This window comes from Zingiber officinale, chromosome 1A, assembly GCF_018446385.1.
Source record: "Zingiber officinale cultivar Zhangliang chromosome 1A, Zo_v1.1, whole genome shotgun sequence".
NCBI classification, from domain to species: Eukaryota; Viridiplantae; Streptophyta; class Magnoliopsida; order Zingiberales; family Zingiberaceae; genus Zingiber; species Zingiber officinale.
The window spans coordinates 44292198-44364286 of NC_055987.1; the positions used below are offsets into that span (position 1 = coordinate 44292198).

At 38.2% G+C, this 72089-nt stretch overlaps 2 protein-coding genes across 6 annotated transcripts; one reads left to right on the plus strand and one right to left on the minus strand.

Annotated features, from left to right (window-relative positions):
• Positions 1-8644: 8644 nt before the first annotated feature.
• Positions 8645-34163, minus strand: LOC122023980 (protease Do-like 8, chloroplastic). Of its 5 annotated transcripts, XM_042582478.1 has the most exons (15): positions 33809-34163; positions 32512-32639; positions 29637-29722; positions 29440-29538; positions 29188-29254; positions 28865-28940; positions 28670-28739; positions 17071-17288; positions 15955-16022; positions 11561-11640; positions 10450-10536; positions 10230-10337; positions 10031-10109; positions 9902-9954; positions 8645-8942 (listed from the first exon to the last, which is right to left on the minus strand). In XM_042582478.1, the coding sequence occupies exons 1-14, from the start codon at positions 33955-33957 to the stop codon at positions 9947-9949; spliced, it is 1323 nt and encodes a 440-aa protein (XP_042438412.1). In that variant the 5' UTR covers positions 33958-34163; the 3' UTR covers positions 8645-8942; positions 9902-9946. The 5 variants fall into 5 exon arrangements, 4 of the variants coding, with proteins under 4 accessions (XP_042438412.1, XP_042438404.1, XP_042438398.1 ...); XR_006123274.1 differs by having other exon boundaries at positions 9902-10109; positions 33809-34162; XM_042582470.1 differs by having other exon boundaries at positions 8645-9954.
• A 298-nt stretch (positions 34164-34461) lies between these two features.
• LOC122024004 (cullin-3B-like) lies at positions 34462-46358 on the plus strand. Its single transcript, XM_042582489.1, has 2 exons — positions 34462-34864; positions 43815-46358. The coding sequence occupies exons 1-2, from the start codon at positions 34704-34706 to the stop codon at positions 45850-45852; spliced, it is 2199 nt and encodes a 732-aa protein (XP_042438423.1). The 5' UTR covers positions 34462-34703; the 3' UTR covers positions 45853-46358.
• The last annotated feature ends 25731 nt before the right edge of the window (positions 46359-72089 follow it).

The window sequence follows — 72089 nt, forward strand, 5'->3', positions numbered from 1 at the left end:
ACTTACAGTGGCTGAGAAAAATATTAAGATGAGCTTACAGCCACGCGAAGAAGAGAACAGAGCAGAGAGCGCACAATCAACCTTCTCAGCAAGGAGCTCACAGCTTCACCAACTTGCTCTCTCGAAGGCTTGATCACAAAAAGATAGAGAAATTCAGAATGTTCCCTTTCTGAACTCCTCTTCTTCCTTCTTATGTCTCTCTGCTTCACTGGCTCGAATCACCGCTGTCTGCAGAATCGCTGCTGCCAGCCAGGCGTAGCCAATCACCTCTCCTCCTCTTCTGATTCTCTGAACACATGCCAATGGAAATCACTGGCGTCTCTGGATACCAACCAATGGGTAGAAGTCAAACTGAGCAGCCCAATCGTAATCGGATTTCGCCAGTGAACGTTGATGCCCCAAATGTATCTGTTGCAGCAAATTACAGTGAAAAGGGTACTTGTCTCCTTCTCTTAATGAAGCTTAATTTGAATCCAAACATGAGAATGTGACCTGCAACCTGCAAGCTAGAAAGACTCACAGCAGATGGTTAAAAACAGATGGTGAAGACAAATACGGCAATCAGAAAAAGTACATGCAAAACAAACAATACTGTGGATCGGTCTGCAGACCGATCCATGCTTTCTGGATCATCTCTGATCGGTCTGCGGACCGATCAGGAACTAATCTGATCGGTCCCCAGACCGATCAGATAGCGCTGTTGATCAGTCCCTGACCGATCAGGATCTCGCGATCAGAATAATCTGATCGGTCCCCGACCGATCGAGATAGCGTTCTTCCCAAGCGTTTGACTTCGATCGGTCTCCGACCGATCGGTAACATCCTGATGAGCTCGATCGATTTCGATCGGTCCGATCGATGGCGTTCGATAGCTCGATCAATTCTGATTGGTGGCGGGCACCGATCGGTATAAGATTTCCGGATCGGTCCGCACCGATCGGTGTCAAGTTTCACTGGATCGGTCTGCCGACCGATCTAGCTTCTTGACTCAGTCCGGGTCGAGCCCTCTTTGACCTAGTCCGGAGAAACGAGCTCCCTAGCTCTCTCCGACTTCATTTGGTCCAAGAGAACGAGCTACCGAGCCCTCTCTGACTTCGCATGCCAAGCTTCCTTCTTGGACTTTTCAACACCAGATGTCCGATCACCCTTGATCCATCTGGATTTTCCCTTGCCTGGCTTCACTCACCATGACTTGCACCTAGCTTCACTCACTAGGGTTTTTACCTGGCTTCACTCACCAGGATTTCCAATCTGCCTGGCTTCACTCACCAGGACTTTCCAACTGCCTAACATCCCAGTTAGGACTTTCTCAATCAGGTCAACCTAGTCAACCTAGATTAGTAATTAATCTGAGTTAAATATCTGATACAAACTTAAATCAGTGTCAACAGCAAAACAACATCCAGGTCAAACTGTATCAACAGTATTGAGTGGATCAATTCATTTATGTTCAGAATTAGGATTTGTTGGAGGTTAAGAGTAGCATGCTTGCTTGATTTCTTTCTTCTGATGTCGATTCTAGCATCCCAGTTGTAGCATTTCAATGTTACTGATATATATGTAATCAGTATTTGCTTTGGTTGCTTGTGGTTTGCAATAGAGTAATTCGGGTTCAAGTTGGCTTCTTGTGTGGATTCCTTTCTCTTTAGATGGCTTTACCTCTTTAGATGGTTCTGTTTTTGGGATAGGCTGCAGGTTGTGCGTTTTCCAGTTGTACATGCAGTTTTTAGATCCATTGATAGTGTAGTTTAGTATTTCAATTTAGAAATTTCTTGGTTAAATCTGAGTATGAAATAGTTTAGTTATTTTGAGCAAGTAGTCTTTATTTCATTTGTCACAGTGATGAGTAGTTCGGATTCCTTTATTTACTGTCATGAATTGAAGTTTATGTTGTTGGTTTTCTTTGCCATCTGATGAAGCATGATTTGGAGAATTAGGGTTACTTACAAAAAGGGGTTAAGCTGTGAATCTGATATATATGTTTGTTTGAATAGCTATGTATAACATTTTGCTTCCCTTATATTACTTTCTTGTCGTGGAACTATAGACAACTTCCACCAGTAGGCATGAGCATGAGCAGATCTATTCAAGTGAGCATTTATATTCATTCAAGTAGAAGTAGGCATGAACAGATTCATTCAAGTGTGCATTTATATATTCATTCAATTCCTTTGCTATTTAGATTTAGTAAATAACATGAACATGTGCAGATTTAGATTTCTAGTTCCTTTGCTATTGGAATAACATGGGCAGATTTCTAGTTTTTTTTTATGTTATTAGATGTGCATGAGTAGCCTTCCTTTTAAAACAATCAGTTTCTAGTTCCTTTAGAGCTTAATATGCAGAATTATGTTAGCTTAATATGCAGCATTTTAGTGTGCAGATTTTTATTAAGTATTAGTGTGCAGAATTCATTTACCCTTAGCTGAACATGTGCAGGTTTTTTTTTTATAAGCATAGCATGCAGATTTTTATAAGTATAGTATGCAGATTCTAATATGCAGAATTTTATTAGCATAGTAGGCAGATTTTGGGTTAAGCATTTCAAAGTTAGAATTTTCTTAAACATTTCAGTTTCTTTTTAAAGAAGTATTCTTTTAGAAGTATTAACAAGTATAATAAAAGATAAAGAAAAGAAAGAAAAAGGTCAAGGCCTTAAGTAGATCCCAAAGTCAAGACTTTAGGGATTTTGGCACACAAGGTGCTAAAGAAAATGCCGAGGCATTATATAGAAGTATTAAAAGATAACAAGTATTTTACTTTTATCAGTGGCACTGTGCTGGACTCTCAGTTGTCCTTGGGTTGGGCTCCCATAGTCGTCCCTAAGTTTAGATAACCTAGTAGTAACGGCACGACCGACGGTCGACGGTCGACGACCCGAGGGTCGCCAAATGGGCCGCCAAATGGGTCGGGTCGTTACAAAAGTAAAGGCACAGTTGTCGGGCCCAAGAGAAGTTGATTATTATTTTGAAGTATTATAAGTATAAATTTGTGAACAAGTAAAACAAGTTTTACATAACTATAAAGTATTAAAGGATAAGTTTAGAACAGATGAATTAAGTTTCATTTTGTTTTAAAATCAGCAAGTTGAGTTTTCTTTTATGCTAGCATGTTATTTAGATTAGTTTACTGTTCTTTGCTATTAGAAGAGCATGAGTAGCTTTACATGTTTAGCACTTCAATATGTTTGTTTATTTACTAGTAGATGAGCATGAGTAGTTTTCCTTTTGAGCATTCAGTTTTAGTTTTCAGTATATTCACATGCATATCAAGTTTTTGTGAGTTAGATAGCGCTTACTAAGCAAATTTCGCTTATAGATTGCACTTCCTCTTACTGCAGATTCAGGAAAGGAAAAGATATAGAAAGGAAGGCGACAAGGAGGTGTTCAAAGGATGTATGATGTCAGGACTATGGAAGCCTTGGGACTAGGAAAGAAGTTTTAATTTTAGTTTCCGCATTTTAGTTATTGTAAACATTTGAGTTGTATTTTAAGTTCATGTCATTTGAGATTATTCTGTTTAGATTGCATGTAGGATGAGTTCAGTTTAGTAAGTAGATATTTGCGTGTTTGATACTTATTTAACTGCGTGGTTGTTTGATAAATGTTCCAGCCGCCTGTGGCTGATGTATACTATGCTTGTATCTTGGTTTATGGTCACCGGTACAAGGGAGACTCTGTCGAAATTTTTCGGTAGGGTTTCCATGTGATTTTTAATCATACCGGTTAAGTAGAGTTAGTAGTTAAGTAACGGTCATCCTAGAGTGTAGTAGTAGTAAGAAGGGTAGTCGTTACAGCTAGGAGGAGGGGGGGTGAATAGTAATCATCGAAAATCGAAAGTGAATTAAAACGAAGTACACAACAGAAGAGAGATAAACCAATGCTAACAAACCAAGTTTTATTTGGTTTGGAGCCTTCAACGACTCCTACTCCAAGACCTGCAATCGTCGAGTGTTTTCGTTGGGCAATCCACTAACAGTTCACAAAAATTTTACAGGAGTTAAGTACAAGAACTGGGAATAAAAGTTACCAATAACAACGAAATGGGAAAGTGTTGGCCGTCGGTTGTTGGAAGAGCTTTACAGCGTCGCAGGAGCGTTTTCGGAGCACCGAACAAGAGAGAAACTTGGTGTTGTTGTTGTTCTGAAGCTCCGGGTCTTCAACATTTAAATAGGTCCATTCTAGGAGCTTGGAACCCCTCCGGGTGCCTGGACCACGTAACTCGGCCAATCGACGCACTCCACGTCAGCCTATGGATGATTTTTCGAGTTCGGGCGCCCTGATCACTTGGGCACCTGCGGCCCGCTTGGGCTAGCCTGCTCTGGGCGCCTGGACCAGCTCCGGGTGCCCAAAGTCCTTTTCTTTAACGATCTTCTCCCTGCAAGAAAAGGTTAGTCCAGACAATAAAAATTATATCTACCCTACAAAACAAAATTAGTACAACATAGCAGATAGGGTAGTAATTCAATCATGTCTCCTCGAGACTAGAATCTAGTTAAGATCTCAATTTAGACTTCCCAAATGGACCTAAGTTGGATCGACGCGTACAGTTCCATCAACGGGGAATGCGTCATCACTGGATCTCTCCTCCAGTTGTTTACCTTCACTTACCACTTGCAATCACTTGACTTGCCTTTGATTCACCAGGTCTTTCCATTAGTTGTCAGGTCTGCTGACCCAACTGGATTTTGGTCGTTGTTAGGTCCCACGGACCCAACCGGACTTCTTGCCAGATATCAGGCTCTGCGGACCTATCTGGACTTCCCACCAACTATCAGTCTCACAAACATAACTGGCTGATATCATGCCCCGCGGACCTATCTAGACTTCCCACTAGCTATCAGTCCCACAAATCTAACTAGATTTCAGCCTGGTATTAGATCCCTCAGACCAATTAACTCCTACACACTTGATAAAAAAAGTTAGATAAACATCATATCTAACTTTAATTTATTTTTCATACAACCATCACCAATATTTCCTAGCAGTCATTTCTCAATTTCCAAGCTAACCAAAGGAACGTATAAAACCACAGTGACACATACTTAAACACCATACGATATAAGATATATTTTAAAAATAAAAATAGTGCAAAAGTAAGACCATGCCTTGGTATGCCCTTTGAGCACAATCTATGAGGGGAATCTCGGGTAGATAGTCTACATCCCTATCAATCCAAATACAAATCTAAATCAATTTTCTCAGAGGGCAACGATGGTCGTGGGGGGCCAAACATTGACCCGTCATGCCCTTCCTAGGACTCCATCGTCATCGATGCAACATTGCTAGTGGCGGTGAAGAGTGGCATGTAGATCCCCTTTCTCTTGCAAGTAAGGGTTATTGGTCCACAAGGTAGCAGAGTGATCGAAATGGTTAGGGTGTCCTAATTCTATTTAGTTATGATCTGTTGTTTGAGTGGATTTGAGTTTGTGTGATTATCATATGGATGAATTGTTATTGAGATGAATGTTTATAGTTGATTTAGATGAGTACATGATTGTTAATAGAATCATTAGATTGATATCATGATTAGTGGTGATGGGTTGGATTTATATGGTTTCTTGTCGGCAATATTGAAGGGATTGTAATTAACGATTCATGGATGAGAGTAATTGAAGCTAATCATTAATGATAATTAATGATCGATTTGAATAGGGTTTTTCATATGAGTTTAGATCTTTGGGTTCAGCTAGTTGTTGCTTATGTGATTAACTAAACTGTACAATATATGATTTGCAAGGCGTTGATTTGAGACAGCTGTCTCGACGTGAGATTGGTTTATCACGATCTACAGTTAAAGGCGGGTACTTCTTACTTTGTCTCTTTAGTACATTGATCTTAGTGCATGAGCTATATATTCGGATAGTTACTGTGTTTATCTTAACTCCACTCATATTTTTCCTGTGCTTGATACTTACCCACTCGATCTTTGAGCTACTCATTTCTACATATATACAGTCTCTCGTTGCTATCTATGATATTTAGCATATACTAGATATCATGCTTATTTGCTTTGAATGTTGTTTATTTACACACCTTACTAAGCATGCTGACTTCATGTAGCAGACCTGGCTTCTGCTTTTATATATATATGATGACTGTTGCATCTTGAGCATCATGTCATTGCATGCATACTGACGACCATTGTCTCCCTTATGGTGTGAGAGAGTCGTCAGTTAGGACCGCACACTCGACCACTCATGGGTAGTGGTAGCTGGAGTATGCCACTTTTTCTGTCGTGCTCCCACTCGCTCGCTCATGGATAGTGATAGCAGGAGTTGCGAGTAGTAGGGACCTCCGTCGCTGACGTAACTAGTTAGTTACTATGCAATTGTTCCCTCGGCCACTCGAGAATAGTGGTAGCTGGAGTGGTGTACAGTTTGTCATTTATCCGGCCTTTCGATCATATTGGGGTTGTCGTGCAAAGAGGTGGGCGGGGTGACCATCCGTGCATACGCTTTTATTGTTTTAGACACTTGCATACTTATTGGTAATATATATATACCACATATGTTATCCTTGTAGTTATGAGCAGTACTATAACAGATCTGTGCTACTCCTGACGTTTTATTACTAGCCTACGATATGATCTCAGATATGAATATTTATTATGATATCACTGTAGTATCTGCTAATTTCCCTATGAGACTATATACCTTTGTATTTCTAGTTCTTTATTATGTTCATGCACTATCTGTCTATTACCCGCTGAGTCTTAGTACTCACCACCCTGTAAACTGATTTATTTCGCCAGGTAGCAGGTAAAAGATTTATGGAGTCGCCTGAAGATCTTGTCCGCTAGTCTCATGTCACATCGAGCGACTTCTATTGTTATTGCTTCCACTCACATTATTAGTTTTGTACTTGTATTGTATTATGTACCTTCTGTATGATTTTTCAGACTTGTGGTGTCCTTTATTTCGGTTATGAACTTGTTGTGTCAAGTCGGGTTGACTCGCAGTTAGTTATATTGTTTTTATGTTTTGCTTATGTCTTTCGTTGTATTTTTAGTACAGTTGTGTGGCTGTTTACTATATAACTCCGTGATTATATTTTTTTTGTTCCAACCATGTGGATTATGTATCGGCATGACAGATATTATTGTTGTTCAATTGATGAAATTAATTTCTCCTTAAATCTAGCTCATGCAGACTCATTTTTAATCTTTTGTACCTACAAAGATTTTTTTTTTACATCATATATTCAATTTATAAATCTAAAGATAATCAATATGATCCTATAAAAAATTTTTATTGACGATTCAAATAAATCGGGAAGTATTTATAGTAACGGTCAATCATCCGTTAAGGAAAAAAAATGATTTCTTTTGACTGAATTACAGCCGAAATGACAAACATGCCTCACACTTTGAGTTAGCGATACGTGCGAAGAACTCTTTCAATTCTGATGTACTACATTTAAAAAAAAAAAAAATTGGAATAAGGTCCTTTTAAAAACGATTAAAGGGCTGTTATTTTCATCAATATTAAATCTGAATTTCAATAAAAATGTTGACTATTTTCATGTGGAGTTAAAAACAAATTTAAATGCCCCACGGGACACAGTGCAATGGCAGACAATGATGATTGTTGGATTCAAATTTTAAGGATGATTCTAAGATTAAAATTTCACATTAGACGTATCACTGAACTGTCAATACCAACATCCACCTCCACTTTCCCAATTTACACGATGATCAATTTGTAAAATCTAAATATAATCGAGATAAATATTTTCTTTATATGTTAGTCATTATTCCCAAGGTTAGTAGTCGTCCATGATTTACTTCCTCTGTGTTGATCTTGAAATGAGTTGGTAGAGACGCTTGGGGCGAACATATTCGCCTTTTGTCACCACCATGACCAACTTGTAACATCTGAGCATATTTTTTTATACCTCAGTCATTTGTACTAATAACTAATAGTCATCCATAATTTATCTCTCTTGTATTTATCTATGGACGGATTGATAAGGGAGTGAATCATCCGCATGATAAACCAATTTGTAAAGTCGAGCCATCCATCTCCCAGTCTAATTGGACCACCTCCAAATCTAATTGGACGGAAGACGCACATACCTAGGGGTGAATATTCGATTAATTCGATCCATAAATTAACCGAATTAACCGAAACCTGATTTAGTATTGGTTAACCGAATCAAATCACAATTTTACTAAAACTGAATTAACCGAATTAGTTATTTCAATTAACACCAAATTAATTAAATTTGTTTAAAATAATAATAAAAAGAATTTATACAAAATTAATATCAAATTAATCAAATTAACTAAATACTCACCCCTACACATACCTACATAAAAAAACATTAACTAAAACTATTAAAACTCAGGCCGTTTGTTCTCCCTGGTTCGAAAATTTTAAATGCAAATTACTACTATCCTTGGATCCTTTCCAAGAATATCGTTTTGAAATAATTTTGAAATTATATGAGAAAGTAGCATGACTTGAACTCATTAAAAACCGCCTTTTGATAAGTTAAGATAAAAATGAGTATAATGAACACTTTTTTTTTTTCCACTGGTGCTTTATTTGAGAAACAACTTAATTTTCAATAGCCACCACCTTGTTAGGATCGATTCTTAGGTTTGATCATAGGCAACAACATTGGATAATACAACCAAGAAGAAAATAAAATCCTCCATAACAAATCAATAATATGATTTCGTTATACAATACAGAGAAATTCTATATCATCACTTTTGCCAATAGAAGAAACAAAAATAGAAATTCTTCCATAAGGATTATGACAGTAAAAATCATCAAAGTAACTCAACAGGTCTAGAATTCACTGAGCAACTCAAAATTGAACTACCTAAGAATTTTACATAAGCATTTCACTTTGCAATGATATGGATGCCCTGAGTGTCATAACACGCATGTAGTGTTTCAAGTTTCAACACCCACCAATCTTCTACTTGAGTTCCTGAAAAATATACATGACAAGATGAGAACATCAAAATGAAGTGAGGAAGACGAATAAATGGATCTCTTTGCCTGTAGGAGCTCAAGAAACTATCTGCTGTGGCAGTAAACGTATCCTTAAGAGTGGTAACTAATCTGGGATTGCCACCCCCGTTGATAGTTTTGCAAGCACAAGACTTGTCTGAGGACTTGTGGAAGGCTACTGAATTGGCAGGAGAACTCCGGGAGGGGTGCCAAAAGGTCGAACAGAGTCAACGAAGGGTATAATTGTAGGGAGTGGTTTGGTTCACAGAAGACTACCATAGGAGAAGGGAAGGTCACAAATGGGCAAAATAATTCACTTGTTTTGAGCACAATTCATTGCCCCCCAAAAGCTCCCATTTTTTCATCATCCAATATAAAATTTTCCCATACACTGAAAAATGGGGAAGACAAGTTTTCCAAGTGCACATTTTACATGAAAATCAACAAAAGGAATCATTCCTCAAGTTATAACATTCCATTAGTATAAGGAGCAAACCTGGTGCACAAAGCTCCCGTTATGCGGATCCCAGTGAAGGATCCATTATATGCAGCTTTACCCTGCTTCTTGTAAGAGGTTGTTTCCAGAATTCGAACTCGTGATCTTTTGATCACAAAGCAACAACTTTACCGTTGCGTCAAGGCTCCCCTTCTAGCATTCCATTAGTATAAGGAAAAAAAGAAAGGAAATGGATCATTCTCCCTTTCATTTCATTCCACATAATTTCATTCCATTAAGCCCGTACCAAATGCACCTTAGAAAATTTGCCACAGGGTTTGATGTATTAAACCATCATTAAGATTGGACGAGTTACCAAAAGCAGAAAAAGAAGCATGCTGCCTGATCAGTGGTATAAATTAATCAAGAAGCTCTTTAATTGTAGTCATGCAATGCCTTTTCTTTCTCAAAATGAATAAATTATGATAAAAAAAACTTGCCTTATTTTCTCAAGATGACACAGGAAGATAGTCCAACGTGGAGGGTTATTCATCTAAAACCTCATCAATGATAGACTCATCAGATGCCTGTCTCCTCCAAAACCAAAGGCAACTCCAAACTCTGATTACCTCTCTGAATCTTCAGCAGAACAGTGTCACCAACATTATATTCTTCAAAAGCCTTTAAAAGATCTGCTCTACTTCGGACCTAGAAGAATTATCCCATTTATAAGCAAATCTAAATCACAAGCATTATCGCCAACACAAGAATCTCATTTAAAAAACAACAAAGTGAAAGAAATCTGAAATTCTTGAAATGAACACTTACAGGTTTATCATTTACCGCAACAATGATATCCCCAAGAACGATGTTACCAGCAAGTCCTCTAGTAGTAGGTAGGAGACCTGCTTGGGCTGCAATGCTATTACCAGGAACCTGATATGCAGAATTAAGATCCATAATTACCTTATGCCTTGAACTTTACTAAATTTCACTCGATGTATGCAGACAATATTGCCAAGAGTCCCTAGTTCATAATTAGATGTACCTGAAGTACAAGAGCTCCATTTCGAACATTAAGTTGATTAGCAATTGGATCTGGAGCTATCTCAGCATTCAAACCAGCACGCACAACCTTATATGACAAGGTGATAACGAGTTACAAAAATAACTGGATCAATTATGCTCCAAGAAAAGAATATATTTACTAACCAAATCAAAAGGAGCAGTCAAACAATATGTCACTCAGATTGTTGGTATCTTAATCTCTTATTTATCATTTGATCCAAGAATAAAATTAAATGGTGGTAGTTTCTTTCATCTCTCACTTTATAATCTAAAAATAAATGATACATAATAAAAAAAAAGATCATGCAAGACTAGTTCCACATTTAGTGTTTCATTCTAGCGTTCCCCCCAGTATAAACATCAATCATGCCCATCTTGTAAGCAAAAGAAAACGAACTAGATTAAGTGGTAAATGAACAAGCTAACATGTTAATCTTTAGAATTGGAGATGAAATTCTCATTCGTCACAGTCGACTTCAAATATGTTTTGTTCACTTATGACAAATTAGATTTCCAACAAGTTCCATGGTGGTTTGATTATCAAAAATGCATAAACAGAAGATCAGTATGATAGAATGAAAAGTCCATCAAAAGTGCATAAAACAACATCATCTCACTTGTGTAATACAAAACTGTGCTCTGTGCTGCATTAGAATGAACGACAACACTTTATTCCTTACTTTTTCATGCAACTAAAACCCCACCAAAGTATCATGAATTAGATCCGTGATCATGTTAAACCAACCACATAGTTTATATCTGAATATGACAATAGAAAATGATTGGATTTGAACCTCTTATCCAACACTTATCTCATAAGGGTGCATTCAAATAACAAAAAGCAGAATAATATGAGGAACATAGTGAATATCTAATGGACAAATTCCATAACTTAGGTTGTGATGCTCTAGGCTGATATGACTTCAATATTAATCATATGCTTCCACTCATTAGCAATATGACCCTACCTAATTGGAGGCAGTAAAACTTGACCCACGAACTGATGGCAAAAGTATTCCTTATTAGAATAAGACTAGGTAAATAGCAGCATTGAAGTGCACATAATATCAAAATTGATAAAACCAACTAACCTTTCCAAACTGGATTAGCTGAGGGACAATCCTTAGTACAGTTGAAGATGGGATGGCAAAGCCTACACCCGCAGAAGCTCCTGCAATATGAATAATGTTTCATTACCAGTTCACATGTCCAACAACCAACAACACCATGCAGCTAAGTGAAGCAATATAGTTCTGGACCAATAATAAGTCTCTGCTCATGCTATTTTAAGCATTTACTGAGTGAAATTACATAAAATTTGCATTTCTAAAGCCTCTCATATTTGAAAATCCTATTAAGCATTTATCTTTTATCAGCATGAGCATTCAAATATTTCTGATACCACATTGACATAGAACAAGGACAGAACCAAGCCTGAAGAAATTTTACACAATCTTATTGATTAAAAACTAAAAATTTTATAGACATTACAATTTTTACAGACTCAATTCTAACAAAAACTAGGAAACAAATAAGAAAATTGAGAAATACAATTATCCTCATTACTACCCAAATTGATGGACCAAAATATACTAACTACCAAACAACTCAAATTAGAATTCAAAATTCAAATATTGTTTGATTAGATTCCTTTTTTACATCATACATTCAATAAGTTGGAAAGGGCATGGTGTAATAACATTATTCTAGTTTGTAACCACACTACTTACATGTACATACAAGACTGAGGAAGAGGTAGCAAGTCAATAGTTTGTAATGACCATGTCCAAGAGTATGAACAAAACAAAGATAACGATGAACCCAGTGGTAAACACACAACTAGACTACTAATGGTAAAGAGATAAGGAAACATATACACTTAAGGATAGAGAAGGGACAGTATCACAAGGTAAGAGCATCTTCCCATATATGTGTTTCTATGCATGTTACGCATCATTGTGTGTAATGTCGAGATAATGTTCTTGCAATTTGCAATCCCGTTTTTGATACAAGAACAATATGTTCTTGCAATTTGCAATCACATTTTCTATACAAGGACAATAACATGTGGTTTAATGGATGACACATTGAGAAGCATAAAACTGAGAAAGACAAAGATTACACAAATTCAAAGACATTCTCAGTTGGCACAAGTTAATAGACGCAGAAAATTATTTCTTTGTTTCATAACAGAAAATTTTAAATACATCAAGAACTGTAGTGTGAGATTTAACACCATAAGAACTGTAGGCACATGATACAAAGGTGCTCATCAATGAAAGCCATAAGATAGTGAAAACTAAGATTAATGGAAATGGAGCAAAGACCACAAATGTCAAATGGACAAGACCAATTGGAAAAGGTTTCCATTTAGTAAAAAGCACAAAAAGGTGTTTGGCGAGATTACACCTCACATTGAAACTTGGTGAAGGTGGAAAGTTGACAAACTGTTATACATAATATATAGATGACCAAGGTGGCAATGTCTCTAATAGAAGGTGATGCTGGAAGTGGTAGGAGTGATAAATGATATAGAAACTGGATCAACAAGGAAGTGGACTCTATCAGACTGAAGACCAACACCAATTATTTACCTTCTCAATAGATTCTTTACACACATTCAGCATTTTAAAAGATTACATGTGTTGTTTATGGTTTTTAATGAATAATTAAGGTCATATGAACTATCTATGAATAGCAAAGAAATAGTATTTACCTAGTCTCTTAATCAATATATGTGATTCATCAAGTAATAAACAAATGATATAACATAGGATTTAAAAAAAAAGACAGCCCGGTGCACGAAGCTCCAACCATGCGGAGTCCCGGGGAAGGATCCATTGTACGCAGCCTTACCCTACTTTTTGCAAGAGGCTGTTTCCAGGATTCGAACCCGTGACCTTTTGGTCACATGACAACTACTTTACCGTTGCGCCAAAGCTCCCCTTCTGATATAACATAGGATAAGGATGCAAAATAATTAGTGATTAATTGTCACGTGAGAGCACAAGAGTTAAGTTTAGGGACCTTAAATTTGACCATAGAAGCAGTACATGTGTGGAGTGGACACATACTTGAATGTATAATGGGATGAACAAAAGTACTGAACAATTTATAAGATACGATAAATTAAATAGTAAGTGTTATTGGAGAAATAACTTTATTGGAATTTCGGGAAAATTTTAGAAATTTTTCGGGATTTAACAGAGTCTGTATGACACGTTTAAGGGGATGAATCGATTAGGCTTAGAGAAAACCTGTTTAGAATATCCCTTAAGTGGGAATTGATTGGGTTCATTAAGTATAATCTTGGATTTAATTAATCTAGGTTAGATTTATAAAAGCCTAAGTTGGGGTTATTAAACCCTAAGTCCATTTTGATTCCTTCTACTCCACCCGACTTAGCCCTTTCCTGACGCCATCTTCCACCCAAACGCCACTGACGCTGTCTCCCCTCCCGCGACGTCGATCGCCCGACGCGGAGCCTCGCTAGTCTCCTCAGCTAGCCTCTCCTCCCTGGATGACAACCCCGACCAGGAGCTGATCCATGCGGTGGCAGCCCGCAAGATCCACCGAGTCGTGCCCTAGCTTTGGGCAACACCGCCATCGCCCTCCTCTTCACATTGCTTGTGCCCTAACCCGACCCGGTCAATCATCGCTTCCTTTCCTCCTCTGCCACGGGCGACAACAACCCACCTCACCGACACCGTCGATCGCTCGGCAGCTGCTGTGGCGTAGCCATCGGTTGCCACTCTACCGGCCACAAGAAGGTACGATGTGCCTTCTCCATCTTTGCCCTTCCTTCTGTCCGATCGCTGGCCACAGAATGTTATCTGATCAGCACGTTTGGTTGCAGATCTATAGCTGCAGTGATCATATTCTCTACTAGATCTCGACTATTACAGTAAGTCAGTGATTCCAGAGGTGGTGAAGGCTGCTTGGGTCAGATTTGCCACTGTCGGAGGGGAGGCTAAGCTATTGTGCTGTAGAGGTAACAAATTTAACCCTAGCAACATATTTGGTGTCTTGAAATGCTGGATTTTTGATTTGGGGATCTGATTTAGTGGTCAACTGCCTCCCCTAACTTCGGCCACCAATTTCCGGCAGCAACTTCTCCGGTCATGAGTTAGCTGAGGAGTCTCCAGATTTGGGTGAGTTTTGGAAGGTGAATCATGTATAAATCTATTATAATTTGATTGTGGAATGTTTAGAGGGATTTGATCGGGTTAAGGATAGGGTTAATATATGATTGATTCTAGGTTGAAATAATCAGGGTTTTCTAATCTGTTTAGGATTAGGGATCGTTACTCGATCTACAGTAGATCTAGGTTTTGATCAGGGTTCTCGAATTAGGGAGTGACCATGCAGTGCATATACATATAATACTGTGTTTGCATATGTTGTTGTTGCATTGTATTCACATGTCTGTGATATGTTACATATGATTAAGATATGTGTTGTATGTGTGTTGACATTGGCTTACTTATTGATAGTATGTATATGCCATACATGTTGCTCTTGTAATTATGAGCAGTACTATTGCAGATCCTCACTTACACCTGACTTTCTATTACATGCTTAGTATATGGGTTCAAGTATGGACATTTATTATGATATCCCTGTTGTTCATGTTATTATTTCCCTATGAGACTGCATACCTTTGAATCTTTAGATATATTATGTTCATGCACTATCTGTCTTATACCTGCTGAGTCATTTGGACTCACCACCCCCATTTGTACTTTTATTTTCCCCGGTTAACAAGTAAATGGTACAAGGTCACTTGGAGTATTCTGGTTGTCAGTCTCACATTACATCCGAGGACAGTTCTTTAGTTTTGCTTCCTGTTTTACTTGCATTATGAATTTGTGAACTTGACGTTGTAATAATTGGACTTGGTTTTGGAGTTTAGCTCTGTGGTTCCTTGTATTTGTTTTGTTATTGTTGTGTCAAGTCGGGTTGGCTCACAATCAGTTGTTTTGGATTTATATGTTTTACGTTATGCCTTCCGCAGTGTGTTTGATTCCCGCCGTGTGGGCTGCATACTATACTACGTGGTTGTGTTTGATTCTAGTCGTGTGGGTTATAGATACCATAGTTGTATTGCCTTGTAGCATTATATCTAGCTTAAGGGGAGAGATGTTGTCTGTTTGTCCAGCAGAGACTCCTCCGGGGCGTGACACAATTAGTTACAGCGGATGATGTTATGGAGTTAGTTAATGGTGAGGTAGCAATAATCACTACCATGAAAGGTTTTCTCTAAAAACATTGATGGATGGTTAGTATATCCAAAAATTGTCCATATCTACCACATCTACTACCTCATGCATCAGCATAAGCAGCAACCTATGAGAAAACAAGCTGCAACTACATAGTCATAAAATGAAAATGCCAGAGGAACTGACCGCACACAAAATAAAAAAAAAAACACTGACCGCAGGATTTTTGGAAATTTCAGAAAGAAAACAAGCATCCAGAACTTCACCTGTGTTCGTGAATATTGCTGTGTTGATCCCAATCATGTTTCCTTTTGAATCCAGCAATGGGCCACCACTGCCAAATGTCCATTCATGTTATCAACTCCATTTCCAGCAGTGATTGTTGATGAGAAATGATAATTCATTCAGCTAACAAATTTTTGCAGAGAAAAAATTACAATCAAATTCATATCAACATGAGTTTTGACATAATTTACCATTCACTTAATATACAGATTTAAAACTGACCACTGAATTTATGCATACTAAGTTACTAACCCTGACAATCACTACAAAATTGAAACTTCTTCCCATGCTTGGTTTTGTGAGATCTTACAAATGCAACACAACAAAAATTAGAGGGTGGGCATGAATAGAGAAACAATAAGAGCAGATTAGCCGCCAGCTTGTAGAAAGATAAAACAATTACAAAACAGATTAAGTGGCAAAGGGCAACAATCTTCAAAGAGATGGAAAGAAAAATCTTGGACTAATGAGCTGGACCATAATCTCTCAAAACAAAGGCATCCTTGTGAAAAAATTTCTAGCATTCTAGTCATTGAACCAGAAAGTAGAAACAATATATATGTTATTACATTTGCATGTTTATACTTTATAGAACTAGTCAACATCATAATGTATTTCATGCCAATATGGTGGCAAAAAAAAAAAAGACGAATACGCTCGCCCCCAGCGCCCCCGCCAACCCGTCCCAGGGCCAACACAGAGGAAGTAAATCACGGGCGGCTACTAGCCTTTGGAATAGTGACTAGCACATAAGGGAGGCATTTACCTCGGGTATTTCATGCCAATATGAAATATATGCTAGAGGAATTTATCTATTAACATTAAAGATCCTATAAAGATGGGCTAATTCTTATTTCGTAGACATAATATATTTTCCTATTATCTTACAATATGGACCATGAAATGGAAGGGGAAGAGACAAAAAACTAACTGGTTAACTTGTTGGACAATATAAAGGATGCTATAAGTTTGCCACCCATACCAGTGGATCAAGGGACCAGTAACAATATGGACTGAGAAAAGTTGGGGCATTGGGAAATTTTTGTAATTTTTATCCAGACATTTGTATGAAATTTTTACTAGAAAATTGAACTTACCTATTCCCTGGGTTAATGGCTGCATCTGTCTGAATGCCACCACCAATTGTTGCTCCAGTTTTGCTAGAAATATCTCGATTTAACCCACTAATAACTCCAACAGTAAGAGTATGATCAAATCCAAAAGGATTTCCGATTGCTAAGCATTGCTGCCCTACTCTTAAAGATGATGACTGGCCCAAATTAATTGGCTTCAAAAATTCTGCAGGCGCATCCACCTGTGTCAATGACACATATAGAAGGCTGTTGTTACATGGAAATAATTTATTGACATTCTACATAGAGAAAAGAATTAATGAGTTGAAGTTAATTAAAATCTATCGTTCGACTAATTAGAGTTCGACTAATTAGAATACTTGCAAACAAGCACTGACCTTGCGTTGAGAAAATCTAATGAATTTGGCAAATAGCACACACCAGCACTTGATTTATAAAAATATTAGAAAAAAAAAAGGATAGCTCAGTGCACGAAGCTCCCACCATGTGGGATCCCAGGGAAGGATCCATTGTACACAGCCTTATCCTACTTTTTGCAAAAGATTATTTCCAGTGATTTAGAAAAATATATAGAAAATTCAAAACTATAAGACACTAAAGTTTGAGTTTAGAAAACACAATCAATTTAAAAAATAACAAACTCGTAGTACCAAACTAATATTCAACGGTACCATCAAGCAATTGATATTGCATTATAATGGTTTGTTTGACCAACAGGGTTTTAGAGAAACCACAACCAAGCAGCCTTCACAAATTCTAGATTAGCTATTTATCGACTTTACCAGACAGTTTAGACAAGATTCAGAGAATCAAATATGATGCATCTCATAATTGTGATAGTTTTCACAATTCTTGAAGCACAAGGATATGATCAATCCATGAATCTCTCATAAATTTCTAAGGTGGGTTCCTCATATCCACCTCAATTCTTTGACCTATGGCAATTATTGGAGCAAAAGGTGAAGCCGTCACGTTAGTGGCCCTTCCAGGGCGGCCTCACATTCTCTGGAAGGGGGTAAATTACAGGGGGCATTTGCCTTAACAGAGTGGCCTTTTGCAGGGGACCTATGTCAACTATGAACTCATGGAGTGGAGATAAATCACAAGGATTGAATAACAAACCAATCCCTGCATGGAAAGGCATCCATGCAATGTTAACTTTCAAATAAACAAAAAGTTAACAAACAAAATAATTAGATAAGCAAAACACCATCAAACTTTTTGAAAACAAATTTTCAAACAGTACTACAAACAAACATAGATAAAATTGGGATGAATAAAATAACATTATTCAACATAAAAGGTGTTATGTACCTTATATAGCCCAGCAATGCAAAACAAGAGAAAATAGATCAGATGGGGCTACAACCATTGTTCTGGCAAACTACTTTACTTTGCCCTGAACCACAATACTAATTATGTCTATAATGGAAACCAAGATAGAAAACTGAGCTAGACTAGGAGGTTTAGAGAAGCAATCAGCAGGTTGGCCTTCAGAGTTGGTAAAATGAGAAGAGATCTTAGTCATCACATCTCTAATAAAAGATGATCAACATTACTATGTCTTGTTCACTCATGAAGTGGATTGTTGATAATAAGATGCCAAGCTAGTTATCCCAGTCTATTGTCATAGGACTTGTATGATTGAAATCATGTTCCTCCAACAGTGTGTAATCAAACCTCAGAAATTGGGTGAGTTGGAACTATATTTTGCTCAGGCATAAAAGTGCATAATGACACTTCTTTTGCTATGTGACTAAATTTTCATCAACCTAGGAGCAATATCCTGAAGTAAAACTCCTACAATGCGAGAGATTAGCATAAACAAATGACTGATATGACTGAATGTCCATGTATGACCATCAAAATCACCATCTTCATGCTGGCTATTGTTGTTATGGCCTTTAGATATGGATCGCGTAATGGGATAGTTTACCAGCTGATTGGTGGAATTAATTTTTGTCTTCTTGGTTTTACGACTTGGACGACCTATGGTGGTAGAGATAATTTGAAGCTCATTGGGACTTGGGATTAGAGAACCTCTCGATCTACGAATCAATCTTCTTGGTTTGATTTCCTTTTTGTAAACTTAGTTGTAATCTTTATTGCATTATTTTGGTCATTTAAATACAACTACTAACGTTCCTTCTCGACAAAGAATGAAAACAAACACTGAATAAGAAAGGTTTTATTCTTACTAAAAATAAAAATACTAGACTCAATTCTTCTGAAAATAAAAGATACTCGACTTAAATAAAATCAATTACTATAGCTGAATCAATTCTTTTGATATGCACCATTCTTTCTAAATCTGTCGTACGTGTGTTTCTTATATTTGATGAGCTTCATATTCTCTTTTGTTGCATGGGCTTACCTCCATCACAATTGCCCAGAAATACTTGATGTCTCAATTTAGTTGCAACCACTATCCCATTTTCCTCTAATAGATTCAGCATGTATCTTCTTCAAAAAGAAAAATCCCCATAGAATTTTAGTACTATCTCATTTTCATGAAAATAGTGAGGTTGGCATAGATCATTAGTAATAAACTGATTCTTTTTTCTTAAGCAATGCCTCACGACCAGTAACTAAAATATCATCAGCATAAGCAATAAGAATAACTTTACAAGAACAAGTTATCGCACAAACATATATAAAATGATCTACATTTGCACTCAAGTCAAACTTTTGTAGCCACCCAACAAAAGTTTGGAAAACATGTTCTAAGATTTTGCTTCAAACCATAATTTTCTTCTTAAGCTTAGATCTCCTTAGTGAAATCACCACATAGGAAGGCATTTTTAACATCCATTTTGAACATTTTCCAAGTTAAAAAATTAATGGCATGAATTAAGTCCAGCAAAAATTGAGAGAAAAAAAATTAAAATCAACACCAGGATGCATGCAAAAAAATTCCACGTCTTGATAGTAGACATCCACTAAGCATATGTACAACCTTTTGATAAGACAAGGAGAAATAGCTAACAATAGATTACTACTCACCATAACAAATTGGGTAAGAAGTTAATGGTGATTTACCTTTACAAAATGAAATAGGTGTTAGTGCAATTAGCCTCCAAAGTTTCGATGTTTGACAATACACCTAAGTCTAGTCAGTTTGACCAAGGGTGTTATCCAAACATGACCTGATGTTTGGATGTGAGTGAAGTGACCAGATGACTAGTAAAGACAAGTCTAGTCAGGACTAGATGACTAGCAAGGGAAAATCGCAACGGGAAGTTAGGCGGATGAGAAGGTTACCGAGTGACTAGTTCTAACTAAAGATTAGGTAAAGGAAAGTCCTAATTGAATATTAGGCAAGTGAGAAGTCTACCCAATGACTAATCTTAACGGGAGGATAGGCAAGGGTAAGTCCAAGCGAGTTTGGAGAACTAGAGGCTTGGCAAAGGGAAATCCTGAGGAGTGAACCTTAGGTGGTGAAATCCTAAAGAGTAGACATTAGGTTGTAAAGTTTTGGAGGAGTTGACTCCAAGTAAAAGATAAGCCTAGGTAGACTTACAGGATCAAGCTAGATTACTTACTTGTGTTTTGTATGGCTGTTTTGCAGGAGCCTAGAGCCGAAAGCAAAACATAGAGCAAACAAATGCAATCGGATACAACTGGACCAAGTTTGGGGTGAACCGGACTTGACTCGGGTCTAGCCGAACCCCAACTGGTTCCCATCGATTCAGTAGACCAAATGGGTTCGGTAGACCAATCCCAAGGATCAATAGACCGATTGGGTTCGATTGACCAGGTTTGAGTTCAGACTCAAATTGGTGACTTGGCTTGGTTCAGTCAGTTGGAAAAATCGGTTTGATCGACTAACTAGGTTAGGTTGACCAGATTGTTGAGTTGTCAAAGAAGTTGACATGGAAGCTTTTGTGGAAAAGATCATGTTCAACTTTATGATTAGTGTTCAAAGCAAAACCTAAAATCTCGTGTTAACGGAACCCCACGAGTTAGGCCTTTATATAGAAAAGAAAATATATACCAAAAAACTCAAATACCCTTTTACTTATTCTAACACTCCTCCTCAAGCTTGAGAATATAGATTATATACACCAAGCTTGTTACATATGTAGTCAATCCGGGGACCTCTAAGTGATTTAGTGAATATATCTGCTAGCTGATCATTTGAATTGACAAAGCTAATAGATATTTCTCCAGATATGACTTTCTCTCTGACAAAGTGACAGTCAACTTCAATATGCTTTGTTCTCTCATGGAAGACTGGATTTGAGGCAATATGCATAGCGGCTTGGTTGTCGCATATGAGTGACATTTGTGTAACCTCTCCAAACCTTAGTTCCTGAAGCAACTGCTTTAACCATATAAGTTCTTGACTAGCAATAGCCATAGCTCGATATTCTGCCTCTGCACTGGATCTTGCCACAACATTCTGTTTTTTTACTTTTCCAAGAAATAAGATTACCTCCGACAAATATACAAAATCCAGAAGTGGACCTTCTATCAGAGGGAGATCCTGCCCAATCTGCATCAGAATACCCTACGACTTGAGTATGTCCTTTGTCTTCATATAAAAGACCCTTTCCTGGTGCACCCCTGATATATCGAACAATGCGAGTTACTGCATCCCAATGTTCTTTGCATGGAGAGCTAAGAAACTGATTTATTACACTCACTGCAAATGAGATATCCGGACGAGTGACAGTAAGGTAGCTTAGTTTCCCTACCAATTGTCTATACCATTCAGGATCTGAAAGGAGCTCCCCCTGATTTGGTAGGAGCTTGACATTAGGACCCATGGGATTGTCGACTGTCTTTGAGTTTAACATTCCTGTTTCTTCCAGAATATCCATTGCATACTTCCTTTGGGATATAATGATCTCATCTTTAGACTGTGCCACTTCTATCCCTAGAAAGTATTTGAGTTTGCCAAGATCTTTTGTCTGGAAATGTTTGAAAAGATGTTGTTTTACTTGTGAAATTCCAAGATGATCATTACCTGTGATGACAATATCATCAACATAAACCACTACATAGATGCAACCAGTAGATGAGTGGCGATAAAAAACAGAATGATCAGCCTCGCTTCGAGTCATGCCAAACTGTTGAATTATGGTACTAAATCTACTGAACCATGCTCTGGGTGACTGCTTGAGACCATATAAAGATTTCCGCAAGCGGCATACAAGACCAGAAGACTCCCCCTGAGCAACAAAACACGGAGGTTGCTCCATGTAGACTTCCTCGAGCAGGTCACCATATAAGAATGCATTTTTGATGTCCAACTGATGAAGGGGCCAATGGCGAATTGCAGCAATAGACAGAAAAAGACGCACAGAAGACATCTTGGCAACAGGAGAAAAAGTGTCGTCATAATCCAATCCAAATACCTGAGTATAGCCTTTAGCGACAAGACGAGCCTTAAGCCGATCAACCGTGCCGTCTACACTAACTTTCACCGTAAACACCCATCAACAACCAACCACTGACTTTCCAGGAGGTAGAGGAACGAGGTCCCAAGTCCCACTACTTTGTAGGGCACTCATTTCATCAAGCATAGCCTGTTTCCATCCTGGATGGGCAAAGGCATCACCTGCAGTCTTCGGAACAGAAACAGACGACAAGAAAGACAGACAATAATAATAGGATGGGGAAAGACGATGATAGCGTAAACACCCATCAACAACCAACCACTGACTTTCCAGGAGGTAGAGGAACGAGGTCCCAAGTCCCACTACTTTGTAGGGCACTCATTTCATCAAGCATAGCCTGTTTCCATCCTGGATGGGCAAAGGCATCACCTGCAGTCTTCGGAACAGAAACAGACGACAAGGAAGACAGACAATAATAATAGGATGGGGAAAGACGATGATAGCGTAAACACCCATCAACAACCAACCACTGACTTTCCAGGAGGTAGAGGAACGAGGTCCCAAGTCCCACTACTTTGTAGGGCACTCATTTCATCAAGCATAGCCTGTTTCCATCCTGGATGGGCAAAGGCATCACCTGCAGTCTTCGGAACAGAAACAGACGACAAGGAAGACAGACAATAATAATAGGATGGGGAAAGACGATGATAGCTTAAAGAAACATAGTGAGGAGAAGGATTACGAGTGGAACGCATACCCTTTCGAAGTGCAATAGGAACATCAGAGTCAGGAGATGGGACCAGAGGAAACGACGAAGGACTTGGCTCCAAAGATGTGCCCACAACAGTGTCAGTGTTGGTCGGCGGCAAAGCAGAACGAGGACGACGTTGATAAACCTGCAAAGGAGGAGACGAGGCTGGAGGTGATAGAGGCGCCTCCGGAGGATAAAAGATAGTCACTGGTGCAGGTGGAGAGGGAGAAACCTCGGCCTGTGAAGCGGAAGAACCAAAAAAAGAAACCGACTCAAAGAATGTGACATCAGCAGAGATGAAGTACCGACGAAGAGTAGGGGAATAACACTTGTACCCTTTCTGAGACCGTGGGTACCCAAGGAAGACACACTTATGAGACCGAGGAGATAGTTTGTCAATGCCGGGATCAAGAGCATGAGCAAAACAAATAGAACCAAAGACCCGAGGTGGCAGAGGATGAAGGGACTGATGTGGATAAAGTACCTGATGAGGTATTTTACCCTGGAGAGTGGATGAAGGCATGCGATTGATGAGATAACACGCAGTAAGTACGGCATCACCCCAAAATTGATGAGGGACATGAGAATGGAGAAGAAGAGTCCGAGTGGTCTCAAGGAGATGACGATTCTTGCACTCTGCAACCCCATTCTGTTGAGGGGTATGAGGGCAAGACGTGCGATGCAACACACCATGAGATGTCAAGAAGGTACGAAACTGAGTATACAAATATTCGCGTGCATTATCACTTTGTAAAGTTCGAAGAGAAGTACCAAATTGAGTTTTTATTTCAAGGAAAAAGGATTCAAAAATAGAAAACAATTCTGAGCGATCCTTCATTAGATATAACCATGTACAACGGGAAAAATCGTCTATAAAAGTAACAAAATACCTTGACCCAATTGTAGAAGAAACACGACTCGGACCCCAAACATCAGAATGAACCAAAGCAAAAGGAGACATAGCCCGACTCTCAATACGAGGAGAAAAAGAACTACGAACATGCTTACCTAATTGACACGACGCACAAGATAAAGACTCTAAGTGAGAAAGACTAGGATGTAACTGTTTCAACTTATTAAGACTTGGATGTCCCAACTGAGCATGAATAAGAAGTGGAGATGCCACCGCCGAACCAACAAAAGAGGGTTGTTGAAGCCGATATAGGCCATGAGATTCACATCCGAAGCCAATCATCCTCCCCGTACTCCGGTCCTGTAAGGAAACAGACGTGTTAGTAAAAGAAATGACACAATCAAGAGATCGAGTAAGGTGACTTATCGACAATAAATTAAAGGGAGCTCCGGGAACATAAAGAACATTATGAATTGAAAGAGATGAAGAAGGATGAACAATACCAATACCCTGTGATTGAGTTTGGGAACCATTGGCCATGGTGACCATTGGTAAACTACCAGAAGTAGTGAGAGAGGAAAAAAGGGATTTATTACCAGTGATATGATCGGTGGCCCCAGAATCAAGAACCCAAGGACCCGAAGAACGAGATATGCCAGCAAAGGAAGTACCAGCGTCTGCAATGGTAGCAGTGGAACCCGAAGCCTGTCGATCCTCAAACCATTTCAGAAAGTCAGTATAGGAAGGTGTTGAAGTCGAATCAGGAATTCACTGTGGAGTGGAAGCTGAAGGAGCAACAGAACTCTGAACAATCTGAGCAGCACGAGGAGGACGACCATGCAAACTCCAGCATTTATCAATCGTGTGTCCCGGTCGGTGGCAATGATCACACCAAGGTCGTCCTTTACCACCCTTGCGAGGTGGAGGTCCTTTGTGTCGAGAGACCAAAGCTGACGAGTCGACAGGAACAGAGGAAGGCATCGTCAAGACTTTGGCCTGGACACGGAGAAGAGTCGCCCAGGTATTTTCCATGGTAGCTTCTGTGGGGCTGCCCAGGATCTGGTCACGGACATGAGAATAATCCGTGGGCAGACCATATAAAGTCAAAGACATAAAAAATTTCTTCCGATTTTCAAGCTCTTCAACAGGATCGGCCGCAGGTGGGAGCAGTTCATTGAAGTCACAAAGGAGGCTAGAAACTGAACCCAGATAAATTGACATTGAATCCTTAATCTGATTGGCGTTGAGGATGGTCATGAGATCTTCACAGACTTGATAGAGTCGCCGAGAGGTGTTTGTAAAGAGTTGTTGAGCTTGTGTCCAAACAGCTTTGCAGGTTTTGTGAGTACGGAAGACATTCCTAAGAGATGGATGGATGGTGGCTCGGATAATACAACATAACTGAGCGTCGACCTTCTTCCACAGAGAACGATCGACGTCTTGAACATCTTCTTCAGTTTGAGTGAGATGTGTCTCATAACCCTGTCCAACAAGCCAAAGCTCAATGTGAGATGCCCAAGGGATATAATTTTTACCATCCAACTGCTCGGAAGAGAGAGGTGCAGTGATATGGTTGGTAAAGATTGAAGTATCTGGTTTTGGGACACTAGATGTAGCCATGAATAGAACTGTGAACCCGGCTGTTGGAATATACGAAGTGAGGAGGAACAGGAACTGATATTAGTAGCTAATTTGGAGCGGATATGCAGATATAAAGAGTGCTGTTAGGTTTGCTGACGCAGAGGAAATCAGCTGGAGTTGGATTCCAGCCGGTGTGCCGGCACTTGGGAAGCAGGAGGCTGCAGGCACTTGAGAAGCAGGAGGCTGCAGGACGCCAGGCCGAGGAACCACACACAGAATGTCACCTAATAGCTGAGTCATGAGCACAATAACGAGCGCGCAGAGGAAACTCAAGATCAAGATCGCAAAAAGGCGGAAGGAGATTAAGATCGCAGCGACGGCGGCAGTGACGTGGAGGAAGAGCACGTCGCTGGCTAAGGGATCCTCAGCGACTCGGGTACCAGAGGTATTCAGAACAGTCGTACCTGAGAAGAGGGCGTGATCAGCAGTGCAGGCGCGCCTGAGGGCCGGGTCGATGTTCTCCTCGTCCTCCTCAACGCGGCTAACTCCACCGACGAGGGCAGGCTTGGGAAGAGAGGCTCGAAGCTCTGAGAAAGCGTGCGCCGACACCGATCGAGGCAGCGAAGAAAGCTGCTAGCCAGTGGTGAGGAAGAAGAAGAAAGCCGGCGGTGGGAGTTGTCGCGAGCCCTAGCCGCACGATCGAGGAAGAGGTCGATGCCAGTTGGCACCGGTGAGATCTCGCGTGGAAGGAGTCGACGAGAGGAAGGAAGCGGCGCTCGCTCGCTGCGGAACCTGCATGGGCCACCACGAGAGAACTCGCGCGGCGCTCGCTGCTGGAGAGGCCCGTCGCGCGGCAGAAGAAAAAAAAAAAGAGAATTCGGCGCGGGGAAGAGAAAAAGAAATTAGGGTTTTGGCTCTGATACCATGTTCAAAGCAAAACCTAAAATCTTGTGTTAACGGAACCCCACGAGTTAGGCCTTTATATAGAAAAGAAAATATATACCAAAAAACTCAAATACCCTTTTACTTATTCTAACAATTAGGATGAGGATAAGGATAAGATAGATGATGTGGATAAAGATAAGGGTTGATCCAGATATGGTTTCATCCAGATAAGAGTTGATGCAAATAAGGATATGATCCAACTCTATAAAAGGAGACGAAGACTCTATATTCAAGTACAACAATTCCATACTTCTCTTCTAGCGGTGCACTACGCTCAGGACTTTTGAACACTACAAGTTTGCTTTGATTTATTGTATTTACGCTTTAATTTATTATCTTTGTGTTTGATACAAATATGTAAGCGGTATCTCCGCCTCCGAAAAAATCCGAAAAGGAGGGCTTGGATGTACTGACCCTGGAACCAAGTAAACGCTTGTATCTTTTGTTATTTTTTTTATATTTCCGTTGCTAACTCTTGTGATAGAACAAACACACGACGAAACAAAAAACAAGCGACAAATCGAGATTCAACAGGGTTTTGTTTTATAGACACTGTGCTTGTTAAGATACTAGAGAAATAGGTCTACATACACCAACTGTATACTTATAATGGAACAGTAGAGATGGGGTTGGAGGTGAGGGGTTCAGTGAGGGTTGGTGACAAGGGGCTCAGTGAGGGTGAGTGGAGCAGGTGACAATGACACAGATTAGTTGAGGAATAGGAGAGTGATACATCAGCAGGCATAAGAAGAAAATCATAACAGCAGTAGCTCTTTTTCAACTTGAGAATAACTCAATAAAGATGCATAACCAAATTTGGTGTTAGCTTATTGTGAACTGGTTCCAAAGAGTAAATAAAACAGACCCCAAAGACTTGTGACATAATAGGAAAAGAGATCCATAAAAAAATCAAAAAGAGTTAGATCATCAAGAGTTGACAAAAGGGATGGGTAAATGAGAGAATGATAAGGAATGCTATCCCCTTTCTAAATGTATGGACATATCCAAATGAAACATCATACTGAGCCACACTGAAAATGTAATGGTTCTTTCATTTGGAAATCTCAAAGATGATTGACAGACTGAGATAGAAAGTGATGGCATGACAGCAAACTATGCAATAGATAGGTGTTTGAACTTTGGTCTCATCTCTCTAATTGATTAGAGCAGCCACAATGAAGCAATATGGGTGAGAACTTGACACAATCACCTCTCTGCATCAATGAGCATCACGAGCAAAAAGTAATGAAGCAAATGTATGCAAGAGCAGTGTGAAGGACATGGACAAGAATATTGGAATTAGAGGATGATTAAGCTATGTTATCAATGATTGAACACTGTGAAGTCATCAAGGGAATCCAAAAACATAGGCAGCCAAAACAATGGATGGATAAAATATGAAATAATATATGACAAGTCAACAAGTTCATCTTATTTTCTGCGAAGAGAAGCAAAATCATCCTGAACTAGTGGATCCTCTTGTTTTGTCTCATACTAGAACATTAAACATAAAACATTTCATATCTCCTTGGTTGTAGAGAGAAAGTTAATGGAGGAAGCAATGATCTTTGGTAGCAGATATCAAATTATCATAAAAACTTGAAGGAAAACCAGGAGGATAAAATCCAAAGGCTAATAAATAGTGAAGAGAAAACCTTTTATTTCCTTAAGAAAAAATATAAGAACGAAATCTAGGGTTTAGGAATAACACAACTCCATGCTCTAATCATAGCGAGAGGGCTCTAATCATAGGGAGAGGATGAATAGGGAAGAGAAAAAAAAAATAGAGTGGTAGAGGGATAAAAGGGGAATACAGAGAAGTGAGAAGCTGACCAACAGATGTGTGTGTGTGTGTGTGTGTGTGTGTGTGAGAGAGAGAGAGAGAGAGAGAGAGAGAGAGAGTTGGGCAGGTGTAAATTTGAGGAGAGCAACAATGGTGGTGGAAGAGAGCAAAAGTCTCTAGATTTCTCTAACTAGAGGAAAAGTGCAATTGAATTAACTACAAAAGTGAAAAATTATATAATATATACAATGACTAGAAAAACAATTAATAGTCAAATAAGTAAACCTAAGACTGATTAATTAACATCAAAAGTGCAATAAACCCTTGAATTTATATGCACAATCTACCTTCAAGACAGCAAGGTCTTTAGCACGATTTGCTCCAACCAGTCTACCCTCAAAAGTCTTCTGTAACCTTCTAAGAAATGAAGATGTTGATTATGATTAATGGATAATAATTATTAATAAGGTTCATCATCTCACACTAATTGATAACAAACAATGAGTTGCTATTTTTACTAAGAATTAGGCAAGATATTTCACCCTTCAGCGACGAGAATGTTCACACGTGCAACAACTTGACCGGGACCTGGGCTCCTTGAAAGAGCATTGCCAACCACTTGAATTGGACATGAAAGAGATAAGAGCAAGATGAACAAAAAGAAACTGTATATAAGAAAAGACATAATGCCACAATAACTGATTCATCCATCAATATTACTAAACAACAAAGTAGTATTATTTTAGAATCCAAATGATAGGAAAAAGAAATAAATTTTTAAGGGGACAACTTGCACAGTTGCACATTAATTCAAATGCTTCCATCATATTACCTATCAATGCTCTACTATATTGAGAGCTCTTACCATGATAATTTGTCACAATGTGACCATTATTGTCCCAAACAACTCCCGAACCGTTTCCTTCAGGCACCTAGAAAGTAAATACTGAGAAAGAATCATATGAAACCTGCTGTAATCAGCTCGTAAGATCATTAATTTGTGCAATATCTGCAGCTATTCAAATTATAATAAATATGCTAAGACAAAAATTTTGTGGGGCAATCTTAGCATAGGACCATCCTTCAAAAGAGAATCTACAAAAAGGAACTTCTATACCTCAATAGAGCCAGTTGCATTAAGTCGTGGTCGTAGTGTTACATCAAAGATGTTAACGACAGAGTAAGTGTTCTTCTCAAAAATCTCCACAGTTCGTTCCTTTCAGCACAATATGAAATGAATTAGCAGAGGAATACAGGATAAAGATCAAAAACAACTGTGTGAAATGGCAGCCATAAAAATGTTAATATACATACTTCGGAAGGAAAGAGCGGCCCAGATAAGAAAACACGAGAAGCAACATCTTCAGTTGTCACAGATGAGTCGCCCAGTGCATGTGCAACTATCATAAAAGAAGATAAAAACTATTTAGGATCATAATAAAATTTATTTGAGATAGATTACCAGCACAAACGTTACATTGATAGAAGGAGAAAAGACAGGCAGAACGAAGCCTAGAGAATCAATAAAGAATGAAGAAATTTGTTAACATTTGTTAGAAGAGCTAATATAATGCACAGTTCAGACAGAGAAAGGCAACAAAGCGACCACTGGTAACAGACTGAATCAGGGAGAGGTAAAATAATAAAACATTACTTTTAATCTTCATTTATGCACATTAGACAATTTCATAGATGATGTATTAAATTAGCTAATCTAATGCTAAATTTTACATCTATCAATAATACAATAATATTAACTATAATAGTTCTCAATTGCACAGGCATTTTACTTCACGTGATTTCATTTTTTAGGTGACAATAACATATGAGCTTCAATGGCTCCTTCAATTCTCTGCAATCTACAGTGTCTGTGGCCATTTTTATAATGAAAGCGAAGTACTTCTTGTTGTTTTTATGTTTCCCTGGGATCTGCATCTTATTTGCCTTCTGTTGCAGGTTCTCCCCATCAACTTTTTTAACTAGCTTAGCAAGTGAGACCATCGGTGGTGGGAATGAAATAACCTAATAGTTATCTTCTGCTCGTGATTATCCTAATGCTTCATGCTGTTTTGATATATGATTTTTGAGACGTATTGTGTTTTGACCTCATCTCTTTATCACTTCTTAGCTACAATGGAGTATTGATCTGCTCTTTTGAGCATCCGAGAGTTTTCAAGAAGACCACTAGGGTATTTTCTGAATTGAAGTCCTCACTGAATGCTGAATTGTAGGACCTGTATGTCAACCTCTGGAATAGTCTGATCTTTTGCAGTGGCATGTAGCAGCCAATAACCCGCAAATTCTTTCAGTTATCAACTACAAGAAAAGCATTTAAGCAAGTTGCATTTAAGTTGGGAAAAGCAAGCATTGGTATCTCTAGAAAACCCAAAACCATTTTGAGTGTTCCTCGAGAGGGATACAGTGAAAACCTTGCACATGGGCATCAGAAGCTACATAGAGAACCCTTTGGGATAGGTGATCCCCAATATGTTCCATTATTTCAATGGTATAGCTTGAATACAAGGACATGGGACAAAAAATCTAGATGTATAGGCCCTTATTTGATCTCCAAGATGAACAAAAATCAAAAAATCACTTCAAAAAACATGCCTAGAATGCTGCAACCATGGTGACTCCCTAACTCCTCTAGTGGAGCATCATTTACAACAATTTTGCAATGTGCAACATAATTTTAGAATCTACCTTTGAAATCCTCTGAGGTGTTGGGTTCTAGGATGAAAGCTCCATTTATGTCAATAAAATATTCAGGTTCATGTTCATGATAAGCGTGCCTCTCTCAATCATTGCTGATTGCCTCCTGTAGAAGAAGGGGAGGTTGCATTATTTGACGGTTGACCAACAAATGCATAGCAATGAGCCATCCATGGGCTAAAGTGGTACCATACTGTCAAGACAGGAATGCCCGTATACCAACTCTGAGATGTCAATAGACATCTACGTCTACTTTGTGAGGTTAGACACTTGAGTGTGATTCTGTTGTCAACATCTCCTTGGATGCCTGCCAATGACAAGCCATCATTGTAACAGTGGAGTGATATTGAGAAATGCAGGATCTCTTGTAGCTCACAAATACATCACAAATGTCACAAACATTGGGGGTGCGATGTTTAATGTCCATATTGGTATTCCATGGCTAGTTCTCAAATAGGTCCTCTTTTTTGTCTTGCTGGGGGTAAGATTTGAATTTGGTTTGACTCACCATGAGCCAGCGTCAAGTGAGTCCTTGAAGGAGAAGTTAGAAATGCAGAGAAAGAGTCCAGTGGGATCTCTCAAATTGCCAGTTGGGGATAAAGGGAATGCTAAGTGGTAAGAAAGATTAATTTCTCTGTTTTATGGAAATTACATTCTCTAGGAGCCAGATGTTCTTGTATGGCATCTCAAGTTTTCCAATCATGGCCAGAAACTATCATGGCCATGGGCTTCCTTGTCGTGACCCTTATTTTTCCAATAGTAATATTATCTTGGCAATCCCTCCTTGTCACCTCATTTGCGAGCAGCAAATAGAATAGTTTGATGGTCAAGGTTCTGATTTGCTGTCAAAGTCATCACCTATCAGTTAGGCAGGAATGCCATCTTAGATAAAATCTACACCCACCTCTTATGGAGGTTCCCTTCAAGGTCATCATCCAGGCTTGAAGTCAAGGAGCATTTACAGCCTGATCCCAACCCATTGCACCAGTCTGGCGTAAGAGGCAACCAACTTGTAGGCCCCATCCAGGCCTATGTTTATTAATATATAACATTTCTTGTATACTATGCCTATAACTTTTCTCGTTGGTGTATTAGCATACTATCCTGGTCTATATACTTCACAGTCAATCTGAACATTTTCAGACTGCAAGTCACCTAGCAAACAAATTAGATGGTGTACAACCGAGTGAAGAATTTGTAGGTATGTATTTTTAGCAGTGCAAAAAACTAGTATAAAAATTATTCAGCATTCCAAACTAGAGCTGTGATGATGAGAATTGAAGAACAATGATCGCGATAAAAAGTATATATGTGTGTTTATAGAAATGCATATTCAATTGTCCCAAACTATAGAGCTGTTATACTGAAGCATGATGCTGGTAAAAAAAATTACTTAAGTAGCCCCAACTACAAACTGTTGGGATGATGTACTGAAGCACATCATTTGCAATATCATGAAAATATATACAGTGACAACCTGAAAGATGCTTTGATGTGTGCAAGAATAGTGAGAAAGTTGTGGTAGAAAACAGCACCCGTCGGGTAGTGAATGGAAAAAGAGAGAGCATTGTTTCCGTGAGGTCAAGTGACTGCTCTTCAGTTGATCTAGAATATTAAAAAACAAATAGAAAATTACCAAGGGATAGGCAGAGAAAACTAAACATAAGAGTTTCAGAATCTGAAAACACAGTAACATTTTCCTGCAGATGTGTGCGATATTGTATACAAACTAGCCATCATGAATTTGAATACTGTGGCTCACAGAAGGCTGATAAGTTCTTCAATTTGAAAAGAATTGAGGCCTTAATATTGAAATCAACATGTCAAGGAAATAAGTCGTCCATAGAACATAAACAATCTAAAAGAACTGATTCAACTGCAGATTAATAGAGACAGTAAGTTTTTCGTAAATATGAAAAATTATACCAAGGTGTAAAACCAGGGTGTCTTTCCTAATAAATATTCAAAAAAAAAAAACATCTATATGGAAAGATTTTAAAATTTCTCTAAACACAAGTTAATAACTGAAGGAATCTCTTGATCCTATCAACCTCTGAAATACTATTAGCAGATGAGAATATAGTGCAATATACTACCTACTAGCAATTGATAATAGGAGTCAAATATTTGTACAAAGTAAAAGAAAATTAGAAAGCAACTATTTCTTAAATAACGCAAAGTAATATATCAATTAATACAAGCAATCCATGCATAAATTTTCATTTATCACTCAACATATCAAATTAGTCACTCTAAGGGATCTATAACTCACCTAAGAAATTCAAAAGTTAAGGTAATCTACATAACCTAGTCAATTTAGGTACCATGCCAGAAGTAACATGGATACAAATTGGACTTTATCACCTAAGCATATGTGGTCTGAGTATGTGATATGCCTACAACATTGCCTAAGCTTATGTACGCACGAAAGCATCATAAGCAACTGCTTTTTATAAAAGGGTAATTATTATGCAATGTAATATTGTTTGGTTTAAGAAACCGCCCAGAATTTCATTTCAATAAGCTATCTCCAAAAAGGAGTTTGGAAAATGAAAAGTTATAGCAAAAGAAAAATGTTGTCTCCGTGCCTTTCGGACTTCTCCATGAAACGAAGATTATCTTTTACATGAAGGATGATCGAGCATTAGCGCACGAACATTATAAAAGATAGATTATTCCCAAAACAAATATTTCCATTAACATCCTGATGCATAAGTGAAAGCTAAGCAACTCGAGGCATAAGCAAGAGCTGGGCCAATATCTACAAGGTTTACCTAGAGGCAAGGTGGAGGTCAGGAGCTGGCGCGGTGGCTCGTCGCGACGAGATGGAGGAGACGCTATTGCTGAGGAGCTCTCGCCGGCCGACGCAACTCGGATCCCGGAAAACGCGGAGTGGCGGTCGATTGGAAGCCAACACACTCATTTTTAGAAGAAATCAAAACCTTCTTCGGAGATCGCAGAGAGAGAGAAAGAGAGAGGAATGGATCGGAAAAAAGGGCTAGGGTTCGTAAATCGTACGGGAGAAGAGAAGACTTGTGCGAGTGGATCTGTGGATATGGGTTCAATTCTATAGAACTTGGCGTTGCAGTGCCCGCAGATATTTTGGCGCTTTTCTACAACTGGTATTTTAGATTTTTTGAGAAATTTTTTATTCTCCCCTACCCAGTTGTACAATTTTTTTCTTTGTTTCACCACTTTAAATTCAATATTGCAATTTACCGTCTAATTTTCATATCCATTTTAAACTAAAATAAAATAATTCCAAGAACAAAGCGTAGTTGAACTTGAGATTATGTCTTAATAAATATTTATTTTTTAAATAATTATTATTCAAATTTATTTCAACAGTATTACCATTATCGTGAACCAGACCAATAATACTTTAAATAAAGTTAAATTACGTTTATATAAAAATGGCTAAACACACAGAAATGTACTTTATTCTTCACCTTGTTTCTTCTTCACCTTCCCTTTATCTCTCTTCTTCCTCTCGTCGCCTTCCCTTCCTGTCCTTCAAACCCTAGCCTTCGATCCCGGCAGCGCGCGTTTCTTCTTGCGGGAAGGCAAACGATTGACCCCTGTCGAGGCATAGGTTTGATCCAGAGCCACTGGGGGCGGTCTCCATCTATAAATTCGAGGAAAAGGGGACGGCAACCCACCGCGGAGAAGATGAGCGCACAGAAGAGGCGCACTTTTAAGATCGAGGCGTTCAAGCACCGGGTGGAGATCGACCCCAAGTATGCCGAACGGACATGGAAGGTGTTAGAGCATGCCATCCATGAGATTTACAATCACAACGCAAGCGGGCTAAGCTTTGAGGAGCTGTACAGGTTCGGCGATTTTCTTACTTTTTCATTAATCTCCGTAATCGGATCTTGTTTATTTTGTTAACTGTTATATAGATATTATTTTTCCGCTAAAATGTGCTGGTTTTTTAATTGAAACCCCGCCTACATATTTGCATAAAGATTTTAGTTTCGAGAAACGAGACTCTCAGAAATATAACGCTGTCAGATTTCAGATATCCTTTTACCATTGGCACACTAGATGTTTCTCACAGCTACTGCTTCTAGTCTGTTGTCATGTAAGTGTACACCGAGTTCGCAACGTATTCTGATGATTATATTGCGTGTTTCATTGCTTGCTATTTAAGAGTATTAATATGCAATCGCCCTTCCCATGATTGAATTCATGTTTCCAGGTTAATATTACTGTAACCATCTAGCAGTGATATTGTATTAATCGGTTGGCCTGTAATCTACTAAGCTATTTGTTTGGCATACCAGTAAACTTTAAATGATGAATTTTTCTAAAAGTGAGTGAATTTGTTGTCTGCAATATCCAATTCAAGCTACTTACTTGCTGCAACAAATATCTTAAACTCTCCATCTCAGACATTGAATTCTATGTTCTCTTTGTCTGTCTCATATTGCATGCAGTTGCATGTTAGCCATTACCACTGCTAGATGATTTCAGTATGTGATTTATTTTGTAACACTATGTAGATCAGAGCTAAGTCCGACTGAGTTTTTCAAGTATAGTATATGTAGAAGAATAATATGCATGACTTCTAGAATCAAGTGATGGAAGTTAAAGGATGGAAAATAAAGCATCTTTAAGGAGAGGGTAGAATCACAAGTATCAAGAGAAATACATGGTCACTCAGATACGACATGGGATAAGATGGCTTCAAATTTGACAATGGTGGCCAAGAGTGTACTTGGTGAGTAAAGAAGATGGGTACCACCAAATAAAAAAATTTGATGGCAGAATGAGGAAGTACAAGAGAAAATGAGGAAAAAAGAACAACTTATACACTTGTAAGGACAAAGAAAACTTTAAAAAATATGCATTAGCTAAGAAAGAGGTCAAGAAAGCAATGAGTGAAGCCAAGAATGAAGTTTTTGAATGCTTGTACGGACAACTTAATACAAAAGAAGGAAAAAGGAACAACTATAAATAGCTAAAGTGTGAACAAGGAAAACAAGACATTATTCAAATAAGATACATTAAAGATGTACTACTAAAAGATAAGGAAATAAAAATTTGATACAAGTGGTATTTCATCATTTTTTTAATAAATGTTGAGGCAGCCAACTTAGCTTAGGAAATTTAAGTAGCTCAGGTAAATATAAAAATTTTAATTTTTATCAGAGAATTCAAATTTTAGAAACAGAACATGCATTAAATGAGATGAAAAATAAAAAAAATGGTTGGATCAGGTAATATTCCAATAGAGGTATAGAAGTGTCTAGAGAAACATAGCTTACGAAGTTATTCAACTTGAAAAAATGTTGAGCAATAGAAGTTAAAGGTTTTAGGCTCAATAGAGTAAAGACAGAATATATGGAATTTTAAGTTTAGTTTGTAGTAAGACATGTACTTAGACGACCAATAAATGTTCCATTTAGGAGATGTGAAATTATGACAAATACGCACATCAAACAAGGAAGAGGTAGACCAAAAGAGATTTGTTAGAAACAATAAAATAAGATAAAATTTATTTAAGTAAAGATGATGATATAGTAGGGGATAGAGTCCAATGGCGTAGAAGGATCCATATGGCCGACCCCGCCTAGTAGGATAAAGCTTTGGTTGTTGTTGTAGTAAGACAAATTATTAAGATAGAAGATTACAAGTTATAAATTTTAAATATTTAAGATTATTTTTGCAAAAAGATGGAAGCTTTGATAAAGATGTTATACATAAGATTCAACAAGCAAATGGTTGAAATAGAGGAGGATGTTAGGTATTCTATTGTAAGGTACCTTAAAGGTTAAAGGAAAGTTTTATGAAATAATGGTTAGACTTGTTATGCTATATGGAGTTGAATATTAGACTATAAGTGAGCATATAAGAAGAAGGTGAGAGTTGCAGAGATGAGAATGTTAAGGTGAATGTGCGGAGATACGAAGATGGACATATAAGAATGAGAACATTAGAGAGAAAATTGGAATTACGCCTATTGGGGGAAAAGTTTGAGGGATAAAGGTTTGGTTGGTGTTGTTATTGATTACTTTTGTCTTTATTAAGTCTTTGCTAACTTAACAGTGATTTATCTTCTGTTTACTGCTATTATGAGATATATCATAAGCTTGTTCGGTCACATCAGATTGCTAAATTACTTGCATAAAAACTGAGGGGTAAATGCATGAAACAACAGAAATGGATTTTCATGCAAAATCATTTCATCATCTAGAGCACTACTAATCCTGTGTTTATACATACGTCCAAAAAATTGCTATGGTTTCATTAAATTTTACAAATCATAAACAAAGTTTAGTTGATAATTTGTGTACCTCAATGAGAAGATGCTGAACAAACGCATGTGTTCGACAAACATAATTCTATAAGAATGATGCTTATACACCAAGCAAATGACTGTAGGAGCATTCTCATTATTCTTGATGTTATAGTCAACATTTTCTTGGAACATCAACACGAGATAAGTTCTATCAAGATCTTTTTCATCCACATAATCTGTGCATCAAAAAATGGCTATGGTGTTACTCAAAGTTTTATTATTTTGAACACATTCCATATCGTTATCAAGTGATGAACTTCTATCTGTTCGTGAAAAGATTTCTGTCAGCCTATATCAGTGGATCAGTGAGGTTTATCACTCATTCATTTTATTGGTTTGCTTGTTCTCAAGATCTTCCATGATTTATTAACTTTATCTGAGGCTTATTTAACAGAAAGTGATCATAAAGTTTATGGTCAACACTCATGACCACTTTAGGTTGCCACAAAGTTTCTCGAAAAAAATGTGATTCCTTATGCATCATTTGACAATTTGCACTGACAGTCTAACACAATTCAACTATCTGGCCTTCTTTAAGCTAATTTAGTGTTTTTAAAAGCAATGTTCTAGAGGATCTATTTAACTGAAAAATACAACATCAGTTGTTAATTAATATCTTATTTGCATCAAGATTCTATACTTGTGGTATGATACTTCTGAGTTGAAATAGAAGCTTTATACTTGTTCCTCTTTCCCTGAATGACCTGGACAAAGTTTGCTTTGATTGGGAAATATGTTTGAAATCGGTAGAAATTGTGCTTCTCTATTGAAAATTTAGATTGAACTTTGTCAAATTTCTATTCAAGCATTGTGGCATTTCATCCTCTTTGTGTCTTATGAAGATTCATTTTTAGCTGATAGTGATACCAAAGGAACAAAGTGCCCCCACCAGAAGGCTGAGTCATGAATAGTTTAGTTTGATATGACCCTTGGGCTTGGAACAAACTTCATATTGGTATCTATCCATGAACTTGTATCTGTTGATGAAGAGGTTTCAAGCATCTCATAGCAAGGATTATTGATTTGCTTCTTGTGAAGATCTTATACAAGATATTTTCGGTTAACTTGAGGTTTACCTAATCAAAAAGTTTAGAGTCACCGTCATAGCCATTTTAGGTTGCAGTGTAGTTTCTCTAAACAAATGTTTTGTTTTTGCATCTTTTGACAATTTGCACTAACAGTCTTAACATTTTGCAACAACAGCCTTCTTTGAGCTAATTTTATGTTTATTACTACCAACATCCTAGAGTATCTATTTAACTTTAAAAGATTTCAATTCAATTTGCTAAGTAAATACTCTATCCATATGGAGTTGTACACGTTGTATGACACTTCTAAGTTATACCATGCACTGTCAGTTATTAAAGAAAAGGATTATACCTATCAGGTATTATAGGAGAGATCATCCTCTACTTGAGATAGAGGTGTTGTATTCATTTATTTTTCTCACGATAGCTTGGAGCAAGTATGCTTGAATAAGAATATGTTGGAAATTCATAGAAATTGTGCATCTCTGCTAAAAATTCAGATCTACAAAGTTGGTCAAAATTCTAAAAAAAAAGGCAATCCAGTGCATGAAGCTCCCACCAATGCGGAGTCCCGAAGGAAGGTCAGACCACATTGGGTCTATTGTACGCAATCTTATCTTGCATTACAAGAGGTTGTTTTTGTGACTGGAATCCTTGACCACAAGGTCACACCTCAATAATTTTATGTTACACCAAAGCTCTCCTTCAAAGTTGGTCAAAATTCTATTCAAATTAATTGCATTATATTGTGACATTTCAGTCCCTCTATGCATTCCAAAAACTTTAGGGGGCGTTTGGTTTGCGCCATTTTCATTTTCATTTTCTGAAAAAACCCGTGTTTTCCGTTTTTCAGAAAATTACTTTTCCGCGTTTTTCGTTTTCTTAGAAAACGCTCTCTCATTTTCTTGAAAATGAACGTGGAAAACGCAAACCAAACGCGTTTTCCATTTTCTCAGAAAATGAAAATAGAAAACAACGTGGAAAATGCAAACCAAACGCCCCCTTATATTCTATCAGCATCAAGCAACCAAAGTGCCTTCACCAGTGGGCCAACTCATGAACAATTTATCTTGAATGGTCCCTAGGGCTTTGTATCACAAAGGTTGCATTGTCATTCATCTCCACCATTTGATGTGGCTGTAGCATTCTTGATTGACTTTTTTGTTTAAGAATCAATACTACATTTTTGTATGTATACTAAACTTTTATATGTAAATGGAGAGAGACTTAAGTTTGCCAATAGGAAGGTAAGAGGCTCAATCCTATGATCTCAAAATTAAGAGATACAGATTCCACTATGTAATAGGACTCAAGCCAAGTTCTATATTTATCTAACACAAACTTTAAATATTTTCTCAAATCTAGGACAACCTCTATATTTTTTTCATATATAGCATAATGTTTGCAAATCATGCTAAGTTTAGCATTCATAAGTTTCCGTTCATATGTTGTTAAAACATACATGACACCCATGCGTCACTATGCCAACTCAGCAAAGTCCATTTTCGAATGTCTATGGATTACACTCATTGTTTCAGTGGTTAATGTAGTAGAGGGCATCTATAATTTGAAATGCACTTTGTTGAGTTGGCATGATGGCATATGAGTGTTGTGCCAGATTTTTAATGATATTTGGATCGAAACTCAACGGATGTTAAATTTTAACACTATTTGTAAAGTTGTACCAAATATGAAAAAATGAAAAGTTGTGGTAAATTTGAGAAAATTAATCCTATTTATTAAGAACTAGGCATATTATAACTAAATTATTCTTTATTAAGATAGGTTTCATGGAGTCTCATGTCCGATAAGTTTTTTTATATTTTCCTATTTGTCTAATGCCCATATCAAACGACTTTTTATATTAGAAAGAGTCAAGGCTGCACCTATTGAGGAAAAATTTCGGGAGACACATTTAAGATGGTACAAACATGTATTTATACGATCAATAAATGCTCCAGTTAAATGTGAAACTATGAAAAATGTCCATATCAAATAAGGAAAATGAAGACCTAAAAAATTTAGTTAGCAAAGTAATAAAACAGGATAAAATTTATTTAAATATAAATAATGATATAGTAGGGGATAGAGCCTAATGACATAGAAGAATCCATATAACCGACCCCACCTAATAGAATAAGGCTTGATTGATATTGTTGTATTTGTCTAATGTGTTACATAATGTGTTACACCTAATAGAATAAGGCTTGATTGATATTGTTGTATTTGTCTAATGTGTTACATAAGGTGCCACACATAAGCATTGATGAAGCATCAAAGGTAGGGGCTCAAGCATTCTGATATTCCCTTGTATAAGTGGCATAACAGAAGAATGGAACTAAACTTCAGTAAGGGAATTGAAAGTAGAAAATATTGAAAAGCTAAGAATTACATGGAGACTATTGACTTCTGTAGACTCAATCCTAACAGAAACTAGGAAGCAAATAAGTAAATCAGAAATTACATTTATCTAAATTATTTGATTGCTCGAATTAAAGGATGATAAACTGAAATAAAAATCTTACCTAACAACTCAAATTGGAATTAAAAACTTACAATTCAGATGATCTCCAATTTGTTTCCTTCTCTGCATCAATATGGCAGTGAGAAGTTTGAACTCATATTCAGAGAGAATACTAAGAACTTCAATTTTGCAATGTTAAACATTCAAAGTGCATAACTATTATTTTCAGCCAAAATGAAAATAATTGCTTGTAATATTGCAGCTATCATAATATTGAACTATTTATAGTATTCATGCCTTTATGAACTATGCATACCTTCTACTTATTAAATTAGTACTTAACAATATAAGTTTTTGACACAAAAATTAATACAATTTGTGAATATTTAGTTCAATCAAGAGATGTCTCATTAAGTTTGATGCAATGATGACTATTACCTCATTTCATGCCCCAGTACTGCTACAACCATTGTTACTGTTGTCAAACTTGAGCTGCCAAAATCAATAGTCCTCATACTTGTGGATGGTAGTATCCACTCTTGAGCCATTTGCTGTAGCTTATGCTGGAGTGGAACTCAATTAAGGCACTACATCGTTTGATGCATTGACTCATACAGGGGTAGCTCTCCAGTGAGTTTGATGAAGGCTCTAAACATGACACTTCTTTATTGTGGTTGCAGGGTAATGCCCCTGATTCAAAGCAATTCCAATGAACATGACTCCCATCCAAACCTCACTTATGTTTCCGATTCGACCTTACTCGTGACCCTGATTTAGTTTTATGTACAAGGGGCTCATTTACAGAGGTTAGCCAATGTATGTACATGACTCTGTCTCTGTATACCTTAGGAGTCTAGAGTACTTTTTCTCTAAGAGGTGGGTATTTTTTGTATAACAATCTAATAAGATATCTCTGTGTGTCCATGGACTTGACAATTTTATCAAACCACATCGAAGTATGGCTGTCTTCTCTGATTTTTTTTCCTGTCATGTTTGTCCTTTGTATTTCTCATTTCTGTGTGTAAAGCAAGCTTTTTGATTCTTGAAATATGGAATCAGAGTGATTTTGTTTCTAAAAGTTTCCAAGTTGACTTGCTAGACATCTTCTTCATTACCCTTTTGTAGCCCTAGACATGTTCTTCAGGTATCTATCTACTGGTTGAATTCCTCAAACTGCTCAACTTCTCATTGTTTGTGAACTTATTAATTCTCTAGAAATTTTTTGCAAAATAGATGTACTTATTCAGGCACCTTCTGGAGCATGTTCATATTAGGATAGCCATTGTAAGTTGTTGATTCACTTATGTAGTACCACCAGTGTAAAACAAATATTGCAGTGGTTACCCAACCAATTACAGTGTATCCAATTGAGTCATTCATTGTCATATGAGATTGGTAACTTGTGTTTTAAGGAGTACCCAACCAAGGTTGAGATAGATTTGTGAGAATTTAAGAGAGAATTTATTGAGTGTTTTAGAGGGTGAGAATTATGGAGATGAAATATGGGGCAAGTGAGAGGGCTTTATAGGCTAAAACTTAGCTTGAGTCATCTTTTACCTTTGTGAATAATGCTCATCGGTCAGGAATTATAGTTGCCTCCTGGCCTAGTTTCCATGTGTTGGTCAACACTCAGACCAATAGCTATGAAATTTGAAACTATGATTTCGTAGTATTGAGATTTATATATGTATATGTGGGTATTCATTGCCTCATATGTTGGGCAGAATAATATTTGATTAAAATTAAAGTATCGCCAATTAAAGGACATTAACTTCTTTATTTTGATACATGATTTAGCTTGCTTCAATTCAAATTATTTTTCTTATAACTCTTCAATTCATCCTCTAGTTTTGACTTTTATATCCTGGGCCAAAATGCTGATCCTTCTTCTCATCAAAATATACTGCAGTTAGTCCCCATTATTTTTCTCTCTTGAGATTATAAATGCTTTTTAAAAAATAATTATCATCATCTTTATTAATATTTCTTCTTTCTCCTGACGTTTTACTTTGTGTGAAAATGTTACATTCTTATATCTTAACTTGTACAAGTTCTTCACACATGTTTTCAATATATTGAAAATGTTGTGATTGGCTAGTATAACTTCTCCACACCATTTTTACATTTTCATTTTGTCCTTTTCTTCATTTTATTTTTATCAAGTATATGTCACATTGACATGGAAAATGTTGAGAATAGCTAGTAGAACAATTTCTGTTGGATCATTGTGACATGTTTCTTTTTGCATTGTTTGTTTTTTCTCAATATTACATACAGATTCACATGGAAATTTGGAACCAAAACTCACCTTCAATTGTCAATCTAACTTAGATAACAACTGCATAACGCATCTAACTTAAATAACAACTACATAACGCATTTATTGGACCGTAGACCATTAATACAGAACATGCTGAGGTTACCTGCTAGAACAATATCCATTTTACCATCTTGACGTTCTTTTGCACTTTGCATTTTTCTCAATAAGTACATGTCAAATTGACATGGAAACATGGCTATGAAACCTACTCTCACGGTGTTTGTCTCGCCTTTTTGGGTTTGGTTTATGCCCATCCTTTATCTGCTAAACCAATTTAAATAATTATCCATCATGAATATATTGATTTTAGTTGGCCAAAAAGGCACTATATGCATGCCAAATACTGATAAATAGATAATTGGTTTTGGTAGTATTGCTATTTCTTTGGTCGTTTGGTTAGAACATGTTATAAGATCCCTTCAAGAGAATTAGAGTGGAGAAATCTTTTGTTTTATTTCTTGATCATCAAGCGTTAACCATGTTCAAGCAAAAGGATGCTACTTCTTTCTCATAATTGGTTTCTTTATTTTTCTTTATTCCTTGTTTTCATCAATGCATGCATGCGTAAGATAATTGAACTGTTGTTATATCATTTCACTGCCAAGTTGCTATGATAAATATTCTTGTTCAAGTTTTTGGAACTTTGGCTTCTATTCTGATTCAGGAATGCTTACAATATGGTGCTCCACAAGTATGGCGAAAAACTTTACTCCGGACTTGTAACAACCATGACAGGGCACCTAAAGGAAATTGCAAAATCAATAGAAGATGCTCAGGGAAGTTTATTTCTCGAGGAGCTTGACAGAAAATGGGGAGAGCACAACAAGGCGCTGCAGATGATCCGTGACATAATGATGTATATGGATAGGACATTTGTACCCTCTAGTGGCAGGACACCTGTTCATGATCTTGGGTTGAATCTCTGGAGGGATAACATCATTCATTCCAGCAAAATCCAGTCTAGGTTACTGGATACACTTCTTGACCTTATACATAGGGAGAGAAAAGGCGAGGTAATTAATCGGGGACTTATGAGGAATATAACAAAAATGTTGATGGACCTTGGACCTGTGTACCAAGAAGATTTTGAGAAACCATTTTTAGAAGTCTCAGCTAGTTTCTACAGTGGTGAGTCCCAGCAACTCATTGAGTGCTGTGATTGTGGTGAGTACCTTAGGAAAGCAGAGAAACGCCTAAGTGAAGAAACCGAAAGGGTCTCCCACTACCTAGACAGTGGAAGTGAAGTTAAAATAACTAGTGTAGTAGAGGGGGAGATGATTGCCAACCACATGCAGAGACTGGTTCACATGGAGAATTCTGGTCTTGTGAATATGCTTGTAGACGACAAGTATGAAGATTTGGCAAGGATGTACAGTTTATTTCGTCGTGTCACTGATGGGCTTTTAATGATTAGAGATGTAATGACCTTACACCTGAGAGAAACTGGAAGGCAGTTAGTTAGTGACCCTGAGAAATTGAAGGATCCAGTGGACTTTGTGCAACATCTTTTGGATGAGAAGGACAAATATGATTTGATCATCAGCAAATCATTTAACAACGACAAAACATTCCAAAATGCTTTGAACTCTTCCTTTGAATACTTCATTAATCTGAACAATCGGTCGCCTGAGTTCATCTCCCTCTATGTTGATGATAAGCTTCGTAAAGGGTTGAAAGGCGTAAGCGAAGAGGATGTGGAGGTTGTGTTGGACAAAGTGATGATGTTGTTCCGTTATTTGCAGGAGAAGGATGTATTTGAGAAGTATTACAAGCAACACTTAGCCAAGAGGCTTCTCTCTGGAAAAACTGTTTCTGATGATGCGGAAAGAAGTATGATTGTCAAGCTCAAGACAGAATGTGGATATCAGTTCACTTCTAAATTGGAAGGCATGTTTACGGACATGAAGACATCCGTCGATACTTTGCAAGGATTCTATGCAAGTCAACATGCTGAGATTGGAGATGGCCCAACTCTAGCAGTGCAAGTTCTCACAACTGGTTCATGGCCAACACAGCCTAGTGCACCTTGCAATCTTCCAACTGAGATTATCGGCATATGTGAGAAGTTCCGGACATATTATCTTGGAACTCATACTGGGCGGAGATTGACGTGGCAAACAAATATGGGCACAGCTGACATCAAAGCAACCTTTGGCAAGGCTCAGAAGCATGAGCTGAATGTTTCAACCTACCAAATGTGTATTCTCATGTTGTTCAACTCTGTGGATAGGTTGTCATACAAAGAAATTGAGCAGGCTACAGAAATCCCAGCTTCGGATCTGAAGCGGTGTCTTCAGTCTCTCGCTTGTGTCAAAGGTAAGAATGTCCTCCGCAAGGAACCAATGAGCAAAGACATAGCTGAGGATGATGCTTTCTACTTCAACGATAAGTTCACAAGCAAGTTCATCAAGGTAAAGATAGGTACTGTGGCAGCACAAAAGGAGTCCGAACCTGAAAAGCAGGAGACACGCCAAAGAGTCGAAGAAGACCGAAAGCCTCAGATCGAAGCTGCGATCGTGAGGATTATGAAATCCAGAAGGGTGTTAGATCACAACACCATTGTAACGGAAGTGACCTCACAACTGCAATCTCGATTCCTGCCAAACCCAGTTGTCATTAAGAAAAGGATTGAGTCTCTAATTGAGCGAGAGTTCTTAGAAAGGGATAAAGCAGACAGGAAACTATATCGCTATCTTGCTTGAATGCCACAAGGGCTTCTCCGCTATTCACATCTGGCTTTTGTAGTTCCATATTATTGGTATTGAAATTCCTGCCCGTTTCCTCATGAACGCATGTTGATACTTTCTGCTATAGGTTCATGTAACTTCATCTGTCTGATCTACTGCAAAATCTTCTGATTTCTGGTCCTCGCTGGATTCTTTTTTCCTCATGAATCATATTTGTATTTGGTTCCGCTGATTACTTGGTCACTTTCATCAACTCCTGAGTGGAAGAAGGCGGGTCTTCAACTTCATGCACAGGAGATGGTGGTGGGAATTCTTCTTTATCCATTCAAAGGAATCATTTTAGAGAGGTATGCCTAGAATTTATTGTAAAAATTTGATGGTAAAAAACTAGTGTCCAACCTGTCTATCTTGCCATACTGGGGATGTAACAGGTGCCATATATGACCCGTTTAAAATTGGATCAGGCTCAGGCCATGGATTTTGATTTGTTTATCAAGCGAGTTGGATTCTCCTAGACTTAACTTGCTGTGAGTCAAGTGTCAACATTAAGTTTGAATTTTCACACTGCAATTGCAAAATGACGAACATCGAGTTTAGCCATGGCTGCACACGTAGTGTGCTCGGATTCAATTGCATCGTATTGAACAAAGAGAGTTTCCTCTTAACGCGAACTAGATGAAAAGGGTATAACGGAAGACTTGTTTGATGTGGATTTTTTTTCTTTGGTACACTGCGGGGTCAAAGATGGAGAATAAGTTGGACCCAACAAGTTAACGATAGAAAGGCCATAGATAGAAAGAAGTTTCTCACTTTAAATCCTTTTGATGATATATCACACATCAATGGAGTTCTAAGTATAACTATAAAGGTTAAGATTAAAAAATGAAGTGTATACTCAATGGACTAATTAAAGATGTTAAAATTAAAATTACAATTGAGTCTATTTTAAAAGAGCAAGTAGTAATTTAGTCAATCTAATTTAAGTTTTAGATGAACTTAATTAGTCATTTAAATTTCATTTCTATATAAGTAGGGATAATTAGATTTAATTTTTATATTTATTTAGATTGTAATGATGATTTAAGTTCTTATTAGATATGTGATCTTGTGAATTGATTTCCTTTTAGCCTTTTAGAATTTTTAGATCATTTTATACTTATAAATAAAGGGTGGAAATCACATAGGGGAGATAATTTTTTTCACATATTTTGGATCCCGAGGGGAAAATAGAAGCGGATTTAGGGAGTCTTTTCGGATATGGATTCAGGTTTGGAGATTTTTTAAATTTCAATAATTGAACGGGATAGGTATGGGAATGCTATCTCTATCCTTGAACCTGCTTAGATAATAATGAGGTTTGGTCTCTTTGAAAAAAAAAAAATATATATATATATATATATATATATAGTTTATGTCATTAAATTAACTAATATTAGTATTTATATGTCATTAGATTTGTGTATTAATACCTTTCTGAAATGTGTTTAAAAAAAATTAGTAAGTCAATGGACAATGAGCATTTAAAGACGAGATGAGGACGAAAACAGGGGATTTTCTGATTAGAAAGAATCAAAGATAAAGATGTAGATGAGAGCAAAGAGAACGTGTTCCTTATGACACTCATCATGCGGAAAATCATCACCTACTCGGCCCACCTACGGCTTCCGGCTTCAGGCAAGAGGGACGTAGAGGTGGCCGTGGTGGCGGAGGTGTTGGAGGTGACGATCCTTGAGATGGGGTTGCAGGAGTGCGTGGATAGGTTGATAGGGAACTGGCACATGAGGGGGATCAGCGGTTGGGAGAAGAAGAGACTAAGCATCGCGCTGGAGATCCTGACACGGCTGCGGCTCCTCTTCCTCGACGAGACCACCACCGAGCTTGATAGCGTCGCCGCCTTCTTCATGGTGTAGACGCTGAAGCACATCACGGTGGACAGCAAAAGAATCATCATCTCCTCCATCCATGCTAGAGCTTACTCCTTCTCGGTGGAGTACAATCTCTCACAAAGCACTCTTCTTTTTTTACAAGATAGAGATTAAGAGTAGAAAAAAAAAAGTATGGTTTGAAAACTTTGGACAATGACAAAGGAATGATTCAACAATAATCAGTAGTATTCTTTATGCTCCAAAGCTTCCTATAAATAAGTGGAGAGAGTTGATCATCATATCAACTCATCTCGGCATCAGTCGATTGACACTTCTATCAATTGATTGGTGCATGATAAATTTATCCTCGTCCCACCCTATTTTCATCCCTACAATCACACATATCATTTTTATTTGCTTTCAATTTAAAAAATCATGGTAAGACTGTTGTCATTTGTTGATTCTCTTTAATTTATAATTTTTTAAAGTAATTCCTGGCGGGACTAATGAGCCCGTTAGGTTCATTCGGTGAACGGGCCAGCGCAACTGGCAGGGGTCCTTTGGTCCAGGATCCCTGGACCACCCCTGGTCCCCTGTTCATTCATTGGTTGGATGAACTTGATTCCACATGTTTAACAGGTGAGGTCCAGTTCATCCAACCAATGAATGGACAGGGCCTCTTCTGATCTAGAATTTTCTGGACCAAAGGATCTGACCTCCCAACGCAACAAGAGAAGTTCTAATGATAAATATATTTTTTTAAAAGAATAACTAATTCTAAATATCATACCATTTCTATTTAAAATATGTTACTAATGTTATTTGTTTACAAAAATCAAATTGCATCCCTCATTAATATTTTAAGAAAAAAAATAGAAGAAATTTATGTTGAGTATAAATATTTTTTAAAAAATAAATTAAAATAAATTAATTAGTTATGAATTAGAGTCGAAAGGTGATATTACTTATTAAAACAATTTAATATACGGTAAAACATAGATAAATAAATTACGAGAGATATTTTACCTTCCATAGTAAAATATAGATAAATAAGTTACGAGAGGTATTTTACCTTAACATAGTAATTCTTTGAATGGAGAAGTTTCAATAAGCTATTTTATACCAACTAGGAATTGATCCAAGATCTATTGATATAGCGGTAAATTACTTAACCGAGTAAGTAAGTTTTCAAAATACTTAAATTACAAATCCTAATTTTAAAATTACCAAATTATGTACCTAATACCATTTTTATCCTTGTTACTATTTCTAATTGATTGCTACAGTAGATCAATCAATTTGGGATATTATTCATTAGCACAGTAAAGTTCATAATCCTACGTTGTAGCAACTAATTAAAAAATTCATTTTGTATTTAAAAAAATCACTGTGCTCAATATAGTGAATCAAATTAATATTTGAGGACATGAATATAATTAGGAGAACTAGACGAACACATAAGATCTGGTTTCATGTCATTCTGAACTCTCTAGAGAGCTCAAAATGAAATCAAATTAAGTTATATATGTTCATTTAGTTCTCCTGATTATATTCATGTCATTAAATATTAATTTGACACAATATATTAAGAGCAATGATTTTTTTAATAAAAAATGATTTGATTCATTTCATGTTAAAAAAAAATCATTGCTCTTAATATATTTTTGTCAAATTGATATTTGAGAGCATGGATATAATCAGGAGAATTAGAGGAACACATACGATATGATTTCACGTCATTTCGATCTCTCTAGGTCCATTAGCCGGGTTTCACCCAGATTTGGCTGAAAACTTGTGTTCGTCTAATTCTCTTAATTGTATTCATGCCTTCAAATATTATTTTGGCATACTATATTGAGAGTAGAAATTTGAACAATTTTAATCGATTGATACAAAGTCACAATTGTTGGAGCAATCCCAATGATCCATATGATCATGTATTTTGGTGTTTAGGCAAAGGGTTTAAGTTAGGTTCATCCTTGTATTTGATATATGTATTTGAGTTGTGCAGGTTTGCAGGATACACATATGACTCAGGTTGGCGGCTTCGGATTTGGTGAAGGATGGAGCATCCAAGCGACCATGGACAATGCAGTAAGGACAAGGGTCTGTTGGAACCCCAAGGTTGTTTTGGTGTGATCAACAAGTTAAGTTAGGTCCTGCGTTGTTTTAACCTTGTGTCTAAGTGTGCAGGAGCTTAGGAGCACAGGTACTCGAGCGGAAGACGCAGCTAGCGAGAAGGACGACACGCGGTGCGTCTGAGGGACGAGGTGCTGTGGAAGAGTACTCTGGTGGACGAGAAGGAAGCGTGCGGTGGTTCCGAGGGACGAAAGCCGGAGCGGAAGATTGCTCGGGGAGCAAGAGACGCAGCTAGCGAGAAGGTCGGCACGCGGTGCGACTGAGGGACGAAGACTCCGGATGAGTACGCTGGTGGACGAGAAGGAAACACGCAGCGATTCCGAGGGACGAGAAGCCAGAGCGGAAGGCTGCTCGAAAAGACCGGAAGTTGGGTTCGGGTGAGCCTTTTTCCGGATGGCAAAGATCACCCAAGCGAGCGGATCCGGAGGAGAAGAACCGGGCCGAGGCGGGACTGAACCAGAGAAGAAGTCCCGGACGAAAAAGTCAACAACTGTTGACTTTGGGCTCCGGGGCGCCCTGAGCAGTAAAATTGACCAGATCGAGTTTTGACACGATCTGAACGTTGGGGGATAAGTTTTATTCCCCCCAGGGCACCCGGAACCCTTTCAGGCGCCCCGACCAAGGCTATAAATATAGCCTTGGTCCATAAGCTTTATAATTAACTCTAAATTATAATTCCAAACACTTGTGCGCTTCAGTTCTAGTTTAGCTTCTGTTTTCTGCACTACATTGCTGTACGAGGCTTCTCCGCCTGAGGAGATATTTTAGTGAGCTTAATCTTCCTTGGATTAACAACCACATCGATTGTAACCAAGTAAACCTTTTGTGTCTCGCTTTTTCTTTATGCTTTTAATTTATCAGCTTACTTTATATATGCAAGTGTTAGTTTAAAGAGTTCGAGGAGGGTTTGTCTTTTTGTGTTTGCAGGATATCCAACCCCCTCCTAGCCGGCCGTAACGGTCCTACAAGTGGTATCAAAGCCGAGACGCCTCAGAAGGACTAACCGCCGTCTGAAGCACCAAAACGATGGCCAAAGCTAGCGAATATCCACCAGCATTCGAGGGGGAGTTTTCTTCATGGAAGAAACAAATAGAGGTATACCTTAACTCAGACCTTGGTATTTCTTTAATTTTAAAATCTGGTTATGAAGAACCAAAGAACACGAACGGAGAAAGACTCGATCTACGTCTCTGGAACAAAAAGCAACGTAACGAATCGATGGCAAACGGACGGACAGAATTTCATCTCCTAACCGTGATACCAAATGAAGATCTCAAAAGAATCGGTGAATACAACAGCTCAAAAGAACTTTGGGAAAAGTTCTTAAAACTCTACGAAGAACCGATTGAAGCCGTCCCCTTAATAGACATCGAGCCGTCATCAGAATCCGAGACGGAAGAAATTACCGAAACTGCCGAGACAGCCGAACTCCATCCCGAAGCGACAAAAAGCTCATCCCAGATGAGCACCGATAAAGGGGGAGAGACTTCAGAAGAAAGCAACTCGATAGGGGGAGAATCAACTGCTGAAAAGGTAAGTCAGGTATGGTCTCCACCTTTTGAACAAGTAATTAACTCATCGAAAGAATTCTTCGAATCGCAAAATGCTTTGACAAAAGATTCTTATGAATCACAAATTATTTTGTCAAAAGAATTTTGCAAATCAGAAATATTGTCGAAAACTTTCTTCGAATATTTTTTCGAATTACAAATTACTTTCTTGAAAAAGTTTTGCGAATTAGAAATTGAGTCATCGAAAAAGTTTTTCGGATTAAGAAATCTGTTATAAATAGATTCCTATAAATTAGAATATTTGTTAAAAAATTCTTGCAAATTACAAAATATTTCTTCAAACGAATTTTGCATATTGCCGAAAGAATTTTTACAAATTATATTGTCGAAAAATTTTATCAAGTTAGAATTTAAGTTATTGAAATATTTTTGTGAAGTAGAAAATCAAAAATAACAGAAAATGACATGTTAAAAGATCGAATAAAATTTTTAGCATGTTTAATATTTGTTGTCTTAAATCTGAAAAATTGTGATTTAAGAAATTATGATAAATTAAAATGAAAATTTAAAACTTTCTGATAAAATCATGAGAATTAAAAATTAAATAAATGCATAGAAAATTTTTTAATGCTATCAATTTTTCTTAAATTTTCTTGCATAAATTTTTGGGCTTAAAAGATTTATTTTTGGTGAAAACTTAGAAAATTTTCAAAAGTCATTCTTTGACTTAGAAATTTTTTTTCTTTAACTTGGAAATATTTTTTCTCCGAAAAATATTGAAATAGATTTCTATAATTTTTCTAAGTGTCAAACCCTTAGCTTGTTTTTCTTGAAATCCCATTTTTATTGTGATCAAATGGGGAGAAGGGAAAGTATAAGTCAAGGGGAGGTAGAAAATTGAAAATTAAAATTTGAAATTTGAAATTTTTGAAAATTAAAATTTGAATTTTTTGAAAATTAAAATTTGATTTTTTTGAAATTCAATTTTTTTTTATCATGTTGCATGTTATTGCAATAAATTATTTTTATTCTATGTCTATTTGTAGCCCTAGCTTAACTTGGGTTGATCACACCAAAAAGGAGGAGATTGTTGGAACCCCAAGGTTGTTTTGGTGTGATCAGCAAGTTAAGTTAGGTCCTGCGTTGTTTTAACCTTGTGTCTAAGTGTGCAGAAGCTTAGGAGCACAGGTACTCGAGCGGAAGACGCAGCTAGCGAGAAGGACGGCACGCGGTGCGTCTGAGGGACGAAGCGCTGCGGAAGAGTACTCTGGTGGACGAGAATGAAGTGTGCGGTGGTTCCGAGGGACGAAAGCCAGAGCGGAAGATTGCTCAGGGAGCAAGAGACGCAGCTAGCGAGAAGGTCGGCACGCGGTGCGACCGAGGGACGAAGACTGTGGATGAGTACGCTGGTGGACGAGAAGGAAACACGCAGCGATTCCGAGGGACGAGAAGCCGGAGCGGAAGGCTGCTCGAGAAGACCGGAAGTTGGGTTCGGGTGAGCCCTTTTCCGGATGGCAGAGATCACCCAAGCGAGCGGATCTGGAGGAGAAGAACCGGACCGAGGCGGGACTCAACCAGAGAAGAAGTCCCGGACGAAAAAGTCAACAACTGTTGACTTTGGGCTCCGGGCGCCCGGAGCCCTCCAGGGCGCCCGGAACCCTCCGGGGCGCCCTGAGCAGTAAAATTGACCAGATCGAGTTTTGATTCGATCTGAACGTTGGGGGATAAATTTTATTCCCCCCAGGGCGCCCGAAACCCTTTCAGGCGCCCCGACCAAGGCTATAAATATAGCCTTGGTCCAGAAGCTTTATAATGAACTCTAAATTATAATTTTAAACACTTGTGCGCTTCAATTCTAGTTTAGCTTCTGTTTTCTGCACTACATTGCTGTACGAGGCTTCTCCGCCTGAGGAGATATTTTAGTAAGTTTAATCTTCCTTGGATTAACAACCACATCGGTTGTAACCAAGTAAACCTTTTGTGTCTCGTTTTTTCTTTATGCTTTTAATTTATCAGCTTACTTTATATATGCAAGTGTTAGTTTAAAGAGTTCGAGGAGGGTTTGTCTTTTTGTGTTTGTAGGATATCCAACCCCCTCCTAGCCGGCTGCAATGGTCCTACAGGGTCGAGGGAAGCGACTTTAAGGCATACGCAAGGATGACATTGGGACAAGCCGCGGGCTTGGGTGCATCCAAGGGACGAGAGCCAAAAGAAGTAGGTTTAAAGGTAAGAGGTCAAGGCTGCAACGAAGAGTCAAGTGAGTCGTAAGGGTGAGGGTCCGAGTGCTGAGAGACTGTACTCAAGGTACTAGTCGACTGATGTAAATGGCAGTTGACTGGTATAGTCGACTGAGAGTGAACAGAATGTTTCTGTTCGCTCGACCAGTGTGGAACAATCGACTAGTACTTTCACCAGTAGACTGGTATCAAGTCGTTGGGTTGTAATGGTCGAATCTCCACAGAGGGTAATCGACTGGCACTTTCACCAGTCGACTGGTAGGCGGAGTTTTCCAACCCGTGACCTATATAACCAAGGCTTGAAATCTTGATTAAGATTGACGAAATTAGTGGTGGTTAACCCTAATTAGTAGTCAACTAGTGCCCTAGCAATTCGAGTGCTTTTGGTCGAGTTGTGGCAAGGTTTCTCCACCGACAAGAAGGATTGTGTTAGCTGGAGTTTTCGGGGATTAATCCATTGACGGATTGAGGGATCGTCCACCTTACGGACAACCGTGGAGTAGGAGCAAGTTATCTCCGAACCACGTAAACAAGCTTATTAGTGGTTTACATTTCTTTTCTTAATCTTTAGCTTGTTTGTTTTGTATTATTCCGCTGCGCAAACTAACAAGTGTAGGAAGCTATCGATTTGGGGGCACCGACTATTCAACCCCCCTTCTAGCCGGCCATATAAGTGTTGGGTTTTTCGGGCCGCGAAAATCGCGTTTTCGCGTCGCGGAAACCCCGAATCACCCTAGCCATTGGATCTCGTGCGAAGAAAACTTTTCGAAAATACGAGTACGAGTTTTAAACTACGATCTACAGTAGATCTACAAAGGAAAAACATTTTACCTTCGAAGCGTGCCCTCGCAAATCCCGCTCGTCCAACGGTACGCCGGATCTCGAAGTTGTCAACGTAAACAACTCTCTAGTGATATCCACACGAACAAGGTGTGTTCTCTAACACACAAGGATGGAGAAGAGAGCACCCAAGTGTGCTAGCACTTTCTAGGGCTCTCGGGTAGGATTTAAAAAGGGGAGAAAGGAGAGAAAGAAAAAAAAAGGGATCTCACATAATCCTCTAGATACCCTCCTTTGTGACCTTCACTTCACCCTTTTCTTGGAACACAACTCATACACCTTCTCCCTCCATGAAAGCTCACGGCAACCACAGCAAAGGAGGAGGAAGAAGCTAGGAAGAAGATGGAATAATTACCACCACATCAATATCCCACCAAAAATGAAAACCCCTCTCATTATGTGACCGACCACACAAGGGTAACCCCCTCATTTAATGTGGCCGACCACATTAAATGGAGGATTGTAACCTCCTTGACAACTAGGAGATGATGTGGCTGCCATGTAGGATGAGTCATCCTCCATGAAGTGACAATTCATCAAGTCAAACTTGATGTTTCAACTTCCCATTTTGGTCAAGTCAAAATTGACCAAATCTTTTCCATGTTGAGTTGAATTCATTCTTTGATTCAAGCCTATTTCAATCTAATGAATCTCAATTCATTAATATAAATTGACTTAATAAATCAAATTTAAATTAGACTCATTCAACAATTGAATCTAATTGAGTCTAACTCAATAAGTCTAATTTGAATTAATCCGAATCCAATCTTTGGTGCATTATATGAACCTAATCCAATTGGCTCATCCTATAAACCTAATCTCCATCCACTTGTTCTTTGTGTGTGACCCAATAGGTTCTTGTAACGTTGGCAATGTTTCTAAACTCCTTTAAAAACATAAGCAATGAGCGGCATCTAGCAATACATCATTGCTACCCAAGTTACAAGAAATGTTGAGATCCAACATCACCTTGTGACTACTAATTGTGACTCCTCACAAAATATGACAAGTGTCCTTTTATCCTAGACATCTAGATTGATTAATGTGAGGCATAGACCGTGTCATCCTCTAATCAATCTAAATCTTGAACTCCAAGTAGACTCACTAAATCAAATGAGCTCAATATCCTATATTGACTCATTTGGGCATGGTCATGCACTTCGTGGTCTCACTCTATCAAGAATACCGATGTCTCTCCCGTCATATAGGAGGGATAGATCCCATCTACATCACTCACATCCCTCCGCATAACTTGTTACATACCCAGTAGTCGCCTTTATAGTCCACCCAGTTACGGGTGACGTTTGACAAAACCAAAGTACATAACTCCTTATGTAGGGAACCATGGTGACTTCAGGTCTAAGGACTAGTAGTCATACTAATAGCCACATGAGAAAGTATATAACACTCATATAATGATCCATGATACATTCTCATGGCGGGTCATTCAGTATACATTCTCTAATGTATAACCATGTGTCAACTTGATATCTCTATATCCATGACTTGTGAGATCAAGTCATCGAGTTGACCTACATGCTAGTCTTATTGCATTAACATTGTCCCTGAATGTTAATACTCGACTAGGAATGATTTAGAGTAGTGTTCCCTATATCATCTCACTATCGATTCAACCAATCGATTGATATAGGTAAGAACCTTCTACTCAAGAACGTTATTATACTTAGTTTATTTGGCACCAATACAAGTAAGTATAATAACCAAACAAATGCCTTTATTTATATAAAATATGATACAACAAGTCCAAAATACAATCATCAAATGATTGGCTCTAGGGCTCTAGCTAACAATCTCCCACTAGCACTAGTGCCAATCAGTGTAGGTTCTAAGCCCAAATGACCTAGTGTGACCATCATGCTTCCTCTGTGCCAAAGCCTTGGTCAAGGGATCTGCGATGTTAGCCTCTGTAGGTACTCTGCAAATCTTCACATCTCCTCTCTCGATGATCTCTCGAATGAGATGGAAGCGCCGTAGTATGTGTTTGGTCATTTGGTGGCGATTCCTTCGCCAGTGCTATAGCTCCATTGTTGTCACAATAGAGCTCAATAGGGTCAAGAATGCTAGAACCACCCCAAGTTCGGTGATGAACTTGCAATCCAAACTACCTCCTTTGTTGCCTCGATGCAAGAATATACTCGGCCTCAGAGAATCGCTCATGTCCTGCTTGAACTCTTCCACACAACACCACCATTAATGCAAAATACGAACCCGATTGCGATCTATAGTCATCCGGGTCGGAAGCATCACTGTAACCATATACAGCTAGCTCATCACTGCCTCCATATATCAAGAAATATTCTTTAGTCCTTCTTAAGTACTTAAGAATATTCTTAACCGCTATCCAGTGACTTTCACCTGGATCTGACTGGTATCTGCTTGTCATGCTCAAAGCATACGAGACATCAGGTCGAGTACATAGCATGGCGTACATGATCGATCCTATGGCTGAGGCATAAGGGATCTGATCCATGCGGTCTCTCTCCTCTCTAGAAGAGGGACCTTGAGTCTTCGAAAGACTCATGTCATGTGACATCGGCAGAAATCCCTTCTTGGAGTTCTGCATGGCAAACCGAAGGAGTACCTTGTCAATGTATGTACTCTGACTTAGGCCAAGCAATCTCTTAGATCTATCTCTATAGATCTGTATCCCTAGAATGCGGGATGTCTCACCTAAGTCCTTCATTGAGAAGCAACTCCCTAGCCAAGTCTTGACAGACTGAAGCATAGGAATGTCCTTCCCAATGAGTAGTATGTCATCCACATACAATATGAGGAAGACAACTATGTCCCCTACAACCTTCTTGTAGACACAAGGTTCATCTTCGTTTTTGATGAAACCAAACTATTTGATTGCATCATCGAAACGAAGATTCCAGCTCTGAGAAGCTTGCTTTAGTCCATAAATGGACCTATGCAGCTTGCATACTCTGCTAGTATGCTGTGGATCTACAAAACTCTCAGGTTGTATCATGTACACATCCTCGAGTAGGTTTCCATTCAGAAACGCGGTTTTGACATCCATCTGTCATATCTCATAGTCATGGTAGGCTGGAATAGCAAGCATGATCCGAATAGACTTAAACATCGCTACTGGAGAAAAGGTTTCATCATAGTCAATACCATGAATCTGCTTGAAACCTTTAGCTACCAAGCGACCCTTATAGATAAGTCCATCCATGTCAGTCTTTCTCTTAAAGACCCACTTACACCCAATGGGTTTTACCCCTTCAGGTGGATCAATCAAAGTCCATACTTGGTTGGTGTACATGGATTCCATCTCGGATCTCATGGCTTCTAGCCATTTCTCGGAATCTGGTCTCATCACAGCTTCCTGATAGGTGGTAGGCTCATCCTCTATGAGCATAATGTCATCATGGTCAGACAAGAGAAATGAGTATCTCTCAGGCTGACGACGTACCCTATCAGACCTGCGAAGAGGTATGTCTACTTGAACTGGTTGTTGTTCCTCAACTCCTTGTGGAACAACATCATCCACAACACTTTGTGGTTCCAGTTCAATTTCCATCGAGGCATCAGTGCTATTGTTCGCATCTTGAACTTCTTCAAGATCGAACGCGCTCCCTGTAACGCCCGCCCTTCCAGGTAGCACTAAGGCCACCCCGGAGGGACGGACGTCACTGAAACATAGACATCAATTACTAATGCATATGGATTCATGGCAGCGGAAGACTTATTTAAATTTTTTTTCTTTTATCATATGCATTTAGTTTACTTATCATGGCATGTGAATCAAAGCATACTGAACATTTCATCATATCATCATCATTCTAACATGAGTAAAATATCATAAGTGTATGAAATACTAGCTGAAATCATCATCATAAGCATAGGGTCCAACTTAGTTCACATGCACAGCTTAACTAATTATAAGTTCCAAAACTTAAGTAGATCTATCCACCGAGCACTTCCACACACATCCATCACCTTTCCTGCTACTCCCCTTAATTGATCCATTCCTTGCCTTTATCTGCAGTACAAGGAAAACGTGTAGCTATAAGCCAAAGGCTTAGTGAGGTCCTTACCTACCCATAAATCCGAAAAACACATAACATAACATGTAGAAACCATAGCATAGCATAACATAGCATGGAGAATCATAACATAGAACATATCTTATCATGTAAAAACCATAACATCTCATAACATAACATGAGAGAAAGCAGAACATAATATATCATATCACATAAGGAGCATAATATATCAAAGTATATCATGTGAGTTCATATCATGATTCATATCACATTCTGTAAGCACATATCATGAAGCCTATCATATCATGTAAACATGTATCATAACTCATACCTGTTCATAAGGGTGCATAAACATAATTTCATAAATATGTGCATGTAGATGCAATATGTATATTTTTAAAACATGTATCATGGAATGCACATATGCATCATGCTTCTTTCAAAACATATAGTATACATACTTGAATATCATATCATCATCATGAGAAGGGCCCTGGCTTGTACCACATGTAAACATAAATGCGCGCAATCCCTAGGACAGGGTAGCTAGCCCCGAACCTACTAGGGATCTAGGTCCGTTCATAGTCCGTCGACCTAGGGGCGTACTGAGGAGCTCATCCCTTAACGAGGTCCGTTCATAGTCCGTCGACCCCGGGGCGCTTATGGAGCCCACCCTTGGTACAAGCCATACAAAGTAAAATATCATGCATATCATATCTCATCATATCATACATGTCATAATTCTTGTCATATCATTAAGAGAGCTCTTGATCCCAACTTAAGGGAAACATCTCTTTACCATAGCATGAAGAGTGCTCTTGGTCCCAGCTTAAGGGAAGCAACTCTTTAGGCTTTTCTTCTTACATAAGTCATTCATACATGCATTATGAAACATAACATGTTCTTATCATAACATAAAGTATAACATGTCATTTCCATATCATCAAACATGGCATATCATCTCATGAACTTAGCATAACATGGCATATCATGTCATAAGTCTATCATATCATATCATGAACATGACATATCATATCATAAGACATAGCAATGCAACATATCATAAGACATATTTTCATCATATCATGAAGCATGAAAGTTTAATCTACTCATATATCAAAGGCTACATATCATGAGAATACATAAACATGTTTAGTTAGGTTTAAACTCTTTCCTAACTCAATTAATCCATCTTGGCCGAACCACATCAGTAGGTTTCATCCTCATTTCATTCCATATTAAGCATAGAACTTACCCACATAACATGTAAACTTGATCTAAACACATACAAGGCATTATACTTCATGAATAAGCATGTTTGAGTTCAAAACTCTAACCTTAATCCATTTTATCTCAATTTGGCCGAAACACATCAGTAGGGTTCTTATGTCATTTGGTTCCATATGAAGCATAAAACTTATCCACATAACATGTAAACTTGACCTAAGCACATACAAAGCATTATACTTCATGAATAAGCATGTTTGAGTTCAAGACCCTAACCCTAACCCATTTATTTCAATTTGGCCGAAACATATCAGTAGGGTTTCATATCATTTTATTCCACATGAAGCATAAAACTTAAACATATGACATGCAAATTGGATCTAAGTATATACAAGGCACTATACAAGCATATACAAGGCACTATACTTCATGAATAAGCCTATTAGAGTTCAAAACTTTAACCTTAACCTATTTATCTCAATTTGGCTGAAACATATCAGTAGGGTTTCATATCATTTTATTCCATATGAAGCATACAACTTAAACATATAACATGCAAATTTGATCTAAGCATATACAAGGCACTATACTTCATGAATAAGCCTATTTGAGTTCAAAACTTTAACCTTAACCTATTTATCTCAATTTGGCCGAAACATATCAGTAGGGTTTCATATCATTTTATTCCATATTAAGCATACAACTTAAACATATAACATGCAAATTTGATCTAAACATATACAAGGCACTATACAAGCATATACAAGGCATTATACTTCATGAATAAGCCTATTTGAGTTCAAAACTTTAACCCTAACATATTTATCTCAACTTGGCCGAAATATATCAGTAGGGTTTCATATCATTTTATTCCATATGAAGCATAAAACTTAACCATATAACATGCAAACTTAATCTAAGTATATACAAGGCATTGTACAAACACATACAAGTCACCATACTTCATGAATGAGACTATTTGAGTTCAAAATTCTAACCCTAACTTATTTATCTAAATTTTGCCGAAACATATCAGTAGGGTTTCATGATTTTTCATTCCATATCAAGCATAAAAAATTAAGTTATCCACATGTAAAAATTCATACATCATAAAAGAGTACAACTACTATGGTTTCTATGCAAAATTCTTGACCTAAGGCCTATAAGTCATGTTGGCCGAAACATATGTATAGAAATCTCCTTGTTTTTGTCACAACATGAAGAATGAGAACTTAACTATCAACACATAAAATTCACATATCATTTAAGTATGAAATCAAGCATGTTCTCACAAGAAAAAGAACCTAGCTTTAACCCTCTTTTGTCTCTTGGCCGAAATATTCATAGTGGGGGTTTAGATTTCTTTCTTTTTTTTTTTTTTAAACATAACTTGAAACTTGTTGACCCTAAAAGATCATCCATCAAAACCCACAAGAAAATTTTACGGTTTTGAAAACCCTTGAAAAAAAACTTAACGATCGATTCGACAACAACTTGTACTGCAGTGAGGGGAATACTCACATCCTTCGCTAAATTCTCTAAGGAGGGAACCTTGCTTGTGAATCCTTCCTAGAGGAGAGCTTCCTTGCTCCTTGGTCTCGGCAAGAGGATGAGAGGGAGAGAGAGAGAGGTCACGGTGAGGGAGAGTAGGAGGAGAATGAGAGCAAATGACAACTCATCTTTAATTTCCTCCTTTTATTCATTATGAGAGGAGGAAGGAAAATATATTTTTCTTCCTCCTTTCTTTTACTCTCTTCATAATTAAGAGAAAAGTCTAGATACATCCCTTCTTGGTGAGTAAGAAAGGAATATTCTAGAGCATCTTTTCATTAGAGAGGGAGAAGACAACTCTTACTTCTCCTTCTAAGAGAAGAGTCTTTTCTTCTTACATTTAATTATGGTTTCCCTCTATTTCCTAACAATAATTTCTCTTGGTCTAGTGGTTATCTTATTCAGGCCTCTAATGAGAGATCTAGAGTTCAAGTCCTAGACCTTATGTATTTTTATTTTTATTTTATTTGTTTAAGTATTCGGCTAGGAGCAAAATTCAACTAAAGCATATATATTTTTCTTTATTCATGATAGAATATTCTAGAATTTTGCTAAGGACCCTATAGGTGTTACAGTCTCCCATACCTCATAAAAGTGCGTACTCGAACTTAAAATAGCTCGGGGTACTTCTGTCTCATATCATCTTCGCGTTCCCAAGTCGCTTCTTCCAACCGTTGATTTTGCCACAGAACCTTTAGTAAAGGTATTTCCTTGTTCCTTAGCCTTTTAATATCTCGATCTAATATCTGAATCGGTCGGTTCTCGTAGCTCAGGTCCTCTTGAACTTGAACTGTCTGTGGTTCGATCACTTGATCTGCGCCACCCATGTACTTCTTGAGCATTGAGACATGGAACACATTGTGAATAGCCGACATTTCTGGTGGTAACTCTAGTTCATAAGCCACCTTGCCAACTCTCTTCAGAATTTGATATGGTCCTACATATCGAGGACTTAGTTTTCCCTTCTTTTCGAATCTCATCACTCCTTTCATAGGAGCTACTTTGAGGAATACTGAATCCCCGACGCTGAATTCCAGCGGCCTACGTCGCTTATCTGCATAATTCTTCTGCCGACTTTGGGCAGTCTCTATTCTTTGGCGGATCTTCTGTATTGCACGGGTGGTGCTGTCGATAAGATCGGTTTGAAATCCCATTTCCTTCTTTTCACCGCCTTCATACCAGCATAAAGGGGATCTACATTTTCTCCCGTACAATGCTTCGTACGGTGCCATACCAATGGTAGCTTGATAGCTATTGTTATAGGCGAATTCCGCTAAGCATAGATATCGGCACCAGCTCCCTTTGAAGTCCAGGGCACAAGCTCGTAACATATCTTCCAATACTTGATTCACCCTTTCTGTTTGCCCGTCAGTCTGAGGGTGAAAGGCAGTGCTGAACAATAATTTCGTACTCAGGGCTTTCTGAACACATTCCCAAAAATGTGAAATAAAACGGCCATCTCTATCAGAGATGATGGTCTTAGGGATCCCATGCAGTCTGATAATCTCTTTGACATATAATTGGGCTAGCTGTTCGATCGAGTAGGTCATCTTGATTGCCATAAAATGGGTCGATTTTGTCAACCTGTCCACGATTACCCATATAGCATCGTAGCCATTTGTCGTTTTGGGAAGTCTCGAAATGAAGTCCATGGAAATATCCTCCCATTTCCATTCTGGAATCTGAATTGGCTGCGGTACACCAACAGGTCTCTGGTGTTCTGCTTTAACTTTTTGGCAGGTCAGGCAAGTACTGACGTGCTGAGCCACATCCCTCTTCATACCAAACCACCAGAATTTCTTCTTCAGGTCTTGGTATATTTTGGTGGATCCAGGATGCATTGCGTATGGTGTCGCATGCGCCTCCTCTAATAACTTTTTCCGCATCTCTGAATCGTCGGGAATACATAGGCGATCCTTAAAGTACAGTATTCCACTGTCAGCGATACGAAATCCGTTATCCTTCCCTTCTAAGACTTCTTGCTTGATCCTTTGGATACTGGGGTCACGGGTTTGTTTCTCCAATATATTGGCGAATAATGTTGTTGCTAGGGTCAGAGTAGAGAGTTGCCCGGTCACATTCTCGATCCCCTGACCGGTAATGTTTCTCGGCTTCCCGATAAATTCATATTTCGGTTTGCATTTAGGATTTGATAACATATTTGCATAATGACCAATAATAGGTATCTGACCTGTAATGACCGTCGAAGCACTTGTCCCATCTTCTCTGGTGAGGGAGTGGATCCTGGCATTCGTCATAGCTGGTGGGGCTTCCAGTCTTCCTTGGCTTATCTGAGGGCCTTCTAGTGCAGCTTGCATTAGATGTAGCTGTGAGGGGGCACCTCTGTTCTGGATACTTTGCTGCTGAGGTGTCTGTATCTGAGTAGGACAATTTCTGGCCAAGTGTCCTTCCAATCCGCAGCTGTAGCACTTATTCGTGCCCACACGGCATTTTCCCGGATGCTTCTTTCCGCAGGTGGTGCACTGAGGAAACATAGGTTGCTTGTTTGCTGAACCACCCTGAGAACTGTTCCATTGTTTTCTTTTACCGTTGGATTTTCCCTTCCAGTTGGTTCTGATATGTTGAGGTTTCTGAACTTGACTCTTACCCTCATTCATCGCCTTCTGATAGTGTTCAGTGATCAGAGCACTGCTAATTAATTCCTCGGTGGTCTGTGGTCTATTAACGCCGCCGGCCACATTTAAGACTATCTCGGGTCTGAGCATCTTCAGCATAAGTCTGACCCTTTCTCTTTCTGTACTGACCAGCTCTGGACATAGGCGTGCTAATCGGTTAAATTTCTTCACGGCCTCATTCACTGATAGGTCACCTTGCCGAAACTCGGTGAACTCGTCGTAATGTTTATTGGTCACCCGCATATGGAAGAACTCTTCAAGGAATTCAGTCTCGAAGTCTGTCCATCTCATCTGATTCACCTGTCTCCTTGCTTTGACTCGGTCCCACCACATTCTGGCATCGCCTGTAAGGCAAAACGATGCACACTTAACCTTCTCGTGTTCAGGCCAATCTAAAAGCTCCACGATGCTTTCCACAGTCTTAAGCCACGCCTGAGCATCCCATGGCTCACAGTTTCCGGAGAAGGCTTCTGGCTTCAGCCTCTGCCACTGAATCAGGTATGCCTCTTGTCGGACCACTGGAATAGGAACTACCGGTGGTACCGGTGCCGGAGGTACTGGTACAGCCGCATGTATAATAGGTATCGCATTCGGGTTCCCTGGTGGTGTAACAGGATTCCCTTGCTGATTCATCAATGCAGTGATCGTTTGTTGCTGTTCCGTGACCTGACGCTGGAGCTCGGTAATCACATGCATCAGATCGGGTGGAGGTACCGTCTCATCTGATCGGGTAGTTCGTGTTCTAACCATGCTTTATCTTCAATAATCACAATAAGCTAATATAAGTTATCGTTCTTCATAACCAGGCTACCCTAAGGTTGTTATTGTTCCTAATCTACCATCATATATATCTAAGCTACAATGTGATAACTAAATAAATAAGATAATAAGCATGAATATTATCAAACATCATAAAGAAATAGATCAAGCATAAATATCACATCAAAATAAAATTTAAGCATAAAATTCTTACTTGGAGCGGCAGGATAAAGGTTTGATGTGTGTGTAGTGGAAGGTAGACCTGGCTCTGATACCATACTGTAACGCCCGCCCTTCCAGGTAGCACTAAGGCCACCCCGGAGGGACGAACGTCACTGAAACATAGACATCAATTACTAATGCATATGGATTCATGGCAGCGGAAGACTTATTTAAATTTTTTTTTCTTTTATCATATGCATTTAGTTTATTTATCATGGCATGTGAATCAAAGCATACTGAACATTTCATCATATCATCATCATTCTAACATGAGTAAAATATCATAAGTGTATGAAATACTAGCTGAAATCATCATCATAAGCATAGGGTCCAACTTAGTTCACATGCACAGCTTAACTAATTATAAGTTCCAAAACTTAAGTAGATCTATCCACCGAGCACTTCCACACACATCCATCACCTTTCCTGCTACTCCCCTTAATTGATCCATCTGCAGTACAAGGAAAACGTGTAGCTATAAGCCAAAGGCTTAGTGAGGTCCTTGCCTACCCATAAATCCGAAAAACACATAACATAACATAACATGTAGAAACCATAGCATAGCATAACATAGCATGGAGAATCATAACATAGAACATATCTTATCATGTAAAAATCATAACATCTCATAACATAACATGAGAGAAAGCAGAACATAATATATCATATCACATAAGGAGCATAACATATCAAAGTATATCATGTGAGTGCATATCATGATTCATATCACATTCTGTAAGCACATATCATGAAGCCTATCATATCATGTAAACATGTATCATAACTCATACCTGTTCATAAGGGTACATAAACATAATTTTATAAATATGTGCATGTAGATGCAATATGTATATTTTTAAAACATGTATCATGGAATGCACATATGCATCATGCTTCTTTCAAAACATATAGTATACATACTTGAATATCATATCATCATCATGAGAAGGGCCCTGGCTTGTACCACATGTAAACATAAATGCGCGCAATCCCTAGGACAGGGTAGCTAGCCCCGAACCTACTAGGGATCTAGGTCCGTTCATAGTCCGTCGACCTAGGGGCGTACTGAGGAGCCCATCCCTTAACGAAGTCCGTTCATAATCCGTCGACCCCGGGGCGCTTATGGAGCCCACCCTTGGTACAAGCCATACAAAGTAAAATATCATGCATATCATATCTCATCATATCATACATGCCATAATTCTTGTCATATCATTAAGAGAGCTCTTGATCCCAACTTAAGGGAAACATCTCTTTACCATAGCATGAAGAGTGCTCTTGATCCCAACTTAAGGGAAGCAACTCTTTTCCATAACATGAAGAGTGCTCTTGGTCCCAGCTTAAGGGAAGCAACTCTTTAGGTTTTTCTTCTTACATAAGCCATTCATACATGCATTATGAAACATAACATGTTCTTATCATAACATAAAGTATAACATGTCATTTCCATATCATCAAACATGGCATATCATATCTTGAGTCTAGCATATCATATCATTAACATGGCATATCATGTCATAAGTCTATCATATCATATCATGAACATGGCATATCATATCATAAGACATAGCAATGCAACATATCATAAGGCATATTTTCATCATATCATGAAGCATGAAAGCTTAATCTACTCATATATCAAAGGCTACATATCATGAGAATACATAAACATGTTTAGTTAGGTTTAAACTCTTTCCTAACTCAATTAATCCATCTTGGCCGAACCACATCAGTAGGTTTCATCCTCATTTCATTCCATATTAAGCATAGAACTTACCCACATAACATGTAAACTTGATCTAAACACATACAAGGCATTATACTTCATGAATAAGCATGTTTGAGTTCAAAACTCTAACCTTAATCCATTTTATCTCAATTTGGCCGAAACACATCAGTAGGGTTCTTATATCATTTGGTTCCATATGAAGCATAAAACTTATCCACATAACATGTAAACTTGACCTAAGCACATACAAAGCATTATACTTCATGAATAAGCATGTTTGAGTTCAAGACTCTAACCCTAACCCATTTATTTCAATTTGGCCGAAACATATCAGTAGGGTTTCATATCATTTTATTCCACATGAAGCATAAAACTTAAACATATGACATGCAAATTGGATCTAAGTATATACAAGACACTATACAAGCATATACAAGGCACTATACTTCATGAATAAGCCTATTAGAGTTCAAAACTTTAACCTTAACCTATTTATCTCAATTTGGCCGAAACATATCAGTAGGGTTTCATATCATTTTATTCCATATGAAGCATACAACTTAAACATATAACATGCAAATTTGATCTAAGCATATACAAGGCACTATACTTCATGAATAAGCCTATTTGAGTTCAAAACTTTAACCTTAACCTATTTATCTCAATTTGGCCGAAACATATCAGTAGGGTTTCATATCATTTTATTCCATATTAAGCATACAACTTAAACATATAACATGCAAATTTGATCTAAGCATATACAAGGCACTATACAAGCATATACAAGGCATTATACTTCATGAATAAGCCTATTTGAGTTCAAAACTTTAACCCTAACATATTTATCTCAACTTGGCCGAAACATATCAGTAGGGTTTCATATCATTTTATTCCATATGAAGCATAGAACTTAACCATATAACATGCAAACTTAATCTAAGTATATACAAGGCATTGTACAAGCACATACAAGTCACCATACTTCATGAATGAGACTATTTGAGTTCAAAATTCTAACCCTAACTTATTTATCTAAATTTTGCCGAAACATATCAGTAGGGTTTCATGATTTTTCAATCCATATCAAGCATAAAAAATTAAGTTATCCACATGTAAAAATTCATACATCATAAAAGAGTACAATTACTATGGTTTCTATGCAAAATTCTTGACCTAAGGCCTATAAGTCATGTTGGCCGAAACATATGTATAGAAATCTCCTTGTTTTTGTCATAACATGAAGAATGAGAACTTAACTATCAACACATAAAATTCACATATCATTTAAGTATGAAATCAAGCATGTTCTCACAAGAAAAAGAACCTAGCCTTAACCCTCTTTTGTCTCTTGGCCGAAATATTCATAGTGGGGGTTTAGATTTCTTTCTTTTTTTTTTTTTATAAAACATAACTTGAAACTTGTTGACCCTAAAAGATCATCCATCAAAACCTACAAGAAAATTTTACGATTTTGAAAACCCTTGAAAAAAAACTTAACGATCGATTCGACAACAACTTGTATTGCAGTGAGGGGAATACTCACATCCTTCGCTAAATTCTCTAAGGAGGGAACCTTGCTTGTGAATCCTTCCTCGAGGAGAGCTTCCTTGCTCCTTGGTCTCGGCAAGAGGATGAGAGGGAGAGAGAGAGGTCACGGTGAGGGAGAGTAGGAGGAGAATGAGAGCAAATGACAACTCATCTTTAATTTCCTCCTTTTATTCATTATGAGAGGAGGAAGGAAAATATATTTTTCTTCCTCCCTTCTTTTACTCTCTTCATAATTAAGAGAAAAGTCTAAATACATCCCTTCTTGGTGAGTAAGAAAGGAATATTCTAGAGCATCTCTTCATTAGAGAGGGAGAAGACAACTCTTACTTCTCCTTCTAAGAGAAGAGTCTTTTCTTCTTACATTTAATTATGGTTTCCCTCTATTTCCTAACAATAATTTCTCTTGGTCTAGTGGTTATCTTATTCAGGCCTCTAATGAGAGATCTAGAGTTCAAGTCCTAGACCTTATGTATTTTTATTTCTATTTTATTTGTTTAAGTGTTCGGCTAGGAGCAAAATTCAACTAAAGCATATATATTTTTCTTTATTCATGATAGAATATTCTAGAATTTTGCTAAGGACCCTATGGGTGTTACACTCCCACTAGTCTTTCTAGAAACAAAGTCCCTTTCTAGAAAGACCCCAGTCTTTACCACAACTACCTTGTGCTGACTGGAATGTAGAAGTAATATCCCTTAGTTTCCTTGGGATATCCAATAAAATAGCACTTGTCGGATTTGGATCCTAACTTATTTGAGACTTGACGTCGAACATAAGCCTCACAACCCCAAATCCTCATGAAAGACACCTGGGCATCTCTCCCAGTCCATATCCTATATGGTGTCTTTATCACGGCCTTGGATGGAACTCGGTTGAGAATGAAAGCTGTCATGTCTAGAGCATAGCCCCATAAGTATGTCGGAAGATCTGTGTGACTCATCATAGATCGTACCATATCTAATAGGGTACGATTTCTCCTTTCGGATACACCATTCCACTGTGGTGTTCCAGGAGGAGTGAGTTGGGATAGAATCTCACACTCAGCTAGGTAGTCACGAAACTCATGGCTAAGGTACTCTCCACCTCGATCGGATCGAAGTATCTTAATACTCTTGCCGAGCTGGTTCTGTACTCCATTCTTGAATTCTTTGAACTTTTCAAAGGATTCAGATTTATGTGTCATCAAGTACACATAATCATATCTACTGAAGTCATCAGTAAATGTGATGAAGTACCTATAACCGCCTCTAGCAGCGATATTGAAAGAGCCACATACATCACTATGTATGAGTCCTAACAAATCAGTCGCTCTCTCGCTGTGCCCACTAAAGGGAGTCTTGGTCATCTTGCCTCATAGGCATGACTCGCATACCTCATATGATTCAAAATCAATGAGTCCAGCATACCATCCTTATGGAGCTGGGATAAGCGCTTGTCATTTATATGACCTAAGTGACAGTGCCAGAGGTAGGTTTGGTTCAGGTCATTTGACTTGAACCTCTTGGTATTTATGTTATAGATAGGACTCTCAAGATCTAGAATATAGAGTCCGTTTATCAGAGGTGCACTACAATAGAACATATCGTTTAAATAGACAGAACAACATTTGTTCTTTATTATAAACGAAAATCCTTTCTTGTCCAAACAAGAAACTGAAATTATGTTCTTAGTCAAGGCAGGCACATAACAACAATCATCTAATTCTAGTACAAGCCCAGAGGGAAGAGATAGATGGTAAGTTCCTACAGCAATAGCAGCAACTCGTGCTCCATTGCCTACTCGTAGGTCTATCTCACCCTTCATCAATACCTTGTTATTCCTCAGCGCTTGTACATTAGTACAAATGTGCGAAGCACATCCGGTATCTAATACCCACGATGAAGAAATAGAGAGATTGACTTCTATAACATGTATACCTGAAGTAGAAATCTTATTTCTCTTCTTCTTAAGATCTTCCAGGTATTCTTTGGAGTTCCTCTTCCAGTGCCTTGCTTGTCCTTGATATAGGTGACAAAGATGTTCAACCATATCGTAAGCGCCCATCAACTCATGTTGCTTCTGAAGCTCAGAGTTCATGGTCGCGAGCATAAGATAGGACACATCTAATGTGTCATCTTGATGCTTCTTGTAAGCATCTCGGTCTGCTCGCGTGGCAGTGACAGGAGGAGCCTCCGGAATGGGCTGCTCCAGAACGTACAGTTTACATTCCTAAGTGAGAACTATTCTCAGATTCTTGTACCAGTCCAGGAAATTTGCTCCGTTGAGCTTGTCCTTCTTAAGAACAGAACGCAGAGAGAAGATGTTCATGTTTGACGTCATGGCAATTCTACAATAGAAATAAATATAGAAATAAGTATCATATTCTTAATCATTTAATTAGGCCTTTAACTAAATGATGCTCCCATTGAATTCTATAATTCATGTGGGACAAGATCCACATCATACTAACCCTTGAGTTAGCTTTGGCTAATACGCCCAAGACTTAGTATGATCGGTAGGTAACAATTACCAATTACATCTCTATGCAACTCTTGTTTATAGGATCAATATCCGCATTTATATTAAAACTCGAGTTAGCTTTGGCTAATACGCCCGAGAGTTAATATATATGTGATTTTGACCTATCTTTCCAACCGTTGGAAGAATGCCTATAGTTATACTCGATCCAACCGATTTAACTAGGAATACTCAATCTAATTGAGTTGTACTCACCCATGCGTTGATAGGCGGGACCAAAATTGTCCCTCCGTACCCTACCAAGATAGTATGTGTTGCTCTGCTTTGGCAGATTCAACAACAACATGCGATCGAGGTAGTGGTAGGTATCACGACATGGTAGGCATTACGAGTTGACGTGATTTAGATCTAATCTAAACGATGATGTGTATCATATACTCGATAGATCTAATCTAATCGAAGGGTGCATCATGTGCACGACTTAGATCTAATCTAATCGTAAGACACTAATTAATTACTTAATTAACTAGCATGCATCACATACACACAAAACAATTAACTAAATAATTAATCAAATATTTTTGTGATTATGTCATGACCCTACTACGATCTTCTCAAGCCAACGAGAAGATCGGATGGTCAACAGCTTCTCAACCTTCTTCGTTTGACCACCTTGTGTTGCTCGCGCCCTCCTCGTAACTCCGTCTCGAGTGGACCTTCCACAGCTCCAATTTTGTACATTACAATTTTGAAACTCGAGTTACATTCGAGTCTAAATCTAATTTACAACCAGAATATAAGAGAAAGGCACGATGCGCAGGTCGCGAAAATAAAATAAAAAATAAAAATACAAGCACGCACATCACATAACGGCACGCAGGACGTATTATGAATTACAACACAATTGTCCAATCGAATTGGGTCTTTGGGCCATGACTATCACAAAAATAATATATAATTCAAAATTATATATTTTTCATAATTTTTCTGTAATTTTTCATAATTTTACAGATTTTATGAGTAAATTTTCCCGGTTGTCCCGATTAGCGATTTCGGGCGCAATCGCGGAGCAAATCCCCTTGCGGGGTTAGGGGCAGTACCCCTACCCGCGATCTAACCATCGCAAGTTGCTCCTAAGCGATCCAAGAGCGCCTTAGTCTGCTGTCCCAAAATAATTTGGGTCGAAACATTGCCGTTTCGGAAAATTCTTCTCGGTAGTCGAAGCCTACAAGTGTAAAAACACTTGTGCTTCGCTTCTACGAGAAAAATACTCATAAAATAATAAAAATTAGGAAATTCACAGAATGTTACAGTATGCATATTTTTCATAAAAATACTAATTAAACTCGTACAAGTCTTCGCACGTGGCTCTGATACTACTGTTGGATTTTTCGGGCCGCGAAAACTGCGTTTTCGCATCGCGGAAACCCCGAATCACCCTAGCCATTGGATCTCGTGCGAAGAAAACTTTATGAAAACACGAGTACGAGTTTTAAACTACGATCTACAGTAGATCTA

What these genes read in the sequence shown, in the direction of transcription:
- LOC122023980 (XM_042582453.1), bottom strand. Translation starts at nt 33,957, where the DNA reads ATGAGTGTGTTGGCTTCCAATCGACCGCCACTCCGCGTTTTCCGGGAT. An exon ending in AAGACCTTGCTGTCTTGAAG is followed by an intron (nt 17,289 to 28,669) that starts GTAGATTGTGCA and finishes TCATTGACACAG; the next exon opens with GTGGATGCGCCTGCAGAATT. An exon ending in GCCATTAACCCAGGGAATAG is followed by an intron (nt 16,023 to 17,070) that starts GTAAGTTCAATT and finishes GACATTTGGCAG; the next exon opens with TGGTGGCCCATTGCTGGATT.
- LOC122024004 (XM_042582489.1), top strand. Translation starts at nt 34,704, where the DNA reads ATGAGCGCACAGAAGAGGCGCACTTTTAAGATCGAGGCGTTCAAGCAC. An exon ending in AGCTTTGAGGAGCTGTACAG is followed by an intron (nt 34,865 to 43,814) that starts GTTCGGCGATTT and finishes ATTCTGATTCAG; the next exon opens with GAATGCTTACAATATGGTGC.